Raw genomic sequence first — 69,771 nt, forward strand, 5'->3', positions numbered from 1 at the left:
CCTGGACTGGAAGGGACCTCAAAGGTCATCACCATGGACAGGGTCACCTTGCACTAGATCAGGTTGCTCAGAGCTCCATCCACCTTGAACACTTCCAGGGATGGGGCATCCATAAGTTCTCTGGGCCACCTGTTGCAGTGGCTCACCACTCTCACAGTAAAGAATTTATTTTTTTTTTTTCCTCTTCTTTATCCTAACACCTTGGAACTCCCCACTGTTCTGCCAAACTCTGCTGAAGTGAGGCTCAGAGTTGCAGGTCTGAGGGCACAAACACATCACCACGAGCTAGCTCTCATTGCAGAGGAAACCAACCCAATCTTCTCACTAAAACCCTAGAGCTGAGTTCTGGCCTTGGCAAACAGAGCCATGCCAGCCTGGTAAGAGTTTCATTAAGATCACACACATCTAGCTGAGGTTCAGGTCTCCAAATGGATACCTTGGCAAGGAACAGGCCTTCTCCTGCTGCCCTAACTTATGCAGGGCCATCTTAGCAGGGAGCAATCCAAACAGCATCCATGTAATTGGAAGAAAGCTGATCTCATCTACCACGGGGAGGCAAAGCAGGCTCCTGACAGCTTCTCTGTTACAGGTCATGCCTATATATGGGATTGGAAAAAAGAAAAAAGAAAAAAAAAAAGAGAAAGATCAATACAATAAATTTACTCTTCATGGTTCTCTGCTCTCATTCCACTTTGGTGATGGATGGAAGAATCAGCAGCAAAGTGACTGGAAAAAGTGGCAACACGGAAATTTAGCCAGCTGTCTCCTTCTCAGATCCCACTTTTCTCTCACCATTATGCCTCCTTCTGCCCCAGTTTTAGAAGTTCCTTTCCTAAGAGGGAAAGGAACCCTCCAAGGGCTTGAGAGACCCTGAAAGCTCCTCCAGTCACCCCTCCCTGTACAGGTGCCCCCTTTCAAACCAGACTCCCTGTTCCCAAGCCACTCTCCTGACAGCTCCAGGGAGTCTGGCTCCTGGAGAAGAGCCCCTCTATGTGTAATAGCCTACAATTGACTTTTCCTCTCCCAAATTGCCTGAGCATTTTTGAACACAAGCACACACATGTTGGCCACCACACCAAACAGCAAGAGGAAAAAAAAAATAAAGTGATTTTTCAGAAAATTGTGACCACCCTGTGGTGCCTGGGAGTGACTGTCTAGAACACCAGCAGCCCTTCCATTCTCCATAAGAATGGGTAGACCACGATGCTTGCAGAGCACAACCATCCTCAACCTGCCCCAAAGAAAGCTGCCAATTAGAAGTTAGGAGCACACTGCTGGGAAGAAAACCCAAATCTGTAAAAATCCTTTTTTTCATTCAATTTTTTTGGAGTGAAATCCTGAATATCAATTTCATGACACAGAGAGCTCTGAATAAATTTCTCATCTAAGCTAATTCTTAAATTCTCCATAGATGTCAAAATAAAACAGCTCCATAACATGTGGAAGATTGAGCAGGATTAAAATACACCACCATGAAAATGAAGTTTCTCTTTCTCAGACCAAAACAAAAGACATTTAAGGCCAGAAAATGTGGCATGCACACACTGCACTGGTTTTAAAAAACGGCAAATCCAAAATAATTCGCTGCAATTTTTTCCCCCATTAAAAATACAAATCAAAGCCGCCATATTCTCATAAAAGAATTTGCTTTCAAAAAAGCATGGCAAAATCTGCTGTCTGGAAAGTTTCCTATTTAGCTGCAGATGGAATGCACTGTGAGATGCTGCATTCTGGAAGTGCTGACAGAAAATAACCTGGTTTCTGCTCCCTCCCTCCCGTACATCCAACCTGCTGAGCTGTGCTTGACCTCTTTCAGGAACTGTGGGATCCTTGAGGAGAGAATTGCACAGATTCCCATGATGATTCTTTTTATTGATTTTGCCAGCTAAGGAACTCAGCTTTTTCCTTCAGGAGCAGTAGAAGGGGTAGGTGATAACACAGTCAACACCACTGAGCAGTTTTAGCAGGCACAACCACATCTAGGTTGCAGAGTCAGTGTTTTGCAGGAGAGGCTGATGCTGTATGTCCTGCTTTCTTTTTCCTAGAATGTTCTCTGCTCAGAAGTGAGGGGCAGAATTGTTCCACTCTTCAGAGAACATGTCATTTCCCCTTGTGCTTGAACCCAAAATTTGTACTCCCTGCCTCCCAGTTTAATTTTCCTCCAGGTGCAAACACTGTGGGTGAATAATACAGGTGTGTGCTGGACCTTAAGGGACAATAATTAGGGAGCATTAAGGGATGCAATCTGAAATGCCACGCTTGCAGTCTCTGCTGATAAACATTGCCCCTAACTCTTATTGGTACAAAATATCACTAAACCAGTGGGATTTGCTGTAAAAATTGCCTTTTTGTGGTCAGGCATCCAAAATTTGTCCTTCCTTGATGGATATTCACCAAATAGCTCTTTTATTTTTTGACAGAAGGAAAAATGGGAACATTCGGGACAGTTATCTCTGCATAGTGGAGCTATACAGATTTAATCAGCTCCCATCATCTGAGCCAGCACAGCTTCTACCAAGGACCCAAATGGTGCAGACTGCATCATTGTGCTTATTAAAGAGCCTGACTTGGCCTTCATTAGGACTAGTGGGGACAATGACACCTAAATAATTTAGCAGTACAGGTCATTAAGGATAAGAAATTTCCTTCTGGCAAACCTGAGGCACTTCTGAAAAATCCCACTGAAGATTATTAAGTCCACTGCCCCAGACAGGGCAGTTCTGCTGAGTCCCATGAAGAAAATCTCTTTTAAAACTGTGCATTCCCAAAGGCTACTCAGTCATGCTGTTGAGTCACTTCTCCCTGAATGAAGCATTCCTGTTTTTTTTAACAAACCATCTGCTTTCCCAACTGTGCATTGCTCCATAAACACGGTGATGTGCACATAAATGCCAGGAATGGCCACAAATGCTGCAATTGGTCAGGAGATGTTTGCTGACTTCAGAACATGCAGCAGGGTTGAAGTGAGAGCCATCCCATAATCAGCCACTGGGAGTCAGGGGATGATGGAAACACATTGTTCTGACCATCCAGAGCGCAGAGGGAACAACAAGGGCACTTAAGGAGAGATGCCAAATCTCCTCTTTTAGGGCTCCTAATTTAGAGGGAATGAGGCACCATCCCTTTGCTGTCAGAGTGATGGGGTTTCAGGCAGAGTAGCTGGGAAAAGAATTTTCCTGGCTGTAGGGAGCTGAGTGTCTCATACAGCTGATTTTTCTGTGTTATTGGGTGCTGCTCTGACCCCTGTCCATACAGGGAGAGCTCCAGCAAGGATCAATCAGCTGCTTAGTTGAGCATAAAAGGGAATTAGTCACATTAGTGTGGCCTCGGGGATGTGCAGGGAAATTACCCCAGAAAATAAATGTTGCAAAGGAAGCAATTCTACCTGCTGCTAAAGTAACCCTGGCAGTAGAAAGGAGCCTGGCTTCATTCAGGGACACCTGAATTTCTTCCAGAGTGCCTTGCAGCAGTGGCAGTAGATGGAAGGAGCGATCTGTGCCCAGCAGAATTATTTCCTTCCTGCCTGCTTTGGCGAGGCATAAATCTCTTCCCTATTACCTGAGGTATGTCTCCTCATTGAATCAGGGAGCCTTTCAATTCAACAGCAACATTCATTTACTCTCCATTTCCATGTGTCCAGGAAGCAGAACAGCCAGGAGCTGCAGTGGCAGTCCCAGGTCAAGGTGAGCTGTCCCTGTTGGCAGCTCCCACCTCCAGAGCCCTGGGCTGCCAAAGGAGATGCCTGCTCTCTGTAGCACCTCCCTGGACCAAAGGAAGGGCTTCTTATCCATCAGGGCACAGCACCAAATGGAATCCAGGCTGGTATTTCCACAAAGCACTGTGAGAAGAGGGAAAACTGTAATCACACCCTCCCCGTCCCTCACCTTTCTCTCTCTTGTTGTCCAGCACTTCCACCTTCCTCAACAAATCCTGCATAGCATCTCCAATGGAAATCATTCCCCTAAGGGAAGATGGGATGCACTCCCTGAGGATGTCCAGTGTCTCTAGCAGCAACAGTTTCTCTCCTCAGCCTGTCCCTGAGAGCCTGGAGAGGTTCCTTGCCTTAGGGACTCTTCATTGTCAGAGGTGATCTCTCCCTCTCCATGGCCATGAGTCTGGGGAGGGATTCATGCTCTGGAGAGTTGGTTCAGTCCAACCCAAACAAAGAGACAAAAATATTCCCATGCTGGAGTACTGCTAGGGGAGAACTCTGTTGGGATGAAGAAATTACCTGTGCAAGAGATGTTGTGAATTCCTGCCAGCCCTGCTCTCTGTGATTTACCTGCTGCTGGTACCCAGGGCCACCAGCATGGCTCTGGCCTACCTGGTCACAAAAGGCACGGGCAGGAGGAAAAGGAGAGAAATGAAAAGCTGTGCTTAAATTGCCAGAGGGTCTTTCTTTGTCCTCCTCTGCAAGTGTGGGCACTGAAGAGTTTGCCAGGAGGAGTCCTGTCAGGTATGTTCTTAGCAGGTGGGAGTGTGAGCATGGGAAGGGATAATTTTCCTTTCAGCACCTGGACCTGCTGGTTTTCTAGTGAATGTTAAATTATGTTGCTGCCTAGGAAAGTTTTTTTACCTTACCTGAAAGATTTCAATGGAATACAAGAGGAGCAAACCCTCCTCTCCCTCCAACCTTTTCTTTTCTTTAGCATTTCCAAGTTTCTGTGCACTTCTTCCTCATACAAGTGTATTAGGTGCTTCAGTTACCCCCAGGGTGAAGAATGCTCCTCTTTTTATAAACCTTTTAGATTGTTGAAGCAATTTGTTCCAAAGGCTTAATGCAGTGAGTGAGGTTTTGTTTCTTGTCCTCTTCCCTGGTGGTGCTCTGATCATCCTTTTCATAAACTTATTTCTTGGTTCAAATGAAGTGAAATGACAGGGGAAATAAGCTGGGATCTCTACATTGTTCATAATTGATTTGATACAAATATTTGATAGTTCTGAAGCTCAGTGATTTGAGCAGATTGCAGAGTATTTCTCAATGCTCACAGAGAATCTGATTTTTTTTCCTTCCGAACTGCCCCTCTTGAGAGCCTTCACTCCTAAAGTTTCAGCAAATTGACACAAAACTTTCAGAACATAACTTAGCAAAATGGGTTTTTTCATCTATTTTTTCATCTAGACTGTCTTTCAAAACTTGAAATTCTCATTAAATGATTTAGGGCTTTTATCAAGGTCCACTTTTCTGAAGAAATGTTATTTGTTTACTCTGTTTTGTTGAAGGGGTTTGTTGTTGGTTTATGAAGGGAGAACTGCACTAATTAGGACTTCAAAATAAATATTTTTTTGCCAATGGTTCCCCAATAGAAATGATATAACAAGGGAGTCTGACTCATGAGGGAAATTAGATGTATTCTCTGAAGGATGGCTCCCATGGGACTCTCTCTGGCAGTTTCACTAAATAATTGTATTTCCATATACTCCTACAAAAAACCAAATAAAGATTGTAATTTCACCAACATTCTCCATTTTTGGGCAATTTTCATTGCAACAGTTTCCAATAGGAAACAAACAAACAAACAAACAACACTTTCTGTGGGTAAGGCAAGCAAGACATTTTTGAGCAGCTTTGGGGCAACACAGCTGATGTGCAAGAAATTAATGTGAAACTTTCTTGTGACAGGCAGGAATTATTGTCAGCTCCCTGTTCCAGTTAGGTGATCACCACCTTCCTGCTGTTTAAGTCAAAAGGAGATATTATACCTCTGGGAGAAAGTGGCTCCTGTAGCCACATAAATTTTTCAACTTACAACGATTTATTATTGTAAAATATTACAATACTTGTATTTTACAGCGTGTGTTGTAAAAGAACAATGTGTGGATATACAAATAACAGTCTTGAAATTATCTCTCTTGGTGGGGATTTACTTCAAATGAAGGAAAGCTACAAATTTAGAGGCACAGTTAGCTGCTGTGGATGCTGGTCCAGAGTCTGGGGTGGCTGGTGGTTGCTGTGAAGCTACAAGAGACATTTCCTCCTCTGAAAACTTTTCAGGCAAACTGTGCATGGAACCCTGAATATTGTATGAAGTGTCATCACTGTGATATCAATAGAGATGAGAGATGTCAACAGAGGGAAGTGATGTGACCAGGGGTGCACCAAAATTCAGTGGCACAATGGTGACCCTGGCCCAAAGACAAACAGCACACCCCCAGTACCCACCAGAAGGCTGCTGAGCCCCACTTCATCCTGGTCCCCAGAAACAACAGAAATTACAGAAATGACAGATTCTAGCTGTATTTAAGAAAAATTACTTCATAATAAGGATATTCAAGCACTGGAATGGGTTGTCCAGAGAGCTGGTAAAATTTCTGTTCATGGCAAACTTCGAGTCCCAACAGGACAAAGACCAAAGCAGCCTGGTTTGAATTCACATCTGACCCATTCTGTTCCAGGGCTTTCCATCAAACTGAATGAGCCTCTGATCTTGTGCAGCATGTTAACCTCACTGTTCTCCTGGCTTTTCCCTCAGTTTTGGGGGTTTTTGTGTGTGTCTGTGCTCTTCTCTCTGCCTGTGCTTGGGTTCCTAGACAGTGATCAATACAGGTCAAGAGCTGGGCCGACAGCTCTGTGCAGAAAGAAGAAATATTTGCTTATTTCTGCTGCAGCTGAAACCACATCATAACACAGTTCCCCTTTCACTTATAACCAAGATGAGGCTGCAGCAGGAACACAAAACTGGTGAGCAGGTGAACAAGCTGCTGTCAGATGGATTTGTATGACCGGTAGCTGTGGTTGTGATTGATGAGTTGAATGAATTCTGCTGGTAAAACTGAGACAGCTTCTGTCAAGCACATCGCAGGCATGGCATCATTTTCTGCACTGCACAGAGTGCTACAACCAGCAGCAAAGGCAAGCTGTAACACCACTGCTCAGAAAAAGGGCTTGACTTGCATGAAGCCAGGAAACCAGAAAAGAAGGAAAATAATGCTCATTCTACCAGAACAAAACCAGAGAAGAGGAGCTGGAGAAGCTGCCCACACTGTGCACCTCTGCACCACAGCACAGTGGCAAAACACAGCCTCAGAGCTCTGCTCCTGGTGTTCATCACCCCTCCCAGGCAGGGAGGGCACAGAGGAAGCCCCCTGAGGCTGGAAAGGCCACAAGGCACCTAATGGCTTTAAAGGTGGAGCAGGGTCAATTTAGATTAGAAAGAATTATGTTTTTTATGATGAAACGCTGGGACAGGTAGAGGTTGTAGCTGCCCTGTCTCTGGAAACATTCTTGGTCAAGCTGGACTGGGCTCTGAGCAAGTTGGTCTCAGTGAAGATGTCCCTGCTTATTGCAGGGGTGTTTATTTAAGTGGTCCTTAAAGGCCCCTTCCAACCCAGACTGTTCCATAATTCTGTAATGAAGTCACTGCCAGAAACTCTTCCCTTGATAAAAATCTTCTCTCTCTCAGGAGGATTTATCCCTTGCAAGAGGGAAATAGCACTGGGAAGGCATCACCATCTCAAATTATCTTCAACCACCTTCAGTGATGCATCCTCCTGTGCGGCAGTACCAGTTATTTCTTAGCAGAAATAAAACAGTTTCATTATTGTGAGTTTGGCAGCTTTTCATTAGAAGGCACAAAATGGCCAACAATCTCTTGTTACAAGGTCTTTTAAGATGAAACTATCCAATTAAGAAAGGACACCTGGATTATTTTCCCTTTTACCCCAATAACTGATCCCAAAGAGCTGCAATGGGGACTTTTCCACCCAATTACAGAATGCCACCCAAACCCATGAAGAAGAAGGAAGAAGAAGCATGAAGAAGAAACTCAGGATGACACCTTGCACCCTCCATCTTGCGTCCATCCACAACACACTAAAAATCCCAAAACCTGAATTTCTCACCAAGTGATTCACCTACACTGCTCTCTATAATCTATTTCACACTTTTGTGGATTCTGGTCTATTCTGGAGTTTAGGAAACTTTCTCCTTGAGTGAGGGTCAAAGTCAGTGCTCACCTGGGGGTCAGGGCACCCCAGAGCAGACAGAGAAATATTCCCAGTGCCCTGGCTTTCCACACTCCTGTGGCCAGCTCCTTCAGCACAGTCTGCTGTAAACACCCTCCTCACGTGCAGCTCAGAGCCTGGCTCCTGCTCCCTGATCCGTGCCACTTCCCAGGCCAGCAGGCACTGTGAGTGCTGAAATTAAACAGATCACTCACAACTGGCTTTCTGTGCAACAGCCCTGCTTCAATTGGCTTTCCCTGAGTGTTCAGCCCCGTGTGCTGCTGGCTTTTGCAGGAAATGAGCCGAAACCAGCTCCTGGTATGTTGAAATGAAATCCAGCTTTTGAACATTAGCAGGAAGAAATCAGGGATGGCTGAGCTGCTCAGGAGCACCCTGGCATGCTTGAATCCAGCCCCTGCAGTCCAGAGTTGGAGCCACCCACATCTCCCTGGAGGGCATAAGAGATGGGGCAGAGTAGATCTGCATAACTTCAGCTTTGGCAATAACCACAATGGCACAGATCAGCAACTCTGACCCCCATCCATGGGGAATATCAACCACACCCCAACCCTTGGCAAGTGGAGCTGCTAAGATTCCAACCTCCACAGATGGGAAGCAGCACACTGTGTTACAGCTGCTGTTTTGGTGCCACACACACGTTAGGCAGTGTGAGGATGGGTAATGCCGTGTGCATGAAGGCAGGAACAAGTCAGGAGCACGTTGCACAGCCAGCTGTGGGAGGTGAGTTTATGACTCAAAATCCTGGATAGCTTAGGCTATAAAATACCCAGGATTTGGGGTTTTCTAAACTGAAGGTCCATACCTAATATAAAATAGAGAAAAGCCTTTTTTACTTTTGTAGGAGATGGCTCCACAGCAAAGGGGCTCCTGCAAGAATGAGTTTGGTGCTGAAAACCAGAGAGATGAGCAGCTTTTCTATCTGCCCCCACCTTTCTCTTTCTTCTCCTGCCTTGGGTCTTTCCTGATTAGCTCTGCAGGAGGCAAAGCTCACTTTTGAGCATCATTGTTACTGCCCTGTGGAGGAGATCAAAATGCACATCCATGGCTTGGCTTTTGGACTTTTCCTTGTGGCAAGCTCAAGAGAAGTCACCTTGTTCTCTGCTTTGTCGGGTAGGATGCACCACAGGGGCAGCTTTGAAAGTGAGTGTGGCAAGAAGCTGAAGCAGCACCCAGCTGGAAATCCTGCACAGGGAGAGAAACCACAGGGCTGGAGGGGGTTCCACATCCTTGGAATGATGGGATAAGACATCAGCAAGAGGGGCAAGGGAAGGTGCAGGAGTGCGGAGCAGACACTCAGCTGTGGGAGGAAAGCCAGAGGGAGCTCAGGGCTACATGGAGAGCTGCAGGAACAGAACAACTCATGCTTTCCCCACTCACACAAACATCCCTGACCTTCCAGTGGAAGGCTGGATGATCCAATTTGCAGTGAGAATGAAATTCATTAGAAGCAGGAAGGAAAAAGGACACATCATCAATTTGATGGAAATAACATGGTTTTGAGGGTGCTGACATGAATCACAAATTGCATGAAATTTGTTCAGTAGAATTGGGTAGGTCAGAGTGATTCAGATGTTTCATTTCAGCTTTTCTTTATGCAAGTGCATCCATTCTTCTCTTTGAAAGGAGACTTTTATTTCATATTTTAAAGAAATAATAGAAAGAGCTAAATAACCTGAAAGTTATATGAACTATTTTATCAAGAGAAATCCAAAGGGTCCAAGGTATAATGAGCACTTGAATAACAGCATAAAGCACTTATTTTATCTCAGCAGTGACCCCAACACACCAGCTTCCCCTGAGCAACACAGGCCACAGCCCTGAAGGACTCTCTCCTGCAGAAAACATTCTGGTTTGTGCCAATAAAATGAGAGCATTAGTGCATGAAGCTTGCAGAGATGGAGCAAAAATCCCTCAAAAGGATGAATGTTGCATGACAGCCAGAGGCAGAACAAAATCTCATTCCCTAGTCATCACTATGGGTGTATTTTCTCTATTTTCTATGTGCTAATGCAGGTTCAGGTAATAATTAAAGGAGGTGGGAGGGACAGAAAAGCTTCCTCTTCTTCCCCTTCACAAAGTAAAGAAGTTTATGAATTATGGAATGTTTGTTTGTAACAAAAGTGGCACCTTAGGTTTGTGATCATCCCTACACAGTTTTCATTTTGAAATCTAATTAGGCAGCAAACTTTTATCATTGCTAATCATGTATTTGCAATTAATACGTTGAGGATTATTTTCATTTCAGTGTCTCACTTCAGAACAAACAGCAGTTGCAAACCATCTGCCTTCCACTTGAAGCTCTTGGAAAAAGCTCCCCTAGGCCTGAGAGGAGCAATGCTTTCAAATCCATCTCAGCTGACACCCTGACACATTCTGCATTGGGCAGAATTAAGAACACCATCGTCCAAAGGCCAAATGTTTTCATCAGGATGAGAATGAAATAATGTGAAATCATTAGCACACTGTAAAACTTCTGCCTCCAAGAAGATTTCTGCCAGGTCCAACCTACAGGTGGCCAGGAGTGAGTTCACTCCTCAAACACACCTGCACTTAACACCTGCATATGGCATTACTCAGCTTCCTTCCTGAGCAACGTGAGAGGAACATCTGCATTTTCCCCAAGGCAGTGATTCATGATCCCACCTCTCCTGCTGCAGCTGCTCAGGAATGAGATGCAACCAAAAAGGAGCAGAGAGGCAAAAGCAAGAGGTAGAAATGTTGTGAATTCCTGTTGGGCTGTGTTTTCCAGCAGTCCTGGTTGAAAAGTAATTTCTCTCCATAAATTGGAAGCACAATTGTGCTGAGGAGGATGTGCTCAGAAAGAAAAGCCAATGTCAGAGAGCTTGAACCACACTCCCATTTTTCAATAACTTCTTCATCTGATAGCCTCCAGAATCAATCAGAAAAAAAAAAAAAAAAACCAAAACATTTCAGCTCCAGTTTTTCTCTGCACAAATGTCTCTAAGATTTCTGCCAACTGTCAGCATGTCTGGCTCATCAAGGAGAAGCAGAAAAACTTCTAAGCAAAGAGACCAAGTGATCCAATTCCCTGAATGCTTAACTCCTCTGATTAAATACTCAAGGCTGAGGCTCTGAGGGTTTATTTATCCTAGGGTGGAGCAACCAATTAAACATCTGATGCTTCTGCAGCCTGTCAGGGTGGTGTCACTCCCAGCTGGCCTCAGTTACCAGCATTTGTAGCCAACAAAAGGAATGAAAAATGCTCTCTTTGAAAAGCAAGGCAGAAAGTGATAGGTGGGGAGGAAGAAGGCAGGAAACAGCAGCAACCTGCCCTCTCTACCTATCTGCACAAAAAAAAAAAAAAGGATGGAGTGACACTGGCTCTGCTGGAAGGGGATTGCCAGCCCCATGAGCAGCAGTGGGTGTGGCAGGAGATGACAGCTCTTGGCTTGCCCCATTTTCTCTCCTGCTTTCATCCCCAGTGTAGCCAGGCCCTTTACTGGGCTGCAGCCTGAAACCCTGAGCCCCCAGCTGCCAGCCCCTGGCTGAGACCCAGCTGTGCTGCAGAAAACACATCTGTATCCATGGCTGAGGTCCTGCAGCACCTGAGCCACATCCATCCTGGTGTTACCCTCACATGGCTCTTCCCTGCAAGGTTTGCATGGATCCATTTTGCAAAGATCTTCTGTGGGTGCCAAGAGCATGAAGCCAGGCTCTGCTCTGTGATTCTGAGCAACAGGATGAGAGGCAAAAGGCAGAAACTGGAATGCAGGAAGTTCCACCTGAACATGAGGAAGAACAGGTTGCCCAGAGAGGTCGTGGAGTTTCCCTCACTGAAATATTCAGGAGATACTCAGGAAGTGTCTGGAGGCAATCCTGTGCAGTGTGTCAGAGGATGAGCCTGCTCCCTGAGCAGGGAGGTTGGAGCAGTGACCACTGTGGTGCCTCCCAGCCTGTCCCATTCTGTGAGATTCCATTTGTCTGCCCCTCTAAGGCACATCTGGGTGTTGCTTTCTTGTCCCCTCCAACAGCATCTCCTGACTGGAGGAACCTTCTGAAAACAGTACTAACATGCAAACCAGATCGAGAGGAAAGTGAATCCTCACTGGCTCTTATTGCTTCCTCACTACTCAAACCTCCTTAGAGCAAGTTTGCAAAAGTACAGGAGAGAGAATTAATTGCACATTCTCATGTGCACAGCAGATGCTAGTAATTTGTTCAGTGTAAAACTTTTAAAGAAAACAAAACTGCAACACCAAAAAAAAAAAAAAAGTAAAAAGTCTTGCATCTCTTTATGGAAAATAAGGGTCCTACCCTGCCTGAAATTATTATTTTTTTGTAAGGTGAATGAATAAAGCCTATCCTTAATAATTTTTCAGCTCACTGGGAAAGCATCTCCGCAATTTATAGTCAGATATTCATTGGAAATTGCTGAGGCATAAGCAGCACTACCTAACAAAAACAATCCTAACATTTCATGAAAGTGTGTAGGTGGAAAGATGCAGATACTGTACAGCACAATTAATTTCTCCAAGTAGTAAAATCACCCATGTTTCATAAGGGTCAGATTGAGAGAGTTAGGAAATGTTCCTCCCTGAAAATTCCATTATGATCAGGCCGTTTATTCTGCAGTTGCCAGAACAAATTAAAAGTTACATATTGACAAAATTGCCCTGACAAATGAGAGCTCAGCTCCTCTGTAACCACAGCAGTGAATATTTACATCCACTAGCAGGTCCCAAATGAGTGTGGGATTATTATTTTGGGTAAGAGAGGAGCACCACATTATCACAGAATGGGTTTTTGGGTTGGAAGGGACTTTGAAGGCCTCTAGTCTAACCCCATGCAATCAGCAGGGACATTTCCCACGAGGTCAGGTTGCTCAGAGCCCCTTCCAGCCTGACTTTGAATTATTATCACCATTGTACAAGCTCAGGAAACTGAGGCACAGAAAGATGAAGGAACTTGCCCAAAATCATCCAAGGCCAGTAGCAGAGTCAGAAAACAACTTAGAAACCTGCAGTTTGGCTCCCTGTTGCCTCCACCAAGGCTCTGCCAAGCTGGGAACACCCAAAGGCCAACCTTGCCAAGGTGTAAACCTCAGCACCAACAAAGGACCTCCCAAAACCTGCAGTGGACCACCTGCAAGAGACAGGGATGTGTGGACCTGCATTCTTGCCTTCTGGGTGAATGTGGAGAAGCTGGACACGGGTGTCCAGAATTTCATCCTGAAGGTCACAAACTCTGAACACCCACGAGGACTCAGGGGAGCAGTGACAGTGACACAACAGCCTGAAGCCTGCAACAGGAGAACCACAGCATCCACTATCACATCCTTGGAGGAGTCACAGATTGATGCAGAGCTCCCTGAACTACTGGGAACCTGCTCTTAGGTCCTCCTGTGCCATCCATTCTCCAGGCTGAGCCTCTCAGGGGAATGCCCCAGCCCAATCACCTCTGTGGCACTTCAGAAACATGGAGAAGACACAATTCTTCCCCAGCACAAAAGGAGTGAGCCACAATTTGTCCTGGCCCATGAACACCTCTGTGCATGCAATCCATTTTCTCCTGATCCATCCACCACCCCACCATCCCAGTTACTATGCAGCAGCCAGATTAGTGTGGAGCACGTTTCCCTCCAGGATCAGCAATTCATCTTTCCTTGGCAGCCTCTCAGCTCCTGCAAAAACACTTTGTTCAGGCCTGCAGGGCTGGGAGTTTGAAGAAATGTTACTTCAGCTCTAGCACAGCCCAGTAAATGTGATTTGTGCCATTGCTGGTAAAAGGCCATGAGCTGCCTCCTGGTCCTTTCCACTGCCCTGACAGTGCAAGAGCTCAGGGCGTGCTAATACAGGAGGAAATGCACTAATAATAACACCATTTTGTGACATTTGGGTAATTGGTTTTATGAAGGGCTATAAATAAACACAGTTCAGGCAGCAGTTTGTGCATCCTTGCAGGAATGGTGGCAGTCCGTCAGGGAGAAAAAGTGGCACTGCCACCCTTGCTCTAAACACCACCAATTTTGTGTAAACATCCCCAGAAGCTCCTTTTCCATCCCTCACAGCCTGAGATGTCCCTTCAAACAAGGTGTTATTTTGATAAACAGATGGCATCTGCCTTGGGAGCTGCAGGGACCTGTGCTGAGCTCTGCCTTGCAAGGGAAAGAGGAGCTTAGGAGAACCAAGTAACCAGAAACCATCCTGAGACATCTGTCATTCTCAAAACTATTAGGTTTTGGTGCAGTCTGAAGGTCTTATCTACCTTTTATGGTACTCCATAATAAAGAAAATTGAGCATACCAGCAAAACTGACCCATAAAAATAACCCTAAACTCATTACAAGTAACACATAACGATAAAAGTCAAGTTACTCCTGAGATTAAATAAATTTAGTGAAGTAACTGTTCTCTCATTAAAAAATGGTAGCTGGTAAACAAATCCAAATAAAAACCTCACACCTGAGTGTGAAAAAATGACTTTTCCTCTGCTCTGGCAGTAGCCTCAGAGCACAGAGTTAGTTCTGATCAAGGATTGAACCATTCTGTGTTAAGCACAGAAACCCAAAGGCTTCTTTCAATCTCACTGTTATTTTCTCCTTAAATTGAAGAGTAGGAAATAATAACCATGAGTTCATCTGTGCTCTTACTGAAGATTTCTTTCCAAACCCAGTAACTGAGGACTGAGATGCAGCTGGTAACAAGACAAGCATCACTACAAACTTTCTGCTGTTCAGCAGCTGCTCAGCAGCTCTTTAGTGGCTGTTGTGCCTCCAGAGAGGTAAGAGATTTTGCCTTCCACCACCCCAAGCAAGCATTGAAGAGAGGGGATCTTGTGCAGAGCTCTCTGGGGACTCCAAAAGGGAAAAAGATTTTCTGAACAGCCCACAGGAGGGTTTGGAGGGGACATCCTGGCTCCCCCAGACACCACAGCTGGCACTTGGTCATGCTATCAAGATCCCCCATTTGCTCAACACTTTGTCTAAATTCACATCCACCTCATTAAACTCTGGCTGTTAGCAGAAAACAAGAAATTTAGCCATGCCTGACCTGGGCACAGGCAGGACCATCCCCAGCCAAGCACTCCCAATTAATATTTGCACCTTCCCAACCTTTACCATTTGATATGAGACAATTTGCAGTTTTCCCAGTCTTGCATCAAAGTGGGGACTTTCACCTTCACAGGGACTGAGCTCTTAATTGATGGCACAACATCCCAGGAGTGAGCAAGCAAGCAGCAAGCAACAAAAAAAAAAAAAAAAAAAAAAAAAATCCTGATTTTCATTTCTTCTGCACAAGGATCCCAATTATGCCATATATCACATCATTTGCATTGCCACAACACAGCCTTTTATATCTGCTTGAGTTGCCAGCTATTTAATCTCAGTCCACCTTTAAAAAAAGACTTGTAGAAAATGAGATGCTTGCTTTATGCTGATGCAGTTAAGGGAGCTAATTTCAATTCCAAAGCAAACAAGATTTATGCAAGTCAATAGACTGAGGGGTCCAGGAGCCAACTAGAATAAGGCTCTTGTTCTGGTTTAATAATCCCTGGGACAGTCACAGAAATTTACATAAACTAAATTCTCCAGATCTCATCTAATTTTGGGCAGTAATTTCCTAGGGTTTGGAGGACATTACCCACTGATTTCAGAAGTGCACATACAACTTTTGCTGTTTTTGCAGGTGGCCCTGAAACATATTTGGGGCAGCATAAAGACAGTTTCCCAGTTGGTGCTTGTTTGCCAGTATTGAATGCCACTGAGATCAAAAGAGGGCAGTTTCAGTGTCTGCAGAGTCACTGATTTACCTGCCTATTGCAGGGTGTACCTGTGTTCAGGAGCTCCAATATTTTCAGCAGGGCATATGTCAGCAGCTGTTTATGGGGAGGCCATGCAAAGTTCTACAAAAGCACAATAGATTGCATTTCAATTAGACCAGAGATGTGAAGAGTCACTAAATTAGTCTATCTTTAATCTATTATAACATCCAGATTCTGCTTCTTTTCTCATGGCAGCATACTGAAAAATAGCTGAGTATTTCACCAAAATAAGTCAATATTTTTCTATGTGATCCTGGTTTTCCCGAAAAGCTAAATGTAAGGAGATATCTTCAGTGTAACATTTTCAGCAGAACTCAGCTGAGTTCACAGCCCTTCCCCTCACACATTTATGTTGGTATCTGTATAAAATTTGTAGCAGCCACAAACACAATTTGTCAGTCTCTGGGTTAGACTTCTTCTCCAGGCACCTGCCAGGTACAAAGGATTAGTGGTCAAGGATGCTCATATTTCAATATCCCAATTCCCACACTTGCTTACATGGCCTCAGGGCTTCTGTTTGCAGGGACATGACTGACAGAAGCTCTCCAAATGTTTCCATCTGAGCTATTGAGAAAAACACATTTTCTATTACAGAATAGAAATCCCATAGCAACAAAACCAATCTTTATCATGATCTCAGAGAACATTGTAAACACTCCTCCACCTAGGGGCAGACACATTTGGGTTTGCTCATCGCACTTACAACAAACAATTCTCTTCAGAAGCAGGACAAGAGGATGGGGTTAAATTAAAGTAACTTCCTTCAGCTTGCATAACACCTGGACACGACTGAGAGGTGTCTGTTGGCAGTGGAAATACCCAGGCAAAGAGCTGCAAAAACAGGTGCTGATGCTGCAAGAGGGTACCTGTTGTGGACATCCAGGATTCCGAGGGGATGATTGATGTAGTCCCTCCCTGAGTCCCCCTGCCTGACCAGGGGACACTGATCTGTCCCCTCTAGTGTCCTTCTGCCTGGGTGATCAGAGCAGGCTGCAGGCAGGCTGGATCAGACCTTCCTCCAGCAGACACTTGGAAGCAGATGGACCTGCTGGGATAAGGAAGAGGGCTGTGGCAGATGCTTGGTGCTGCCTTCCTTTTGCTGAGGGTAAGAAACCGGCTTGTCTGCCATTCCTGTGCATCTTCTGTAAGATGCTGACCCCCTGTGGAAAGATTTTATGTTACACGTATGAGGCTACAAGAGTTGAGAAAGGAAGGCTTGACTTGGTCCCTGGTGTCTGGGGGATCCAGGGAGCACTTTTCCATGCTGGAAATCCATCCAGTACTGTTGCTTGCCCTGCTCTTCCCTGCTAGCAATACCATGTGCAGCAGCAGTGCCTTTTTCTCTCTTCCAGCCCTGGGAGACACCAGTGTGATTGTCAGACATCTAGGTTTCAGGAAGGCTTGGGAAACTGTATCCTGCACAAGAGAATACAAATGCCTCAGTAAAATGCAGATACTAATGGTTAAGCCCAGGGAAGAGCAGCCCAGAGGGACATCTGGTCACATCTGCAGCTTAAGTGCTGGTTTCAGATGCCATCACACAGCATCTTCCCCAATGGTAGGGGTTCCCCTCAACATTCTCTATAAAAATAAAAATTTTGTAAAAGTAACACTAAATACACAAACCTTGCTTGCTTGTGACAGTATTTCAGACCAAGTCCAGTGGAATGTGACCAACACATGTCAGTCTGGGGCCAATTTCACACTCACTGCTCACTCTCACTACTTCCCAATCGAACTGGCTCTGTTGATAGATGGAGGATGCTCAGTGGAGCACCTGAAAACCTGTCAGGCATTTTTCCTCCCACCTCTCCTCTCATTATCAGCTGAGAAGCTCTGCAGTTAGCACTGAGCTGACACTCTCTGTGACCAGGTGAAAAATCTGGTTTACATCAGGTCTCCTCCCTGGTGAACCTGATCCTCCAGACCCCTTATCCTCTAATATCTGAATTCCTTGCTTTCCCAGCACAAGCATCTGCAAGAAGCATTTCCTACATTTGGAAAGTAGTTTACAAGATCACAGAGCAAATAAGTTTCTTGTCAGTTCTCCAATTTCCTATCAAACTGAGATCCCAGACAGTTTTGTTCATGCAAGCAGCTGGGCAAAAAGCATGTCAGAGCTGTAGAAACATCATGTTTCATTACTCTTTCAACATCTCACAGAAGAAATCATTTCCACTGAACCATCTGGGGTGTGCAGCAGACACTGAAAATGTCAGATTAAATAGGAAAAACATTTCCATCTATGTTATCTGGCTAACACAGAAAGCAGTGAAAAGACCTGCTGTTCAGCAAGGAAAAGGAGGTAATTAAAAATCTGTAGTCATCTTAACCAGTCCCATGGGTTTCACCAAGGGAAGGTCAGTGTAATTAGCCAACCTGCCCAGCCCAGCCATGCTCAGAGGCCCAAAACTAATTTCATTTTATAGGTCATGGCTTGTCTAGAGAGAAGCCTGTTCCTCAAAGGTTCCCACACACCCCTTCTGGAACCAGCTCTGGGATCCCCAAGCTCACCAAGCTGTGATTCTGCACAGATGGAGCTTGGTACATCCAGTGTCACCCAAGGGAGCTGCAACGTGGTGTCTGAAGAGCATCTGTCCCACTGGCTCTGGAACTGCACAGCTGCATTTGTGAACCAAAGTCACCCTTAAAGCCCAGCCAAGCTTTTCTCCAGCCTCCTCCTGCTTTTAGCCAGTCCTGACACTTGGAGATGGTAATTTTCCTCCATGGATGCCAAGGCTTCCCTCCTTGGCCCCACAAGAAGGGAAAAAAAACCCACTACTCACCTCTACAGATGGAGACACCACCTAGGACAAGGGAGAGAGGCATGCTTAGTGTAAGCATCACTATTTCACTGAAACAACTCCTCTTTTTCCAGCTTTTATACTCAAGATATAAAATCTTGATATCCATTCCCTGACCCAAGTCCAAATTTCTTCTGCAGCTGGATGCTGAAAAGTGGTGGAGTTGGCAGGGCACAAGGTACGAAGCTTCTCAGCTCATGGGGAAGGGAGGACAGTGCCTCCCTGCAAGGCATGGTACAGTGAGGGCATCATGAGCCACTGGGGGATCTTCTCCAGCTGGAAACAGGGAAAGGTTTTCCCCATCATCAGCCCTGTGCTCACACACACCCACATCTCCCTCCAGAAAGCTTAAAAATAGGGTCCAGCACACGCCCCAGCTTATCACAGGGATGAGCAGCTGAGCTTCTCCTTTTCTTCCCTGCTGCAAAATCCCACCAGCTCAGGGAGGTTGGGCAATGCCCTGTGAGTGAGTGGTGATACAGAGGAGAGGTTTCATTCAGCATGTGTCACCTCAAGCCCTGGGTCCTGCCCCAGGGTCTGCTGTCCCAGTGAGCCATGACTCATGCCAGAGGGTCAGCAGGGAGACAGTCAGAAGGGATTTGCACCGTGGAGCCTGCAGGTTTGCTGCTCTTCTCATTCTTCAAGAAGAGCCCTCCTCCTCACCCTTCCTTGCTCAGCTGGGATGATGCTGCCCAGAGAGGAGAAACAGGCACCTGTCCTCCCACCTTCTCACCTGCAGGCCACCACTAAAGCTGAGTGACAAGAGTCATGGAAAGGCTCAGCACTGCCAGCAGTGATCCAGTTTAGGACACTTTCCTACTCAACCCTGCAGAAATGATCTCAGGTGACCATTGCATCTCACAAGGAAAGGGACATGAAGTCTTCCCTCGCCCATGTTAAGAGATAAATTCCAAGATTCAAAACTGGATGCGTATTTGATTGGTAGATTTGACCTTCTGAGGGACCCACACTAGGGATTCTAAGGCATTGCATGTTAACAATGAACACAACCAAGCATCTTTAAACACTCCTTGAGAGGTCTCCATGCCTTAGGCTAAGGATACACTGTGAGTGCATTCACATCAGCAACATCACTGGGTGGCCCAGACTGATGGCTGCAGGGTGATCCAAATCCTCACATGGTCATTTCCTTCCATAATTGCAGGAAATTGCAATTTCAGCTGCGTGCACAGGGAAGTGTCCATACCTGAAAGGAGTGCTGATACAACTTCAAGATTCAGAAAAACCCTGTAGGGCAACAACCCAGGGAGCAGCACGAGCAGGGAACAATGAGCCAGGAGCCACAAGTCCATGTGAGCACAGATCTGCAAGGGCAGGCACTGCTAAGGAGAGCTACACTTCTCACATGGTTGGCCCTAAATCTGCCACTGAGAACCAGAGCCAGGAAAAAGCCTTGGGTTCATGAGCTGTAGCAGCAGCAAAGCTCTGACCCTACTAAGCTTCAGGAAGAATGTCCCCAGAATTGATGTATGAGATGCAAGCAAAGCAACTACATGAAACAAGCACTTCCCTGGTCACCTGTTCACATCTGATACCAACATTTGAAAAAGTCAGGCAGAGAATGCAGCTAAAAAATGAGGGCTCAGTGTTCAGCTGGCCCAGTCACTGCCAGCCAGCCAAGCAAAAAGACCTGGGAAGCAAAATGCTCTTGGCAGGGGAACTTCCACTAACGCTCTTAGCCTGCTGCAAATGCAAAGCAACACAGCCCACAGCGGAAGGTGTTTAAATTAGGTCAGGCTTTTTTTGGCACTTCTCCAGGTGGGATAATCACCAAGGCTGACACTCAGCAGTTTGTGAGCTGGGGTAATCTGTGCCATTCATTCATGCCCTTAGTCACTGGCATTTCAACAGGAAAATGCAGCACCTCCAGATTCAGGAGCTCCTAACACTCAAGCTCATCTTCTCTTTTTTCCACGAGCTGTTCTGAGCTGCTGCATAATAAATACAACAAAGTGCTGGAAATGCCTCATTTTGGCTATCTGCACCTTCCTTTCTAGCCTAGACTCTCTTTGAGTGAGACCTCTGCAATTACTCACCCTCAAGCCAAGAGGACAGAAGATTAACAGAGGCAAACTCACTCAAAGCATGAGGGAATCCCTTCCCCACTGCCTTGTGCTTGTGTAGATGGAGGCCAGGGAATAACCATGTATGAGCTGAGGAGATTGAGAAGGACAGCTGAGGGCACCTGAGCAGCCTGACCCAGGATGCCTAGGGTCAGCAGAGGGAAATGTGCAGAGTCACTGACCTGGCTGGCAAAACCAGGCCACCTTCATGCAGTGCACTGAGAATGGGGTGACGAGGAAGGGAAAGAGGGATTTATTCCTATTGGATCTGAGCACAACCCAGATGCAGATCTTTGGTGTCAGGCAACCAGCTCATCCTCACAACACCATGAACCAAGGTGTTGCCTAATGTTCACTGCAAGCTTGGCAAACCCTAACAAATGATGGGAAGTGGCATTTCCCTTGGGAGGAAGAACAACCCACAGAAGATGCACTCCCAAGGAGCTGGACTCACTGTATCCATGGGTGAGATTCACACCAAAAGGAAAAGGTTTACTTCAAAATGCAAAAACACAAGATAAAGAAATGCTCTATCAGGACTGTGAAAAAAAGAAGCACCTCCATTGTTCACCTCAGCACTTCACCCAGTCCAAGGACTCTCTCTTGACCTGCCACCTTCCTCTAGTACCTGAAAATGTAATTTTATCAAGGGGAGCCTCCTCCTTCTTTACAGCCTTAGAACAGTACAGCACCCAAAACCATTACAGCTCCAGCCAATCTTCCCAAGATCAAGAGTTCTCCAAAGCAGAGTTCCTTCAGTGAAAACAGCTAAGGCTTCCATGTTTTACTCAAAACTGGAGGCCAGCCTAAAGAACAAGTAGGCATGGTTTGTCTCCTCTGTGATCAGGACCCAATATTCCTTCTCATCCCATTCTTAGGTGACAACTAAAAGCAAACCCTCCCTCCCAGACAGCAGAAGATCAAAGAAAACCACACATCATGGCAATTATTAATTAAGTTTTTATGTTTACAGTAGTCACTTAACATGGATACCAAGAGGTTTTAATAAGAATTCTGATACTGGAGTGAATTCATTGGGAAAGCTGTAGAAGACCAAAACAGCTGCTCTAAAATAGTCATTCCAAAGAAGAAAAAGTTGAGATCATACTGTGCTTTAAAAGTGAAGTTACATGGTTTAATTTGCATAGCACAAGCATACATCAGTAGCCCAGTTACAGGCTTTGATAAAGCCCATCTCCATTTGTGTTATTGCCCTTTTCTTTTCAATCTGAACAACTGGCTGCTGGTCTCTGCTGGAATCTAGGTAGGCTTACTGGCACTTGCTCTCCAGCAGCTCCACTTGGTTTCTCCAAGGAACATTCAACACTACAAAGTTGCAGATGGTGTGCTAAGGAAAGAAAGAAAAAAGTAGTTAGGAAAATGAGAGCATGAAACAGTGTAATTCACCACTGTTCTTCACTCCTGTGGCTCTCTACATTTGCCCTCTCCAGACAAGTATTCTGGAGCAGCACTCCTGTGCTCAGAGCGAGTCACATCTCTTAAATAAACCCTGAGGAAACAAAGCTGAGCAGTCAGCACTGCTGACAATCAGGTTATCTCCTTTATCCACTCACAGAGGAAAGCTTTCAGCATGGATAATACTCAAACATAAGCCCACAGGCACAGCTAAGCCACTTGTGACAAATCATTGCAGTTGCCATAATGGTACACACCAGTTTTGTGCTTCTCTTATGTGCAGCTACACCTATCACACATGCAGGAACAAAGGGCACATACATCCCTATTGCTGCCATCAACAGAAGGAATGAAGCACCATGGAAAAACTCAGGCCAGATGAAGGCAGACATGTTTGGTGCTCCCACCCAAAAAGCTCAAGCACTCATTACAAAATGCCTGTGTAACTGGCACAGGGAGATGGGGTGATCTGCTTCTTTTGGGCAGTGCTTTGCCCAAAGCTCTATTCACAGCAATACAAGTCCCACAGGAAAGCATGCCAAGCATGTTTACATCACCATGGGAAAGAAGAGATGAGAATTCTGAGGACCCTGGACTGAGAGTCAGGAGGCCTGCAGGCCTGACAGAGTTTCTTCTACATACCCTTCTGATCCAGACCACGACTGCTTAAGAGAACTGAGACACATGCACTGCTCCAGCCTGAGCCCCACTTAATAAACAGCCAAAAGGCCCTGCCTTCTGTGACATCAACTGGCAAGACAAGTTCTGCAAGGGCAAAGCCTGCTTTGCCTTATTAAGTACAAAGGCATAAGGTCTCTGATGCTGGCTGAGGCAGACAGGGGACACTGACCACAGCCATCTGTATGAAGCCAGTGGGACAAGGCTAGAAATGGGGATGGGTGGGGGTCAGCAGGCTGTGCCCTGGAGCCTACCTTGGCCATCTGGGGCTCCTCGTGGAAAGCACAGTGCTGGATATCAGTTGCTGGCTTTGTGCAGGTTGTCCGGGCAATTTCCACTTCCATTATGTACTTGACTCCAGCCACGATCTGCAACAAGACAAGCAGGCGGAGGCGGCTTTACTCCCAGCACACGGGGAAGGGCTCTCTGCCGAGAGAAGCCTAGCAGGAAGGCAGGCAGTGATCCTGTTACATGATGGAAAACAGACTGTGAAAGTACACAGGGAATTGGATGTGGCAACCTCCACCAAAGAGGCACTTGGCACCGCCTTAGAAACAGGAAACCAAATCCAAGTAAACATGTCCCACAAAGCAGCAATAAACAGAGACGTGTTAACTCATGAGCAGCGCAGCGAAGCCACTAGCTCCTTCCATAGCACGCAGCACTCAAGGTCACTCAGACTATGAGAAGCCAAGATATAAAAATAGAACTTCTATCCACCTTTTGTGGGGAAAAAAACCGACAGCTTGCAGAAGCCCCCGGGCTAGCGCTCTGCCCTTTCTGCACAGGAATCCGGCCAGCCTCACCCCCAGCCCCCTCCCAGAGAGTGCCGCCCCCGGTGTCTCACCTGTCTCTGGGCGCTGATGATGCGCACCACCCGGCTGCTGTACATGTCGTTGCTGGCCCTGTTGTACGCCGTCATGGCGAACTGCAGAGCCCGCTCCAGCCCCTCATCATTCTCGGGGTCCTCGATAGGCTGCGGGGCGCCCACCATCAGCGGGCGGAGCCCTGCGCCCCGCACGACGCCGGCGAAGAAGAGCAGGGCCGCTGCCAGCAGCACTGCCACAGACACTCTATCTGCCGCCATGGCTGCCTTCTGCCAGCTCCCCCTCACGGCCGCCGCCATTTTAAAGCCGCGGGGCGGGGCGGGCCCGGCGGTGTTTTGGGCTGAGCCCGGGCCCGCCCCGCCCCGTCCCGGCCGGGAGCGCCCGGTGCCGCCGGCCTTGGTCGAGGATTTCCACAGGGTCGGGGAGCGCGGGGGCGAAGTGGAGGAGGAGGAGGATGATGATGATGATGATGCTTTCCCGCACGGGAAGCTGGAGGCTTTTTCCAGACTCTGCCTCCTCGTGGGTTATTCTTGTGCTTATTTCCCTCTGCTGCGAAGGGAAAATAAAAGCCACAGAGCATTTTAAGCTACCGGTGTTTTGTTGCCAGCACACAACACCTTGAGTAATTTCCTACCTCTGCCTCCGCAGCGCTGGTGTTGCCTCACCTACGCTTCGAGGGGCCGAGGCGGCTTCCCAGACAGACGGCTCTGCTTCCCGTCTGCTCCCTAAATACCAACATTATCTCCCTCGTCCCATCAGGAACCCTAAGTTTGGAAAGACAGGACTTAATATAGCATGAGGGAGCCAGCTCCAGTGAGATTTAATGCCTCATGGAATTGTTAGGCTGAGAGAGGAGGAGGAAGTTTTGCACCTGAATATCCACAGCTTGCCTTATAATGGAAAGGGCTTGTCTGCTGACTGGAAAAGCTGCCTGCATGCCATCTATATCCAGCATGGAAAAATCCCTGCAGTTTGCAACAAGCTGAGCTATCAACACTGACAGGACACTGGGGTCATTCTTGTAGCGAGAGAAATAATCACAGAATGGCTTGGGCTAGACGGGAGGACCTCGAAGATCATTTCACTCCAACCCCCTGCCATGGTCAGGGATACCTTCCACTAGAGCAGGCTGCGGGAAGCCCCAGAATGAACGCCACCAAAATCACCTGCAGACACCCAAACAGAAAAAAGCTGTGTTTGTTGGCTCTTGACAGTCCAAACCCCATGAAATCGGGACTTGAAACAAAGCAATTATGAGGAGAAAAAAAAAAGGCTTGGCAAAAAAATTATGTTCTGATGAATAAAGGGCATCTGGATCATGAAATAAAGCTGCATTTTGTCCGTTTGTTTCTGCAGGGTGCAACAATCTTGCTCTATCAGAGGTGCTTTTTAAAAAAATATAAAACAGAAATTCATGAATAACCAGATAAACAAAGAAGCTGGTAATTAAAGAACTTACCAAACAGCAGAAGACTCATGATAACATTGCAAAAGTTTGTAATACTGTGTGCCATCAGTATAACTAGAAAAATAGTAGTTTAACATCTTCTTTTGTTGTTGATATTTTAGCAATATCCAACATGTTTTCATCTGCCTTTTTGTCTATGCTTCAATTTCACTCAGGACTGGTGAGCTTTTTATGATACCAGGCTTACTAATTTCTGCAGATAACTGGTACATCCCTTGCCCTTTCTCTTGATGTCCCTCATCTGTCTTTCACTATTCAAAAATATAGTTGTCAAACATGAAAATTTCACTTTTACAACTGTAACCATTGCAATATATACATATGTGCAGAAAATCCTTCAAGTAAATGTTCTGTAGCCTCCAGCCAAAGCTTCTGTATGGACACAGAGATCCTGTAAAGTACAGCCAGGCCACTGTCCAGTTGGAGAGTTATATGGACAGCTCTATCTCTGTGGGACTGAAAGATAAAATGCCCCATTGAATTCATTGAAAAGATTTGTAAGATCAAGCCCATAAAGACAGGGACAACAGAAATGGCAGATGGAAGTTGGATGGTAACATCAATGGGTAGTGTTGCTGTAGGCCATGTCCCCAGGGAAGTTTTCATGGCACAAAAATAAACCTGGGGGCTTGTGTTCTTAATGAAAAGAGTATCTTTAACTGTGTTAATTTCTCCACTTTGCAGTTTCTAACGTGTGCACAGGGCAATTCTCTGAACACACTTCCAGAGTTTGGTTGAACTTCCCAGAAAAATCTCCATTGTGGCAGCCCCTCACACTTTATCTGAGCACCTCCCCTCCAGGCCTGCTATCTGCATTTGTCTAAAGATAACAGCCTTCCTTTGGCTGGTTCCTGCAGAGCTCTAATCTCTGCATGGCTCTCACATGGAGGAACAAGGGCTTTTGTCGTCATCGCTCAGTAATGAGATAGCAAACCTCAGATGGCAAAAAATAATCACGCTCCCTACAGGTAGGAGATTACCTTTGAAATATCTCAAACCCAATACGCTCTGAATGCCTTTTTAATCTGCTTTTTGACTCCTTTTTAAAATACATCAATCATAAATTAAGGTTGGATTTCCAAGTTTTCCTCTGTCAAACTGGCTGCCAGAAACAAATGCAGGATTTGCATATGTTCACATGAGAGTCCCGGGGCTCACAAAAAAAAGGCTTCTTGAGCAAGACAGTCAGCAGTTTATGAGATGGGTCTGAGAGTGATTCAATACCAAAGGCAAAACTATTTCACTGCAGTAGAAGAGTGTCCTCTGCTTATGGAAACAAACCCATCCCACATCAGCTTATTCACTGGTGGTGGGAGAGAGAGTCTCTGCCTGCCCCTGAGACTCATGGTCACCACTCCCTGCTGTGGCATGCAGAGGCACTCTTTTTCAGGAGAGGAATGGAGCCAATGCCATGACTTGTCCATGCAAAGAAAAAAAGGTCTCTGTCTTGTCTCTCAGCTTCAAAAGAAAATGAATTTGAAAGTGCCCAATGAAATAGGACACAGCCACATCTCTTCTGGATGTACACACACGCCTTCACATACTGGCAAGCTCTTGCCACAAGCCAAAAGCCAGAGGTGGCTTTTCTAGATAGTCTGCAAGGTGTTTGCTCAGCTGAAAAACAGTAAATGCCAGGAGAGGCTTCAAGGGCACCAAAGGGCTGCTCTGAACATATTTCTGTGCTGGCAGTACAACTGGATTAGTAAAGACTCCCTCTCAAGTTCAAAGACTCCTAAATAAGCTTAGCACTTAGTGCTGAGTGCACCTTTTGGACAATTCAGTGGGAATAGAGCTATTGGGAAACACAGGCTCTCAGTCTAGGTGTTGAGCCCTCTTGAAGGCCTTAGTTTTCTTGGGAACAGAAAAAACAAGTAACAGAAAAGAAGTGCAGGTAGCACTGCAGGCTGTTCACTCACTGGTGGTCACTTTTAGGAATTAAGTGCCAAGCATCTCCCAGCACTGATCTCAAGTAGGTCAATGATTATCACCCTGCAGACAGGTCAGGACTTACACAGCCCTCTGCTGAGCCCCAGGCTGCTCACCTCACTTGTGGGGTGACAGCAGCACCTGCTTCAAATCCCTTTCCCTTATGCTAGTGCAGAAGATAATCTGCCTCTAAGAAATGGGTATTCACTTGCAGACATCTGCTTAGTAATTACTGCAGTTAATCTGCCCTTATGCCCATGAGGGGAGGCTTGTTGTTTACACACAAGCAGTAAACAAAGTAATTGGCACCAGGAAAAGCTGCATTTCAAATAACTGCATGCAATCAGTTATGGTCAGATTGTGCAATTGAAACAGTGAACCCACAGTACTGAAAGTCGGTGCTGGTTTAAGTGAAGTACTGGTGTACTTGGGATTTTAGCAAAAAATCCCTCTGCAGCAGAATTCTTTTTTTACTCTAAGAAATATAAATACCAGCACAGCAATACCATATATTCAAAATTATCACCAGAGATTTTCTGCAATCTGGTGCCTTTGATGGCTACATTAACTTGTATTTACTAACAATAATTTGGCCATCCTCTTTTCCCTGTATTCTTCATCTTATGTATTTGCCTCAGCCTGCAGGAGAAATAGCTTTGCTGTGTGAGATTTGTGTTCATTAGTTCTTATTACATGCTTTTTTCTTCCCCAGGAATTGTTTCCCAGAGCTGACAGGAAAATGAGCCGACCAAGTCCTTGGTCGCCAATCCAACCCAAATCATGGAGTGTGTGTTTAAGCTTAACTTCTGAGGAATACCAGTGACTTCACATGACTAAGAAGAAGCCTTAAATGAAGTTTATGTTTGTGTGCTGTGCAGAAACTGGCCCTCCAGCAGCCTGCTAGGATACTAGACTGGGATACAAAGAGTATCCCAGTATACTCTGAGGCTTTGCAGATCCCTGGAAGCCCTGAGGGGAAATCAGTAGCACTATGTCCATGCAGAATTCCCCCAAGCTCCCCAGGAGCTGGTTCACAGTCACACCACTTGTGTTCTCTCCTTAGATCAAATCATTTCTCTCCTCCCTCAGCAACAGCTTGTAGTGCAACTTCACTACTTCCAAGTCCAAGCACTTCAGCGAATAGCACGAATTTGAGTGTTCTCTCAGCATGGTATCATGCTTTAACTACACATATTTATGTGAAGGCCCTTTTTCAAGAGCAAGACTACAAATCCCTAATCCTTGCAAGAACACAAAATTAAAAGGCCATCCAGGAGCTCAAGTTTTTGTTGGTTCAAGTCAGCTCCTCTGCTGTGATGCCAGCAGAGCCAAGCCAGATGCCAGACTGCTTTACAGACACGCAGTTGCTTTGTTTTTTTCATTCTGGAGTTGGGGAAGTGTGCTTGATTTTTGTTTGGTTTTGTTGTTTTGTTTTTAAGAGACAACTGTTGTGCTCTCAAATGAAAGATTTCTTATTGAAAGACAAATCAATGGTGCATAGTCTGGACATTTTCACAATCCCCATATACAACCAGAGGTACAACCTCTGTTTTAAGCTTTGAAGTTTTTGCAGTTCCTGCCTGCCCAGCATTTCAGAGCAGAAAACTCTGCCTGGTTAAGGCTTTATTGCACGGAATGGGGAAGCAAGACTTGAATCTATGAAACATTTGAGTGCTGAGAACAGCCAGTTCTCAAGGGGCTGACTTGCCAGCAGGATTCCTCACTGCTTCTCATTAGGAAGGATTTAAACTCTTTTCTACGTTGTGCTTGTTGGATTTGAAGCATGGGAAGGGGTAGGGATACCTACTGTGTTTAACAATTTCAAGAGAGGAATCATCAAGGTAGCTTGCAAACAAAACCAGTCACCTGTACCAGACAAACTGGGATACTTGGCCACTAAGACTTTTCCCTCAAGAACAAAGTGAAATTGTGAATAACCTCAAAATTCACCCCACCAGTAGCTCACTTGCTGCTCTATGCATGCATATCCAGCAGAAAGACCAGCCCACTCCAAAACATGAAAGGGCCTTGAAGAAGAGTATGATTGTCACACATAAATAAGATTACTGCACCAATGATCATTAGTTAATTAACATACAGTTAATCTACAGGCCACGCTGCAGCCTACATTTATAGTTATCAATCCTGCAGGTTTCAGCAAGCTCAAATGCACAAGTAAAGACTCACTTTCAGAGCAGTATTTTTATTCAAAGAAGTGGCTATTTGTGAGTGAGGCAACTGCTTTGTATCCAGTAGCTGCTGTCAATTTGCTCCAGTTCAAAAGTTTCAGTCATCCAAGCAAGGAGACAGAAAGCCACAGCAGATCACTGCACCTAACACAGTGGATGACACAGAGCTGTAAATTGTGACCAGCACAAGCCTTAAGAAGAAATCTTAAGAAGGTGGAGGGAATAGCAAAGAATGGGTCATACCACCGAGGAGGGCAGCACTTACCAGTGGAGCTGTTCACAAAGACTTGCACAATATTCACCCAGCAATCTTATGTAAGACAAGTCTGTAAAAAACAGACCTAATGCACTAGATTAATCTGAACAGGAATAATTAAAATGCGTAAACTTAAGGAGAAAAACAAAATTGTGAATATTGAAAAAATAAAATTCCTTCTCAGATTCCCAGCTGGCTAATAATTCTTTGATGAACATGACAACAGGGCAAGGAGAAGGAAGCTTTCATTTCACTGCAGTTTATTGGGGAGTTGTGTCCAGCTCCTGTAGGAATAGCTGCATGGATCAGGTGTCTCATTGCTAAGAGCTCAGCCACAGTGCTGTGGTGCTGGTGGACCACAGTTCAGAATCCCAGCACGGGTCAGCTTGGAAGGAACCAGTGGGTCCATATGGTCTCTGCTCAAGCAGGGTCATCCAGAGCACATGGCACAGGACTGTGTCCAGACTGTTCTTGAGTATCTCCAGTGAGGGAAACTCCACAGCCTTTGGCACCTGCTCTCCCTTTGGCAATTCCTAACGTGTGCACAGGGCAATTCTCTGAACACACTTCCAGAGTTTGGTTGAACTTCCCAGAAAAATCTCCATTGTGGCAGCCCCTCACACTTTATCTGAGCACCTCCCCTCCAGGCCTGCTATCTGCATTTGTCTAAAGATAACAGCCTTCCTTTGGCTGGTTCCTGCAGGGCTGGAAAGCACAGCCTGCAGAGCTCTAATCTCTGCATGGCTCTCACATGGAGGAACAAGGGCTTTTGTCGTCATCGCTCAGTAATGAGATAGCAAACCTCAGATGGCGAAAAATAATCACACTCCCTACAGGTAGGAGATTACCTTTGAAATATCTCAAACCCAATACACTCTAAATGCCTTTTTAATCTGCTTTTTGACTCCTTTTTAAAATACATCAATCATAAATTAAGGTTAGATTTCCAAGTTTTCCTCTGTCAAACTGGCAGTCAGATCATAAGGTAGTATAATGAATATCAAAGTTTGCATATGTTCACATGAGTCCCAGGGGCTGGAACCTGAAGAAACCCCTGCAATTTACTGTGAGATGTCTGAGGGGAAACAAAATCCATGAGGCTGTGATGATACATCACTGCACCGGCCCAGCAGCGACACGTCATATGCAGAGATACTTATTATGCAAAATAGATTTCTTATTGGACTAAGAGTAAACTAATAAAGCCATCCACATACAAACACACACAGACACCTACCAAATAAACAAAATCCTTCCTGGGTGAGAGCAAGAGGGGAATGAAAATGATGATTGCTTCTGTATCCTTGAGAGATTTTGAAAAGCCCAAATGCCACTCAGCTGTTTGAGCATTACTTTCTGATTCTGTAGGCAGTCTGGATAATGCACTGACATTATGCATTCAGCCCTTCTTTTCTCCCAGTGCCAGGGACCTCCAAAATCAGAGAGGACAGAATGAAGTTAGGCAGCTGGGTTGTGGAATTAAGTAACCACATTGGCACTTGGTATTTTCTTTCCAGTTACTTTTGAATCCTTTGGTGTCAGGCTGAAGTCTTCCATAGGGCACTTGGATGCTGGCTGTTAAGCTTCAGGACTCCAGCTGATCAGTTTTTTAAGTCGTAGAAAATCACTCAACAACAAAAAGGCCTGATTACCATGGCTGCACTTCACTGGGAAAATAGAGAGCAGCTGAGCATGCCTTGAGGCAGTCATTACAAGGACATCACAGCCACTTCAGCATCAGGCAGCATTATCCACCTACAAGTCCTGCTGTGCTGAGCAAAGCAAAAGCCTCACTGTGCCCAGTTGGTACAAAGGAAGAAGCCTGGAGGGTTTAAAGCCCAGCACTTCACTTCTGGGCTCCAAAACACACAGGCAGCCACATAATGCCAGTTTCTCAGGTGGACTAATGCTTTCTTGATGCAAAAAGCAGAAGCAGGAGTAACATTTTATCTGTCCTTATCTTTCAACAATGAGGACATATCTCCTGAAGCCTTTGCTGGCTTCCCAGGAAAAAATTTAATTCTCCCCCAAAATGTTCATCTAAACTACTCACAAGACACCTTGTCTTTTTCCTTCAAATTCCAGCATAAAAATTTGCTTGGATGAAAAACTAAAGCAGTGGACAGGAAGGCAGTGCACTAAATCACTATCTTTCTACTGCTTGTCCCTCTGCCTGGATCTTGCTATTCCTGCTATACAATGAGTTGAAACTCAGAGTGGTTAAAAGAGCTGCTTCCTCCTCCTGGGCTGGTGCATTTGCAGACACTGACAAGGAGTTCAGTGTTTACATGCCACAACCCCAGAAATCATTTGGAGTTCTCAGGACTGAAGTCAGCTCATGCTGGGTGAGGACTGTCCTGTAGGATCTTTCTACATTGTTCTTCAAGATCTGATCCTTCCTGGAGAAGTAAACTGTGAATTTGAGGAGCTGTCAATATGGCCATTAATTGAACTTCTAGTACAACTGATGGCTTCTAAAGCCAGTACAAGCAAGGTTCTTGTCCAAGAACACACAAAATAGCTGAAAACATCGAACCAGATTTGACTCAAGGCCCAGAATCCAGAGAAAGAGATTGAAAATATGCCATAATACCTCTCATTTAATCGCATTAGTATTTCTTTATTTCTTCCCTCAGCATGTTTTCTTTCAGCCACAGGAGGAGAGTCCCTCCAGGAGGTCATTGTTAATAAACTGAAAACTGAATTTCATGTACTTCTGAGCGATCAACATCAAGGACTTGTTCCGTGCATGCAATAATCCAACCTCACATGTGATTAACAATGTCCACTTTAATAATGGTCAGGAATGCAGGCTCTTTTCCCCACCACTTTGAAGGATTTTGGCTGTAAAAGGGTCCAATATTCAAGGTCACCTCAACAGTCTAAAGTTTGGAGATAATTCACTCCTTTGTTGACACAGCCTTGCACAAGGTTAAGGGGTGTTTTAATCCAGGTGAAAACCAGGCTACCCTCTCCTCAGCCAGATGAAGGCAGCTGCTAGGCTGCAGTTTCCAGAATCACAAGAGAAACTAAAAGAGTCTTACCTTTCCTATTATGAATGCTGGCCTGCAGGCTGCTTTAGAAGAGTAAAAGAAGGTTGCAGACCTCTTACAATCATAGAGATCATTGCAGGAAAAATGCAGAAAACATCTATATGGTACCCTCACCTGCCTGAAACTCAGGGACTCCAACACCTGCTTCTAGAAGTCCTTAAAGAGACAACTTAGAAACTCCCATCTGCTTCATCGTGAGCAACACTGGGAGCCTTCTAAGGGGGTTTCTATAGCCAAGTGAGCATCAGCCAAGGGCAGGTGGAATCATGTGGGTGGTCAGTGAATCAGCCTCCTTAAGACACAATGCCTGTGTAACTGGACATTCCCAAGCACAAGATTTGGGGAAGAAAGAGCACAAGATTCTCACTGTGAGAGAAGCAATACCAGGGGAAGCACAGCCCTTTGCATGAAGCAGAAGTTGAGGTTTGCTGGGAATCCACAGAACAGAGGAGGCTCAGAGAGCAGCCAAAGAATCATGAGAGACCTCTAAGCTGCCCCTGTTCTGCTCCCTTTCTGATTCCAAATCTGGCAGGGTCCAGAGATGCCTCCAGCTCTGACCCCTTGCACTTCTCCCTTCTCTACCTGGGCCCAACCAGCTCAGTCACTGTGTGGGACTCTGGGGTGAGTTGAAGCCTGTGGCAGAAGGGAGATCCCACTGAAGACAGAGGCCTCTGCAGAACTCTCTGACCCTGACCCCACACGAAAGACATTTCTCCAAAACTCTCTCACCCATGCTCAAGAGAACAGCCCAACCAGTCTCCTCAACAAGCCATCCTCTGTTGTGAAGCCACTCTTGGATTTAGATGTTGAAAGTGTCCTGCACTCCATGAGTCATGCAGTCACCAAACAGCTGAGATTAGAGATTCTGAAAAGAAAAAAGAAAAAACAAACAAACAAACAAACAAAAAAAAAAAAAAAAAAAAAAGTAGAAGTAAACCAACAGTTGTTCTCAACTAAGTTCCAGGCCAGAAAGAAAGAAATGAAATTATTTATGGAGGGTTCTCAAGCAATCATTAGCAGGGCTGACTGAGACCTGGGACCCAAAGGTTCAATCCCAGCTTCATGCATTTTTTAACTCTTGGGCATACCCCAGTCTTGGTAAACAAGTAACCCTTGTTTCTGCAGCTGCTGCTTTTAGGCTGGAAGCAGTTCTCATCTGTCTCTCCCAATGTGTCTGTTCCCATTATTAGCAATTTTAAAAGAACCTTGCTGCTTTTCCATTGCCATCCTTGCTGCCAGCCACATACCATTAAACACAAGAAATAAGAGGCTTTAGTTGTAATTGTGGCTTTGCCTTTTTTATAGAGAAGGCATCCTCTGAAGACTGACACAGCTGAATACCTGCCTAAGCACACCAATTCTCTCAGCAGGAACTTTCAGAGAGAAAAATTAAATTGTAGCTGTATAATACATTGAGCAGACAATGCCAGTGATTATCCAGAAAAGTGAGATCAAAAAGCACCAGCAGTGCTGACTTCCAAAGGGGCATAAAGTGTTCTGAAGAATTACCCTGCAAAGGATGACAAGGCCCTTCAAGACACTGATATTTTGTCCCTTTTACTCTGGCTTCTCTGCGAGGCCTCTAGGGCCAGACCAGTCCTATAAAATACTGAAGACACCTCACATTTTCTTGCAGGTAGACATACTCCACATAAGCTGGCAAGTGCCTCCTTTCCCTCTCTGTCCCAAGCCATGAAAACTCTGGCCAACCTCCCAGTTCAGTCCCCTGACTGCATGACAAGGGAGCACTCCTTGGAACTCCTCTGCCCAAGTGTCCCAGTGAATGCAAGTCTGCCATTCTCCTTTCCCAAAATCCTAGGTATTTCTGCTACAATTCACAGCATGGGCAGGAAATTGCCTTCTTTCCCTTCTTGGCCTCCCTAGCAGTCAGGCAACCCTCCTGGGGTTGCAAGTGGCCACTGACAGTGGGATAAGAAAGCCCTGTGGCTCAGACAGACTCATTGTCCTCCCTTGGCAGGGTCAGGCTGAGCAAGCCTACCCCAAAGGCAGTCCCAGAGAGGCCTTTTATTTATGTGGAGTGAAGATTGTGGTGTCAGCCAAGGCCAGAAGGAAGCAGTGGCTCTGCAGCAATAAACACAAATCAGGAAACGTGGCAACCAGCAACATGCTGACCTAGGGCATGGCTGCGAGGAAGTGCAGAAGTGTTCTCCAGTGAGGTGTCTTTGCAACACAACACCCCAATGCCAGGTGCAGAGGAGTCAGGACAAACCAGACATGGAAGGGGAAGTAGTGCAGGAAGATGCCAAATTCTGTAAAGGCATCTGGGGTCACAAGTGAAGTCACATTGCTTGCAATTCCCCACAGCCACGGTCCCGTCTGCCACTGTGCAAGGCCAGTGTTTTCCAAACCTCTCCTTGACATCTTTTGGAGAACTAGGGAAGACAGGAACCACATTTCTCCTTTATCTAGGAAGTATCTTCTTGACTTTTGTGGATACTTCAGGGATATACCTCCAAAAATGCATGTGCACTGGGGGCTACCAAGAGACATAAAAGCTAGTGAGCCATCTGCTCTTTTCCAAGCTTCCTTCCCACCTGGACAAGAGTTCAGTGCTTGTGAACTCTTGTTTTTGTGTTCTCACTGGGTTCCTTCCATTTGAGTCATTGAATTCACACACATCTCAGGGTGCATGCAAAGGTAGTCTCTTTTCTTCCAAACCTCCACCTTCTACTTGCTCCAGCAAGAATTCTGAGTCCCACCAGCCCCATTCTCCGGTCATGCTTTCTACAAAGCCCTCACTTAGGAATCTGAAGTAGCAACTCAGCAATTAGTGTTGTGAAAAGGCCTAATGAGTTGCTTTGGAGACCAGCAAGCACTACAGATCTCTACAGAGCTGGCCATGCCACCTCTAAGTCCCTCTCTCTCTTTGTGTGCTCAAGTACTTCTAATCTCCACCCAACAACTTCCTCTGAAATGTGTGTGCTCACCACCTATTAAAGGCTGGCAAACACAGATAAGTGCTTTGAGGCATGACCTGATGTATGGCTCAAAGGAATGTTGGTTCAAAAGGGGAGTGAATCTACCCCTGCCTCTACCTTCTGGCAGCCTGACATACCTGGTTTAATGCATGGTTTGGCCCTTGTCTTGCATCCAGCCCAAATGGGGCCATATGAGGTCAATAATACTGGGAAAAGCCTGAATTAGATGGAATGTAAGTGTTTGACTGCTAATTATTCATATGACCTCAAAGCCTTGGACAGCCAGGGATCTACTATAGGATAAACTATAAGATGACAGATACAGACACTTAGGCTCTGAAGACAAGGACTCTGATAAATAAGATCTAGCCAGCCTTTCTATGGTTAAGACATTTCTATCTCATGTATATGATGCTCAAAGCTGTAGATCTTACCTTAAAAAAGTAACAAAAAACAGCTGGGAAAGAAAAATCACACTCGGGATAGCACTTTGTATATCCTAAGCAATGGATGATGCAGGTCTAAACACAGTGGGGGATAGAGAGAATGTTTTTCATCCTCCAGCTACTTTCACACCACTCCACTGCATCACCAGGAGTGCAACCACAAAGTTTGCCACTACACAGCCTCAGGGTCAGTTCTGCTTGGAGAACTGTAATTCCCTCTCTGTGAATTCCTGCACTGTGCATGTCTTTCACCAAAAATTCAGTCATCTCCTCTGGGAAAACAAAACAAGGCAACAGCTTTCCCAGTCATGAGAAGATGAGGTCAAGTGTTACTTTGGGTGCTGCACTGAGCCACTTGGAAACAACCCATGCTCAGCTGGTAAAAGGCAACATCCAGGTGGAACATCACCCATGACCCAACAGAATAAAATTAGCTGGAGAACAAAAGAAGAGACAAAAAGGGACTCAAGTAATGCTAAGGAAACTTTGGGAAAAAAAGTGCTCCCAACAGAGGAATATTTTTTTTAAATCTTTTATTTTACAGAAGTATTTACTTTTTATGAAAGTCAATATTGTCTAACAAAAAAGAGACTAAACTCTGATTCCAAAATCACATGTGTCCCTCATGCTGCAGTCAAGTCCCAAAAGTCAGACATTGATACCTTTCCAAACTGCAGAATTTCTAAGCCAATCTAAGGCTGTTTGTTTGCTGTCTGGAGTATAAAGCTATGAACCAAGATTTCCATCCTGTTTGGTTTTGATTTCAACATCCTATCGGAACATTCAGTTCATGTTTTCATGTTTTTCTAAGCAACCATGAGAGTTAGAATTTTGTTTTTAAATTAGAAAATGGAGTTTATAATGCAATGTCTTCCAGCAGCTTTTAAGGAAAAAAAAATACAACATCCTGAGACTGCTGAGAATGTCATAAAGCTTAGTAACCACTGCAATATGCCATAAAAAATGCTTTTGATTTCCCCTCCACACATAACTCACTTATTTCTGTCATTTAGTCTCTATTCCAAAGGTTTTACTGCAGTATTTGCTGAGCCAGTGTACTACAATGAATATTTTTAACTTCTTTAAAGAATTTCCATTGAAGCATGACTTGGATAGCTCAACAAGCAAATATCATTGATACTATACCTGTCATAGACAAACAAACAAACAAACATCTTGGATGGGATCAAGACATTGTTTTATGGAGAAGCAGTGCTCCCAAGAACACCACACAGTCACATGAGTGCCAGATTTTAGGTTCACATCTCAAAGGAAACTCAAATAAGTGAAAAATCACAGGGGGACAAAAAGCTCCTCAATGATTTCATCAACAGTTTAGAAGAGCCCTCTGCTGTGTTTGTTCTGGCTAATACCCAAAATATCTAAGCCCTCACCAAAATGCAAGTGTTGAAGCATGTAAATAAATGATGAAGCAAGTTCTCACACTTTAGGAGGACTTTGGCTTTTTTTGCCCATAGATTTTCCCACACAGATGCATGCCAGCATATGCTACTCTTCCAACATATTCCTTAACTCACCCTAATTTGAAACATTTCCCCTTGCCTCTCCTGGACAGCAAACTCCAGCCAGAGTCAGAAGGAAGCCACACTGAACTGAAAAGTGCCAGAGCTGTGTCTTTGGTTTCCTGGAGAAAAATTGCTCTCCTGGGAACTGCTTGGATTTTGAAGGACTTTTTTCTCTTCCCTGGCATGATGTGACTCAGTTCCCAACAGACAGTGCACATAACCTTTGTGGATCCTTGACAGGAAAGAGTGTAGGCCTAAGATGAGGAGACTTGTCAGGCAGGTCTCCAGAGATGTCCTTCCACCCTTCAGTCTGTGTGCTACAGAAACCTTTGCTGAGGATTTCCTGTGACAGACTATCTGAGGAAAGGGACAGGAATTACACCATGTTTATGCTGCTTTTTAAGAACCTCCAAGAAAGGACAATAATTTCTTGCCCAAGTAATTTGGTCTGCTGCTTTGCTATCCTCATCCTTGGAAACACTTCTGGTTCCAAACTCTGATGTCCCTTGCTGTGATCTAATACTAATACAGCTAGCAGGAACACAGAGAATACTGTGAATTACTCTGCCACAGCTAACCTGACATCATTCACACCAGCCCCCAAAAAGGGAGCAGAGTCATTTTTCCAAACTCACTGTAGTATTCTGACTACTAATTTTTCACCAATTATTACTTAATTAATCATTATTCAATTACACGAATCGTATTTCAACTATACCAATTTTCTTTTCCTCCAAGTGTAAAACACTTGTCTCCTCAGCAATGCAGGAATGTGGGAGGTTGAAATATGTGTTTGTGAAAGTGCCAGGTAAGAGCAGGAAAGAAACCAGGCATTGGAAGGCAGGAGAATAGATGGAAAAGGTGAGAGTTGCATTGTCTGGGGGAGTAAATGCTTCAACCCTGTAATCAAACAGAAAAAGTCATATCACTGGTGATTAAAAACTCAAATTAGTACCAAACTAAACCTACTGCATGTGTCAACACTCTTTCTAGAAGCACAAGTGCCACATTATTCTCTGTAGGTCAATTAGCAGCAAGGGCATGGCTGCAGGCAGACCCTCTCCAGCTCTGCTATTCTAGCAAGACTTTCCAAAACCAGAGTGAGGAAAAATGCATTGCTGTCACCACATTTCCACCTCCTCACTGTGTTATCTGTCATTCAGCCTCAATATACCCAGCCTCAATGTTCTCCCATTCCTAGAAAACCTGCAATGAAAGAGCATAACCCATCCAAGCACTAAAATAATATTTTTTTTTAAGCCAGAGCAAGCACCACAGAGTCCAGCCCTTACAGAAGAGCTGGGGTCCGGGTGGAGACTGAGGGATTTTTTTTTTTTTGCCATGTTGGACTCTGTTTTCTCACCATAGGACTGGTGTGAGGAATGGGAGCTCCCTGGTGGTAAAACGTGAATTTGCAAAGATGGACTTGCAGTGTCTCCATGCTTTTCCCTGCTCACATGGAACTCTTTGGATAACAGGAGCACAGTCCTGTGCTGCCCTCTCCCAGTGCACTGACAGCAGTCAGACCTGAACACTGAACACAATGGTGTCTAGTGCAGGGATGCCTGTTTCAGAGCCCAGCACAACTCCCAGCTCCTCCTCACAAACCTGGCATCCCTTTCTCCAGCCCAGGCATGCAAGCTGTGCTGGGACACACATTCACAGGCCAGGAGGTACCTGTGTTTGGTTAATGACAAAATCAACAGCATCCAGATTACTGTCACCCATCCAGGTTTCATGACACCCCAACCCAGAAGAAGACCCAGCCAAAATCCAATGGAATTTGGGTGAAAAAGAGCTCGGACTGCCATGATTTTCACAAAGCAAGAGGCCTCCACATTCTCCTACCTGAATTTTAGGCAACAGTCCCAATCTAGTTCCCAGCAGCCCTTAAACAATTAGGGTCTCAGGGGATCTAGAGGAACCAAACCACTCACACAGACAGCTCACAGACAGGGTTTGCTCCTTAACACCCACCTTGACATCTGGTTCTGAGCTGGGTGTCACCACTGCTCTGTGCCTGAAGGTCAGCAGACCACAATCTGGACACTCCTGGCATACCCAGTGTCTCCAAGTGACCTGGAAAAGAGACAACAGTGACATATCACCAATCCTTTCTGGCTGCTCTGCTCTGCCCTGCAGCCCCAGCACACAGATGAACGATGCTCATACAACCTTGGACAGGCCAAGGCAGGGGTCTCCTGCCCAGCAGGTGTAGCAAATGCCAGGAGTCTTCACAGGTTCAGGTGGTAATGATCCAAAACCAGAAAAAGGATGAAATCCACAGAAGGTTATCAAAAGTAGAGGCACAATGCCAAACTCAGGAGGTTCCTGCCTGCACATGGGAGGCTGGCAGACCATCTTGATGATCTCCTGCTGCCAACTGACTGCCTTTCCTCCCCAGGAATCTCCTGCCAGGAAGAGGACACCAGGCTAGACAGACCTCTGATCCAATCCAGGACAGCTCTAATGGGAGCAGAGCTGTCACATCTCAGGCTGCAGCAGCCTGCCCTTGGGCAGTGCCCTCTGCAGCTCTCTAACACTTTTTCCCAGACTGAGAAATTGCACCATGATCCAGGAATGACCCAGAGTTGGACAAGTTTGTCTCTGTAAGAAACAGAGCAGCTGGGGATAGACAAGAACATCAGGTGGGCAAAGCCACAGATGGACCCAAAGCCTCAGAAGAGGGGAGGGAAGAAGAGGGGAAAATAAAAAGGAGACAAAAAAATAGTTGGAAACTGCTAGTTTGCATCAGGCTGAGAAAGTCAGGACTGCTCTCTGACAGACTTACAGACAAATTCCTTTCATGCCACCAGATGGTGCCGTGCCTTCAGACACCAGCGGGCAGCTGCTCTGGGACAACAGGGGATACACGGCCTCGCTCTGCCCATCCCCAGCCGGACACCTCCCAGCTGCCCGGCCACTTCCACCTTGAAGGGGCGAGGCTGATGCTGAATCTGGGCCTGAGACAGTCGGGATCCGGGAGAGGAGGGGAAATGAGCCTGGAAGCCCAAGGAGCTGGAGGGAAGGTCAGGAGTACCTTTTTGAGCACTGCAAGAGCAAAGCATCATATGTTGGGAGAAAGACTTCTGTGATGGGCAACCTGGCAGGGGAAACACTGGCCAGGAGTTGTGTTTTGATTACATTCAAGTGGTTTTGATCCAGCAGAAGTGTCAGAGCCCTAGGGAAGGATGACAGGGTAGTGTGCTCAGGGAAGAAGTTGCTCTGGCTGGCCAGATTCAGCCCATACACCATGGACTGGCAAGCTGTGCTTCCTGGCTCCCTTCAGAAGTGCTGCTGTAACCATGCTCCATCCCAGCACCCACATGCAGCTTGTTGGGTGACCACCCATCCAGAGATGTGAGCTGTGCCACTCAGGCAATGCAAAGGCTCAGAAGGAGAATGCTGCTTGCTGAAGACTGGGAATACACAGGCTCACTCAGATGGTCCATGCCCCCACAACAGCCAGCCTTTCTACACTCTGTGTGCCAGAAGAGAGCCAGCACACCAAGCACAGGCCACCAGTACAGACTGAGGCACACAGAACAGATCTAAAGAGGGTGGTGGGAAAGGAATGCTCCACTCACACTACCCTGATTTTCAGTGGAGACTTCCCACAGCCACTTGCCTGGACGAGAGCAACCACAGCAGGTATATATAGCTCACCATGACCCAGCTGTCAACCCAGAGCTATAAATACAGCCAGAGCAGAGATACAGCTATCAAGCCACTCTTGACTCCATTCATAATCTGTGTCCACAACACAGATAGCAGAGAGGTAAAGGAAACTGTCAGAGATTCCCATCCACTGCACACTCACAGGAAACACAGCAAGACCTTCTTCCTTCCCAGTGTGTGTCTCTGCAATGCCCTCCTACTCCTCCACCTCAGCTGGCACAGCCCAAGTGGCAGTAGTGGCAGGAGTGTTATCTGCCCATATGTGAGGATCAGGTTTACCAGGAAAGCAAATCCCATTCTGAGACTACCTGATGAATTGGGAGGCAAAAACACTGATATGCTTGCTCTCCCCCGCCCCACCCATATCAGTGGTGGCACAGCCAGCTCCCATAGCACTCAAACCCATCCAGACCCAGGCTCTGGGCAGATTTGTCCTGCAGCCCATCCCAGTTGTGCTCCACAGGCAATGCCAGTGCTGTGCCTTCTCTCCAGCATCACAGCAGCCATGTTGGGAAATGAGTGCTTACCTCTCCAGACCCACCTTTGCAACTCAGGCCTTCCATAACCACCCTAAATTCCCAGAGCATTCCCCAGAAATCATAGTCAATGCTACTTAGTTATCTTTTGACAGTTTTGAAGGGCTTTTCACTATCCTCTAGCAAATCTTCCACAGCTATAAGGCTGCTGTTGATGAACATCCATCATGCTGACTAATATGTCTCATTGCTTCCTTTTTCATTACCCCATGCATTTCTTATGGTTAGACAGTAAGCAGATTAGGGGTGGGGATTTTCCAGCCTATGCCTGTACATCACCTTGCCCTATACGAGGGATAGGGCTAATTCACCTCCCATCTAATCTTACCCACAGAAGCCCTCCAGAAAATGAACTCCCAATTTTAACAAGAGCCAAGCTCCCTCCATTCCAGAGAGCCAAACCCAGACAGGTTCAGTGAGTGGCCACAGCCCTGACAAACACAGATAGGCCTGCAGTTCCCAAGCCAAAACAAGGGGCCATCCTGCATGAGCAACACACCTCCAAAAGGTTTCATTATTCTGATGCAGCTGAGCACAAACCCCCACATAAAACTAAACTGCTACAACCTTCTGTCTGGGTTACAGAGTGTGAGGAGCGGGGGTTCACAATTTCAGGAAATAAAATAATTATTAATGGCATTGCAGATAGCAATTACTAATGGCATCAGCAGCAACCACCTCCACACCTGGAACAAAGCCCACATGAGCCACAAATGCTTATTCTCCAAGGAATCCCTGCAGTCGTGCCGCATTCAGTGTAGCAGCACGATCTGATCTTCTTACATGCGCAGAGCAGAGATGGCCCGAAGGGTCGGGTGTTACCCTGCTAAGGCAGCGAAGAATTCATCACACTCGCCACAAATTTCCTGCTCGAGGCTGTGGGAGCCGTGCAGCCTCTCTGGGCTCAGCCCTCCCCCTCTAGAGAAGGGACTGCACACACAGCCCTGTCTCACGGCTAAAGCTCCGGAGCACAATCCCAGGAATGCTGCAGAGCGTTCGGGTGATCCAGGCAGAGATGCTGCTTAAAGCTTTGCCCGCTGGTTCAAGGCGAGCCTCCCTTCTCACACTGGCAGGGATTTAAGATCCAATTCCCGTGTATGCAAGGGAAACACATCATTGTAAGCTCTGTACGTTGCCTGTTTTGAGGATTTAAGGGAGAGCTGAGCAGTGGCCAGCCCTTAAGCTGATTCTGGAGCAAGATGCATTTCATTCTCACATAAAAAGTATTTCAGACAGGCTTTACTGGCAACAAAACCAAAGGGGGGAAAAAATAAGCCAGGTAGGAGAGTAGCTTGATGACATTCTTGCTTACTTAAATTAACATGAAGCTGTTCCACTGCTGAGCTGCCTTCTTGTGTTATTTCCTCCTTTGTCTTTCTAGTGGAGAAAATGCCCCGGGGGTAATGAAGCACTGAGCTAACTTCCCCATCCCACTCAATCCGGACCAATTCTGATGAGGCTGAAAAAATTCACCCAGTTTTACAGCAGCAAGCAGGGTCAAATTTTAGTCTGGCTGCTCATGGCCTGCAGTTCTTATCATGCAGAAGTCAGAAGGACTGCAACCTGCAGCAGTTGTGGAGGTTGACAGCAAATTAAAGGGAATACGAGTTCTGGCATTCATCTGTAGCAATTTAGGAACAGCCTTTTCATTACTGTAAAAATAGGAAGTATTGATAAGCAACATCTAGCTCTGATCTGCACTAAATCTCAAATTGTAATATCCAAAAAAGCAGGAACAAAGTTAACACTTCAAAAACAGGAAACTAATGCAAAGGGGGAAAGTAGCTTGTCCAGACTCACGCCATGGGCTAGGATAGGGCTTTGGACCAAATACCAGGCTCTGGTTCCTGCATCCTGTCTGCTGCACCACCTCCTCAGAAAAGGGATGGAGAATCACAGCAGTGATTTCTGGAAATCACCCTTAGATTCTCCTGTCCCCAAATTTCCCTTGAAATTTTTACTCCAGCGCACCTGCTAAGCAGAATGTTTCAGCAATGCACAGCCATGGGGGTTTTCCTGCCAGTGAAATAGCTATGACTGTAAGGTTTACAGAGACTTTCTGTTCCTGTCTAAAATTATCTTTGCTGATCCTTGCGACGCCAAGACCACAGGAGCCAATATTCCACAAGCCCTGAGAAAAAGGCACTGTATTTCAGGCACACTCAGCTAGTGTTGGTACAGCAGCATCCATCAGCCACGACCAAAGCTCCGGGTCACCACCGTGCACCAGGGGACACTGCCTGCTCCTTTGCGGCATCAGCAGCACAGAGAGTCAGGGTCTGGGTGCTCTGTGGTTCTTCAGCCAAACAGGAGCCTCTGCGATCCCTGCTCAGGGTGAAAGTGGATGAAAAGACGGCAGGTGGATGCAGGCAGATGGGGGAAGCGGGGCTAAGAGGGAGACAACAGCAATTAGCATAAGCAGCGGCAGCCTCAGCTCACCAGCTGCTTTGCCGATTGTCTGCCTCCCCGATTTCCAACAGCAAAGCAGCAATTTGCCGACGAGCGCAGTCAGTAGCCAAGGCTGCCCCTCAGGACTGAAACTATCAGGGAAAACAAACGATTTCCATGGTACAAAACCATGGCTTGCAGGGCTTTGATGTAGGAGTTTGCCTAAGTAAGGCATGGAGCATGCAGCTCAAAACAGACACTAAATACTTCAGAGCGAAAGGCTAAAAAAGGAAGGTTTTAGAGGAGGAAATGAGTCAGTAGCTTGGAGGACGGGAGGGGGAGTTCAAATAGCTGAGGCATATAAAGTAAGCAAGTAGTCACCATCTCAAAAGCTACAAAGTCAGCAAAGTTGGATGTATTGATCTCAGGTTTTTGTTGATGTAATTCGAAATGGAGACCATGGGTGACTTCTTTTATTGACCATGCTGGATTTTGAAGCCATCCTTCATTGGGCAGACATTTGACAGCTGCAGTTCACACTGGTGTTTCTGACAGGAACCTGAGTGGTCACCAGCAGCTACAGGATTGCTGGAATCTCTCAGGATCTCCCCCCTGGCTGAGGGATGGATTTTTGGGAGGCAATGTGTGTGAGGGGGAAGTTTCAGGCTGATTGCAAATACCATTTGCCATAAGAGCAGGAGGGGGATTCACCTTTCATGATGGTTCATCCAAACGTGCAGCCTGAGCTTCCAGTCTAGATGATGTATAGCACTAACACTATGGAAAAAAAGGCAAAGCTGGTTCACTGTTGAAAAGCAGAAGAGCTAATAAAAAAACCTTCTTCTCCACAATGTATTCACAGCATTCCTGTCTGTCATTGTGACTACCTCGTATTGCACTGAGAGGCTGGGGACAAAGGGGTCTCACCCCAAGGTGGCTTTAGCCTCGCTCACCACACACCAGAGGGTGAACAGGCGGTGCAACACACTAAGCCAGAGGTGTTGGTGTCAGAGGGGCAGCAACTTCCTCACCTCTGCCGGGTCCTGGTCCCACCCAAAGGCTGGCACTGATAGAGAGGGGAACTGAGAAACAAAATTTCCTCCTGCCCTCCCCAAACCAGGGAGCTCCCCCTGGGTTCAGGCACCAAGGCAAGAGCGACACAACAGCTTTGACAGGAGCATGCTGCAAGCCTGGGCTGAGGGAAGGCCAGCACCGCACAGGGTCAGGGTGATGCTGAGGGCACATGAGGAGAGAGAGGGCTGTCAGGCCAGGGAGAGCACAGGGCTGGAGAGGCCAGCTCCCTTTCCCTGCAGAAGCAGCAGCACAGGATTGGCATGCAGCAGAGGCTCCCAGCCATGTGTGCCATGCACACTGCTCATCCCCAGCAGGCAGCTTTGGGGCAGGGCTGGAGCTCCCAGCGCTGGAACAGCAGGGCAGGGGCTGTGGAGCCCTGGGCTAAGGCAGGCACCACCATAACCACACACTTGATGGTGTATTTTGGTGCACAGATCCTGCCTCTCCTCAGTGGGCTATGCTCTTTTGTTTTCTGGGGAATGAAACATTTCAAAAAGCCGTTGTGGTGGTTGGTGAGTGAGTGCCCTTCCCAGAGCAGGCTCATCTTTCTCACCAGGCAGATTAAAAGTGAGAGTTTTCTCTTACTTTCCTGGTGAAGGAGTTCTTGTCCCCGCTGAATTTCCTTTAACTGGTTAGATACTTTCTCAACCTACTGCAACATTTCCAAAACCACCTCTCAGAGCAGGCTGAGCCAAGAGGCCAGTTCCACCTCATTTGCCCTTATAAGTACACAGCATGAAATAGCCCCAGCCCTGTTCTCATGGCCTTGCATCATCTCCTCCCCTCCTCCCCAGGATGTCTCACTTCTGTACCCCTCTGTCACAGTGAAACCCATCTAAGAAGAGCAAGCCTGGAGCAGTAACAGACTGCTATCAATTTTGATTAGAGAGCACGGCTGCCCCAGGTTTCTGCCACCCACCACCAGAGAGGGAGGTCTGCTGTGGCACTGCCACAGGGCTCTGACCACCACTGCCTTGATTTCCTCTGCAAGCCACAATCACAGCTTGTGGAGGCAAGACCAGAAGTTGTCCAGAGAAATTTACTGACAGGACTGAAGCTCTCCCTACAACACAGGCACTTTATCTGACTTGTTTTAGAACTACATTTCAAAATGGAAAAACAATTATCAAACACGTCCCTGTTCATTTCTTGGTAATACTTCCAAAGTAAGTCAAGATTTGGGGTCAAATTTAAGCATCCCTTGATTAAATGAATGAGAAAGTGGCCTAGGGAAGAAGTATCCTCTCAGGCCAATTAAAGTCTGAGTTGTGCTGGCTGGTCTTTTTGCTAGTTTCATTACAAATCTGATGCAAGAGCTTTTTCAAAAAAAGGAACCCCTGGCAGGCCTAAGTCACCCAGCACAAGAGCCTAATGAAACAGGATGGCTTTTTCAATGCACCCATCTTCAGCATGGGGTCTTTCAGCAACTTCTCTCTCATGTGAACATCTACAAAGAGCATCTACTGGGGTAGCCTCAAAAGAGGGGATAAATCAAATAAAAATTAAACCCTTTGAACTAGAACAGCAATATGGATGAAAACTCTAAGGTGTGTAAGCATTGCACACACCTTTAATAGTGAAGCTTCGTGATAGTTGTAATGAAGTACTGTTCCCTCATACCCCAGCCCTGAAAACGCTGCCATCGAGACTTGTTTTTGTTTCCTTCTTACAGGAAGGCACATACACAACAAATAAGCTTTTGATGCTGGGGGCTTTTTGCTCATGGACTCAAGCCGGGAACATCACTGCAGTCAGGATTCGGTGATAAAAACCTAACCTTTCTATCTATACATTTTGTACCATCAGCAGATGCCTTTGTACTCTGATTACAAGCAGCCCGAGCTTTGCCGGCCAGGAACATTAAGGAATGAGTATTTTCGTCAGTCAGGGCGAGCAGGACTGCCATGAACACGGAGCAGCAGCTTCTCGGAGCTGCCCCGGCCTCGGCAGCAGCCTCTCCTCAGGGCCGCCTTTGTTCCGAGGACAAGCCGCCCGTTGTTCCGGCCGCGGGGATGAAGCGGTGCCGGGATCCGGGATGCGCGGGTGCCGGCGGGAAGCGCCGGGCTCTGCCGCAGCAGCGGCCCGAGCCAATCAGCACCGCCTGCCTGAGATCGCACCAAAGTAGGTAGTGAAAAACCCTCAGAGGAAGAAAAAAAAAAAAAAAAAAAGAAAAAAAAAGAGAGAAAAACTCCCACACTTCCGCCCGGCTGCCCGCCCCTCGCCGCTCCTGCTGCGGCTGCGGCCGCCTCCTCCCGCAGGCTCCCCGCCCGCCCCACGGCCGCTCCCCGCTGCCCTCACGGCCGCCCCAGTCCGTTCCAGCCGCGCTCCCAGCAGCCCAAATCCCGCTCGTGCCCCCCGCGCTGTCCCTCACGGCTCCCCGAGCCCCCCAGCTCTGCCCTCAGGACCATCCCCGCACCCCACCCGGCACACCTTCGAGCAGGTAACCCCGCCCACCCGGCCGAGCGCGCGCGGCATTGGCCGGCTGACACGTCAATCAGCCGCACTCGCCCTGTGATTGGTGTACTCGTCAGGGGCGGGGCCCTGCGTAGCGACGGGGTTGCCGCCCCCCGCCCCGCCCGCGCGTGCGCACGGGGCCGGGGCGTCGCCACGCGGGGCTCCCGCCATAGCAACCGCTTCCTCCTCCTCCGGGCACGGCGGCCGTGACGTCGACACCGCTTCCGCCCGGCTCGCGCCCTCGCAGCTTCTCTTCCTGCCGCCGGAGCCCGCGCCGCGCCCAGACAGCCGAGGGAGCCGCCGCCGCCGCACCGCGCTCCGCCGCCCGCCCGCCGCGCCCCGCCGACGCCATGGTAGGCACCGCGCGCCGCCGGACGGGCCTTGGGCTTCTCCGTCTCCCGCCTCCGCCTTCATCCCTGGGGGAAAAAGGGGGGAGGGGGGCGGCGGTACCGCCCGCCGCATCCCGGCCGGCGCTCTGGCTGGCGGCGCCGCTGTGCCTGGCCGTATCGTGCCCCCTTTTTCTTCTCCTTCCCTTTCTCCCGGTCCTTCCCGTTCGCCTTTGAACTTGACGCGGCGGATCCGTTCTCCTCCCTTCCCCCCCGCCTCCATCCCGCCATGAGGCGACGGAAGGTTACTCCCACCCCGCCTTGAAGCGATGGAACTGTCCTCCCTCCCTTTCCTCCCCCCCACCGTAAGGTAATGGTACGCTCCTCGTCGCACACAGGCGCTGGGGGCGGGCGCGTCCATTCGGCCCTGGGAGGGGGGGGGGTGGTGAGGAGCGAGGGCGCGGCGGGAAAAGGCCGGGTGGGAAGGGGGGGGCTGTGCGCGGCACCTCCCCGCGCCGCAGGGCGCGGCCGGGAGGGGACCGGGAGGCGGCGACCCCGCCGCTCCCCACGGGGGGCTGGCTGGCTGCGAGAGGGTGGCAGCCCCGCAGGAAAGCACCGGGCGGTGTCGGTGGGAGGCCAGGGGCTGCCCTGCTCGGGAGGAAGCGCGGCCGCCGCCGCCTCGGTCCCGGCGGGAGCCATCTTCGCACGGCCCCGGGGTTCGGGCCTGGCCTAGAAACCGGCGGCGGCTCCGCGGGGCCAGCACGGGCCCGGCCAGGGCCGCCCCCCGCCGCCCGGCCCGGCCGGAGCCCGCAGCGCTGGCGGCGGACAAAAGGGGGAAGCGGAACCCGTGGAGGGGAATCGCTGAGTGTAAAAACAGGGTGTCGCAGCGGCCGCTCGAGGAAGCTGAAATTTTGAGGCAGTTGCTGCAAGGACTTGGTTTTGTTTTTTGTTTTTTTTTTTTGTTTTGCTTCTCCGCACAGTGCTGCAAACCTTTATCCAAGGTATAACGCTGGAAGCAAAGAAACAAAAAAGTATTAAGCATCCGCAGTGATTTGCTTGTGTTTCCTGGCTTCTAAAAGAAAAAAGTATTAGGGCTCTCCTTGCATAAATGGGGCAGAATAGACCAAACGTGTGTTCAGTCTCATGGTGGCTCATTCTGTTTGCTTTGCCCGTGCTTAGAGTTTGCATCCCCGTTTGACTCAGGAGATGGAATTGATGGCAAATTTGCCTCAATTATTAGCTCATGCAGTTTTAACTGCTGCCCTGTTTTTGCTTGAGTCATGCACAAACACTTGTCCAGCAACACACACTTGCCTGAGTTATTTACCTGTATTAGAGGTGTTAAATATTGAGGCCTTCCCTTGGTATTTACCAGTAGTTCATTGACTGTGTGGTATATCCAGGAAATAAATTTTTGGTCCTGAGGGTGGCAGACAGGATGTACCACTAATGTCCCTGCTTTCTCCAACACCCAAGCTCTGGAGCATCTGTGGCTGGTGTGCAGCGTGGAGCAGAGCTGATGGGAGCTGCAGATGAAGCTGCTAAAAAGTCTGATGAGACTCGCAGCTCTTGTTTAAAAGAGGCTTGTCTCAACAAGCCAGCTACCACCTCTGCAGTATGCAAACCTAGTTAAGTGTGACTACTCAGTGTGTCAGGCTTCATCTTGCTTTGCAACCAGGGAATTCCCAAGTCAGTCAAAACTACTATTTCTCCTAGTGATCTCCTTTTTGCAACAGGGTTTAGGTTGGCTTTTTTGAGAGGCTGCAAATGAACTTGGTTTTGGGCAGAGCGGAGGCCCTCTGGCAAAGTGTGGTAGTGCCAGCAGGAGGGCATCCTTTGCTATCAAAAGAGCTTGGATTTCCAGCTTTTGTGCCTTGCCACAATGTTCAGTTTCTTTGCTACTGGATTAAATGAGTCCAAGGTCTTTGGAGTACCGTGCAAATGATTTTTCTTGGTTGTTAGTCAGTGCTATTCCCAGATCTGTGTAATTACAAGGTACATATGCCTCATATACAAGATAACAGCCTCATGACAATTGGTGCTGTTGATGTCTGGCATGTTCCTACTCGCCTTGGCAGAATCACTGTCAAGAGGCTCCTGCTGGGTGCAAGGGCTGACCTAAGCAATCCCATGTGAGAGTGCCTGACTACAACCAGGCCTTGCTTGTGAAGCTGTTCTCAGCCTTTTCCTCACCTGGCTGTTCAGTATTCACAGCAGTCTCCTCGGGAGAGGAGGGTCCCTCAGTAACAAGTATCAAGGATGCCCAGAGCTGGCCTTCAAAGCCTCATTTTGAGGGTGCCATTTAAGCTTTAGGTTGCTGGAGGTGCCTGGAGGGCCACAAGAAAATTCTTATAGGCATTTAGGCTCATACCAGCTGATCTGTGTGCTGAATGTGTTTCTGAGAAGCTTTGATTTTCTGCAAGAGTCCTGTTACACACCAGCTTCCACCTGCATTACCTTAAAAACTTACATTTCAACACAGGAATGGGTGCTGCTCAAAACTTCTGCCCTGCTGCTACTGGCCACTGCAGTTCATGTTTTTCAGTACTGTTGCTGGGATTGCCTTTTGTGGGTATTGCTTGTTCTGCCTACCTTGATAATTAAATGGGGAGTGAACTTTGTGGTGGTTCAGAGAAGGAGATAATTTCCTCTTTGGCTAAAAGCTGAAGAAATGACCTTCAGGAATTTGAAGGATAGTTTTTTCTTTTTTTTTTTTAAATAATTGTTTTTATACTCCTCTCATCTTGTCAATAACCTTTCTTCTTGGGGGTTGGGGCAGGAAATAAAAGCTGAATAGAGTTTCAGTTCTTTCCCTCACACCTTCCCCCTGCCAAAAGAGACCAAATAATGCAAAATAACTTGAGTCTAGCTGGCAAGATCTTTCTACAAGTGATATGCAGATGACTCTGTACTTCTTGCTGGTTTATGGTGTGCAAATAATGGCCTCTTATACAACAGTAGTAAAAGGTTGCTAGTTCTGTTTCCTGTCAGGCTTCAGATCAGAGTTGAAACCTTGGCCTCTCAGATGTACAGGCTGTCCCCTGTAAATGGAGGTGTCTCTCTGACCAGCTGTAGGTAAGCAGGTGATGTGGGCTTTTCCAGACTCCTGAAGTCACTGGTGTTCCCACACTGTTGCTGGTCTCTGGGATGAAGTTAAAGTAGCTGCTCCTTTATTTCCTCCTTGCATTGCTGCCTTTCCTGCTCAGTAAAGGGGGGATGTTAACACCAGATGTGTTTTCTTGAGTGCTCAGATAACAGATTGGAAGCCAAGCAGTATTTAATATCTTTATGGTTTTGACTGCCTGCATTTTCAGTTGGCTTGTTGGCCTTAGGTGGTGACACCTTTCCAGAGGCCTGATTTGGCAAAACTTCCTTTCAGCCAGGCTGTTACTCTCCCTTTCTGCTAAGTGCTCCCACAACTACCTTGGCTTAGTTTTCCCCTCAAGTTTCTGCTGATGGCCCAGGAGACTCCACTGTGGCAATGCAGGGGACAGCTCTGTCCCTGAAGGGTGCTGTCCCAGACCAGTTGGGTGGAAATAAGTTTAATTGAAAAAGTCTTTATTGCAGAGATGTACTATGACACATGAGTGAGTCAGAGGGAAATGCCACATGGCTCCACAGGCAGCTCTGGCAGTGGCAGGGAATTTCAGAGGTAGATAGGAGGGAGGGTAAGCCAGGCATGAGGGAAACAGGGTTTGCTGAAGAAACTAAGAACCAAATACATGCCAATAATGTGACCAGCAAACATGGGAGCACAGTGTTCTCACATCTGCCCTTGCAATTAAACAAGGCGTGCTTTAATACATTCTTGGTGTCAGATTCTGGAAAAAATTGATGATACTTTTCCAAGAAGCAAAAGTTTCCACTTGAGTAGTTGTGGATAGTTCACCCTGATGTGTACAATGTTTGTGAGTGGTTCCCAGACAAAACAAGTCAAGAGCTGTATCTTGGAATGTCTCTGGAGATAATGCATGCCCAGGCACCACTGTGGAGAGTTCTTGGGCTCTAATCACAGGAGAGAAAACCAACAATCTGAAATTCTCAAGACTTAAACTCAAATTTAGTCCTTCAAACTTGTCTTGAGGCAAACTAAATCATAAGTTTAAGGTCTTAGCTGTCTTAGAGTTGGGGAAAACAAAGACTCTTCTTAGGTAAAGTATTTTAAGTATTCAAGAAAAATACTGGTGCCCACAGTATTCACTTCCTAACAAAAGAGATGTGGAATTTCATTGTGTCAAAGTTGTGTTTTAGTGCAGGCTTGCTGTGAATCCAGTTTATCAGATGTCTGGCATGTCTCACTCCTGAAATGGCTTTTCTCTATGTGGGGATTTTCTTCAGAAAGCTTTGGGTTATTCTTCAGTCTTCCCCAATTTAGATTAAATTTCAGTTTGGCTACTCGGCAATGGAGGCAAAATGCCGGGAGCTCGTAGTGGAGGCAGCTGGGTCTGGTTCCTGCAGTGGAAGCTGGCTGGACACAAGGCTCCCTCTTTGGGCTGCCTGGCGCAGGGAGGGCATTGTGCTGTCTCTCCCAAGACTTGTGCAGAGCTTTGCACTTGAGGCAAGAGCGAGGCTCTGAACAAGAGCTGCTGTGTTCCTGCAGTGCCTGCTGACAAGGCAGTGAATGCAGTCCCTGCCTCAGGTGACATCCAGTGGGGACACTGCCACGAGTGCCACAGGGTATTGGGTGAGGGGCTCAGCCCCCAGCATGTGCTGTGTCTGCAGCAGCTGCGTGGAGGTGCTGGGGGCAGCTCAGTTGTGCTGATTGCGTCAGAGAAACTTGTTCTGCCTCTTCTTTCCTGAATGTCTCCCTGAATGTGCTGTCCTGGCATGATTTTCCCATCTGGTAATTAGGTGGCTTGCCTGCTTGCTGCTGCCTTGTTGCAATTAAGGGTCTGTCCCCTACAGTGAAATGTCACCAGCTGGCTGATGGTCGTGGATCCCACAAGTGCCTGCAGTATGTGCTGCTCACTGAACCAACCCCCTTGTGCCAGTCCAGAGCTGGATAACTGCTGCCATCCTGGAAAAGGAGCAGGACCAGGCTGGCTGCTGGAGCTCTACAGCATTCAAGCCACAATGCACAAAATAATAACCAATGTGCTGCGCTGAGTCCTCAGAGAAGAACCATATCTGGCCAAAGAGGGAAAATCCAGACTAACAAGTGTTTACTCTGTCATTACTGGGAGGGTGGAGGCTTCTCACCAGCTCTTCTGCTGGACAAGCAGACACGAGGTTAAAATGTCACTTGAGGACACATTTTTAGAGTCTGGAGTTTCTCCCTGTTCCAGTGCTCTTAGCAGTTATCCTGTTGTTGTTCTACACAGAGTGCTTGCAGCTACCTTAAAACAAAAGCTGCCTGGGGTTTGAGTTTTTTCCTTTTTAAGTATGTTTGTGAGGCCATTTGTGGCTGGTGCAGGCCCAGGGTTGCAGAGGGAGCCCTGCAGTTAGGACAGCAGATCCTGTTTTCAGAGGGAATTGGTTTGTTGCACTGTCTCATCTCAGCCCATACTGTAACACAGCTATAGGGTGTTCTCAGATGGAACAAATCTGCATTGTCCCTGGCAGCACAATGGCTGCTAATGTCAGCTTGTGTGATGAATCCAGGGGTTGTACAGCAGCTGTGAAAAGGAGCAGCACCAGCTGCTAACAGCCTTTTGCTTTGGAAAGCTAAAAAATCCAGTTGTCACTGTTGTCCCTTCAGATTCTGGTCAGTCCTAGTTATCAGCTGAAGTTTTACAGTGAATTTTGAGTTTCCAGACTAAATACTTTCTACATTTTTGGAATCTGAACTGACTTGCCAGCAGTGTTCAGTTTCTTTTTAAAGAAACAACTTGTCTCCTGACTTGGAGACATGTTTCTGGCTGTGTAGTAGCACAAGCAAATGCACATGACTGCACAGTCTGCATCGATCTGCAGCTCTATTGCTGCTGCTTCTGGCTCTGAGCTGAGCACTAACCTGTGCTTTCAAAGTTAGCATGACTTGATGCAAGGGAATTATTTGTTGTAGTGTTTGAGCAAAGCTCAAGAGTTGACAAAGGTAGAGGTAGGTGATATGCACTGCTTTTTCATTATAAATAGCCTCATTTCCATGGCAGTGCAGACTTTCTGTGCATTTTCTAAGAACCTTGCAGGGCTTTGTGACTAAAACCTGAGTCTTGCCACCCATTGCCAGCTATTGAGGTACCATTAGTTAGAAAATAAACCTTGGGGAGGAGAAGGCTTCTCTTGAATTCACTGTGGATTTGTCCTTAATGAATGATGAAATAGCTGCAGATGCTGCACTGTTTCCTTTATTAGGTTAACTTTGTGTTATTTAAAGTCTTCCCAAAGAGGCTCTTGCCCACACCAAACACAGGGACAGGAGAAGACCTTTATTCCTCATTAGCTCTCAGTCACACTCAGTGCAGCGTCTCTGTATGGAGGAGGTGACACTGGAATGAGTCACTTTGAGTCCATGTTTGCACTGTAGCTTGAATTTGTCCTGAAATAGGCTTTCTCCATGTGTTTCCCTCACCTCATTGGTGATATGCAGAAGGATGGCTGCCTGCCACACAGCTGAGGCACAGTGACTGAGTTGCTGTTCTCCTGTCCCAAAGTGCAAGCAATTCTGCATAGGTTACCACTTACAGACTGACCACGCATTGTAAATCTAGAGGGAGATCCCACTGTATTTAGGTAAACCCTGAGAAAGCACTGCTCTCCACCCTAAAGAAAAGCTGTCTCAGATTGCTGGGGTATGAGATTGTACTGGTTTTCTGTGGCCAGCACTTGGGAGCTCTAGATACCAAACTCCATGGCAATAGATTGTGCCAGCTGTGCCACCTCTCCTCACTGGGTTAGCTGGCTGTGCCTGCCCCCCAGAGTTACAGGAGGAGGGATGTTGGAAGAAAGAGGAGAATCTGGGCTTATTTGAGGTCCTCTGTGGTAGGCGCTGGTCAAGGCTTTAGAAAACCCCCACACATTAAAGTAGGTGTCCATTCCATAACCATCTCAAGGACAGCCTGAGCACTGCACCTCGGTCCCCCTGGTTTTGCAGCTGAACTCTGCTGTTCCTTCAAAATACAAAAGAAGTCCCTTGAGCTCACATTTTGAGGCTGAAGATAAATTTTTAAAAAATGAAGAGCAGCCTTTATCCTTTTTGAGTTGTGTGTCTCATCTGCTGCTGTACCCGACTGTTGGTACTGCTGACTGTGCTCGCAGCAGTGACGTGTCGTGGTTTGCACAGAGGGAGGAAGGCAGTTTTCCTTCTGATAGATGGATATGAGTAATGTCATTTGAATGTGGAAGACACAAAAGCAGTGAGGGAGGAAGCAGGATTCTAAAGGAATCTCATTGTTTATACTGTGTGTAGCATTTTGAACAGATAGAGTTGTTCAGTACTGGACAGGCTTCAGTTTGGTCTTTACTGCTCTGGCCATGATGTCCTTCCAGCAGTGCCTGCTGGCTTCCCACATTTGCAATATTCAGTCTTGCACAGCTGCCTTTAAACTCTCCAGCTTGGTGCAGTCTGAGAACAAAACTCAAATGTAAATGCTTCTACTTCCCACTTTTTTTTGTCTCATTCCAGAAAAGCATCAGACTGAAAATGCAGTTCAGCCTTTTGTCATTCTTGCTAGGTCTTGTCCTCTTTATTCTGTGCAGCTGCTTTTAACATCAGATTGATAATGCTGCATGTGCACCTCTTGTTCCAGCTTACACAGGGGAACACGATACCGCTCACTACAATTTCCCAGCTGACTCCAAGGTGGGGAAGAAATGTTGAGAAGGGTTGAGCTTGCTTTAAAAACTGCTGGAGTAGGTGTGAGAAGAAGAGACTTTTAAGACTTGCAAATTCTCTGTTTGAAATACTGAATTCAGGGCAATTTCCCAAAGTTGGTTTGTTCAGCTAAAAGCTACCACTGCAATCCCAGTACCCCACTACATTTCCCTTGATCTCTAAACTAAGTCCATGTGACAAGTGTGGAATTTGGCCAGTTTTACCTCTGTTCCTAAAGCTCCTAGCAAGCATGCTGGAAATGGCTGGGAAACTTTAAACAGAAGATCCTTGTGGGCTTCTCCAGCCAGCCTGAAACAGGGAAGAAAATTAAGCTGCTCTAATGCCAAAGGATCTGCCACAACTGAATCTCAGAGAACAAGGGGTTGGCATGCCTGTAAAACTCCCCCAAAACAATGTTCCAATGGTGGAAGTGGGATTATGCCTTCTTTGGAATAGTTTTTGGGTTGGCAGCCAGCTGTGGGCAGCAGCCAGACTCCAGATTCTTTACTTGGCTTTGGAAAAGAGGGGCTGCAGTGACTATTGCAAGAATCTGTTGTCTCCTAGGCTTGTGTTTAAGGCAGTGCCATGTTGTAGCTGGAACAGGAGGGTGGAGGGCTGAAGGTGTTTGCTGTGGTCTCTGCAGGCCTCCGGAGTACAAGTGGCCGATGAGGTGTGCCGTATCTTCTACGACATGAAAGTGCGGAAGTGCTCCACGCCGGAGGAGATCAAGAAGAGGAAGAAGGCTGTCATCTTCTGCCTCAGTCCAGACAAAAAGTGCATTATTGTGGAGGAGGGCAAAGAGATTCTGGTGGGAGACGTCGGAGTGACAGTCACCGACCCTTTCAAGCACTTTGTGCAGATGCTTCCCGAGAAGGATTGCCGCTATGCCTTGTATGATGCAAGCTTCGAGACCAAGGAATCCAAAAAAGAAGAGCTGATGTTTTTCTTGTGGTAAGCCAGCTTCCCAACTCTCTCATTCCTAGCATGCAGTCCAGGCTCTGTGGGTGAGGTCTCTGAGTGTTTGTACTGCCCAGGCTGGGAAAATGGCAGGCTTAAATTGAGCTGGGCAGCCTGATGCCTGTATTCTGGAGCCATGAGATGTTCCACTTGTCCCTGGTGGGTAGGATACTGCTTCTGTCTGGGGTGGATAATCAGTGTCACTAATTTCACTCTCTGTGGTGTCTCCCACTAGGGCACCAGAACAAGCACCTCTCAAAAGTAAGATGATCTACGCAAGCTCCAAGGATGCAATCAAAAAGAAGTTTCAAGGTATGTAATACAACTAATGTTCCTAACTCTGCTGTGTCCCTGGAGAACACAGCAAGGCTGAATTGGGTTTTATATTTGTTGATTTTTTGAGATACTAGTGAGAAGTGAAGTGTCATGTGACAGAGCTAAAATGAGCTCTAGCACAAATTTATATTATCTGACAAAATTTCAGAGGCACTAGGACAGTGCTCAGGACAAGAGCATGTTTTGCAATGTGTGATGGACCTTATGGAGCAGCACATTGCACCATACAGGCTAGAAACCATAAGATTCATAAGGCAACACTGGGTTTTGTGCAGAGCTGCCTCAGTGGCAGAGCACTTTCATCCCTGTGTCTGTTAAAATGCAGACTCATAAACTTACTATGCTGTAGTAAGCCAGTCTGGCTGATAGCCAGGTAGCACTCTTCAGCTCCTCAGGCTGCACCGGGCCAAAATCTTGCACTGTGCAAGACTGACAGGATCTTTGTGCAGCAGTGCCAGCCTTCAGAGGATGGCTTGCCCAGGGACTGGAACTGCCATGGGAAACTCCTGTGTGCTGAGAAAAAGAAATCCCAAGGAAATTCTGCTTTTCACCATGTAAAGCAGGCATGGTTTAGGCTCTCCAGCCCTAAAAAGGAAAGCAAGCACTGTTGGTTGGGTAGCCCAGGTTTGCAGGGTGATGCTTTCAGCCACCTCTGCAGAGGCAGCGGAAGCTGAGCGAGCCCTCTCCATGGGCTTGCCTGGAGCTCCCTCCCCTGCTCTATCCAGGGCAGCACAAGAAATGAATGAGGGATTTGCTCTAGGAGCCTGCTATGAAAGGCCAACAGCCTGAGCACTGAGCTAGTGACAGATTTCTGCTTCGTGTCCCTTCAGTGACATTTGGTGTGCAGCCAGATGTCTCCTGGGACCAGGCAGGGAAAAACCATCAAATTCCCTAAGCTAAGGCAGGACTTGTCTGCTTGAGTGACTGGATTGCTTCTTCTAATATTACTACCAGGTATGTTTCTTTGATTGCTTACCAGCATGTTGAAATACTGCATTATTGAGTGTTTTGCCTCTTTTTTTAGGCATAAAGCATGAATGCCAAGCAAATGGGCCAGAGGACCTGAACCGAGCTTGCATTGCTGAGAAGCTAGGAGGCTCCCTAGTCGTAGCTTTTGAAGGAAGTCCCGTGTAGATGTCATACAGTGCCACAACTCTACAAGCATTCCATGTTTTAATAGATCAGTTATATAAAGCAAACATTCTAGGCAAGGGTTTCACTAACAGTAGGGAAGCTGTCTTGTAGAATAAAGTAGACTTTGGAGATGTAGCTCATATGTACAAATGACCCTAAATAAATCAAATTAAGGATTTATCTTGGTGTATTAATATTTGCATTGGTTGTCCAGCCCAGTACTGTCCCCAATGGATTAACACTAAAGGTCTCTAAAAATTGGAGCAGTGTATCATGAAAGGTGGAGAGGTGAGAATGATCTGGTTCCTGTTCTTGCTTTTCCAAATAGTAACAAGCAAAATTCAAAAACTTTCCCCTGTAACCATTTAAAACAAAACTTTAAACCTGTAGTTTAACTTCAGCTGAAGCAACCTGTGAGCACCAAAACTGGGTTAAATTCTTAGTGCTTGCGGTTGCAGAGCTGTACTAAAAAAGCCTAATTATGAAGCTAGACATAAAACAGACACACTTTTTCTGGAGAAGTAGTCCTAATCCACTCTCTTGTAAAATCACAGTGCAGTAATAATATTTAAAGGTTCACTTGTTCTGTAGGTTCAATTTTCTCGTTATGAAGTGTCTTGAGGTCTCTTTCCTCCTGAGTGATTCTATAGAAATTGCTTTTTCTGTTGACACAGTTTAATTTAGAACTGCCTTTCTCTAATATACACTTACTAGTGGATCAGATGCTTCTGAGGCTTTTATAAATGCAGATTCTTATATCAGAGCTCTCCAGTTATGGGTAGTAAAATGAAAAGGAACCACAACTTTAAAAATGGTATTTTCAACCCCAGTCTTTGGTCACTTGGTCCATTTGTCCATAATTACTATTGATTTAACTTAGTAGAACCAATCAGCCTGACTAATATGGCTTGATCTGGGCTTTTTGTCTGTTAGCTTCTTTAATTCTGTAGAAATGCATGGAAATATCACCTACTAGAAAGTTTGACCTGAAATGCCTTTTGTATGGGGGGTAGAGAACATTCCTGTGCCAGCTACAGAGATCTTAAAAGCTTCCATGTTTCATCAGTGGTTGATTAAAGCTGTTTCCTTTGTGTAATGTGTACATGGGAGTTGCATAGAGTTTTCTTGTATGTCTGTAGAGAAAAAGAAAAAAAAAAAACCAAAACCCTTAGCCTCCAGTGCATTACTGTGATATGTTCTGTGCGTGCCAAATTTGAACAGCCTAAATAAATGGGCTTTCCCTCCCCTGGGTCAGTGACTGATTGCTCTCCAGCCTCGGGATCAGCCCTCCTGCAGGGGGCTGGCTCTGCTGGATCTGGGTAAGCACTTAGGGACCTGCTGTGCCTTCTGCAGCGCCTGCCCTGCTCTGCTCTGGGAGCTGGAGTGGGGGAAACAGGCTGGAAGGAGGAGCTGGTGAAGCTGGAGGGATCTGGGGGAAAGCAGGTTTGTCCCTGCAGTGTGTTCCCCTCTTTGGCTCTGCTTGCTGCAGCTCCCAAACCTCTCTCTGCCTTTAGGCTGTGGGCACAAATTCCCGTCGGCTGGGGCTGTCCTGGGAGCAATTCCTGTTTGCAGTCTGAGCTCAGGAGCCCAGCCATGTGTTGGGTGTTGTGCACTGCCTGCCCGTGAGGACTGAGGGAGCTTTCTCTGGCCAGGCCCATGGAGCCAGGGCAGAGAAAGGCCCTTCCCCCTGAGCTGTTGCCAGCTGTGCAGGGACACAGAGCTGTGGTGTCCCCTCAGCTCCTGGCAGAGCAGTGCCAGCGCTTTGCTGGGGGCCAGGGCAACAATGGGCCATTACCTAACTCAGCATGTGCCCTCTCTGGCCAGGCTGAGTGGGTCAAACCCTTCATTAAAGACAGGCATTGACTGACTGCTCTGACTTGGCACCCACACGGGTCACAGGGCTGGGAGCACAAGCTTCTCTGGTGCAAAGGGACCCACTGGAGTGCAGCTTCCTGATTCTGACCAAAGCAAACTGGCCTGGATTCTGCTGGGGCTTCCAGTCTGTCTTTCAATCAACTGGGGCCTCACCCAAGTGTGTAATGATCCTCATAAACAGCTCCTCCTTGCCCAGGTGTCTGCAGTTCTGATCCCTGTCCAAAGTCCACCTGGAGATAAGGAAACCACTGTGACACACTGGGAGTGGTGCTGCCTGACAAACAGGCAGCTCCTAGCCAAGATCCAGCTGATAGCTGGTGCCTCCAGGCTGCAGGCATCTTTATCTAGCCCAGGTGATGCTGTGGACACCTCTGCCTGGGACAGAAGGACACTTTCCTTCCTTGGTCATAAAATGGAGCGGGAGACACTGCAAAAGAGGAAGGATGTCAGACCTGGAAGGTAGGAGAGCATTTCCCACAATGTGAAAGCCCTTGGGTCAGGGACTTGGGTTCAAAGTCCCAGGAGTGAGTGATAAGAAGTGACACACTGGGCCTTGGCTGGGTGTGGTGCTGTAGCTTCAGCCCACTGGAGAGCTTTTAGAGCCCTCACAAGAAGTCCCAAAGTGATCCTTGTGCTGCAGAACTAACAGTAACTCTTAATCCTCAGAGCTGCAGTGCTGTGGGCTTGTCCACATCGTGGGGTTTGTGGCCAGACTTCCCCTCTCAGGGTTCTGCTTTTTGAGGGGGTGAAACTCTTGTGACTGTTTTTAAGATTTCTCCCAAGTCACCCAGACCTTCTGAAAAGGCAAGACAAGAAGGGATAGACAGCATGAATGCTTCCTATAACTTGGCTGGTTGCTGGTGGGAGTAATCACTTCCTGACAGGGGCACATGAAGAAAAAGGTGAAGGATTGAGGTGAGGGAGGCAGCTCAGTCACACTTGCTCAGCTAGTGTGAACATTTTGAAGTACACATGCAGGCAAGGGTTTCCCAAAAGCCATTTTTGGTCATTTGGCCTGTGAGAAATGAGAACAGGAAATAGAGACTGATAATTCAAGCCTAAGTGTAAACAGCAGGCAGTGTAAATGTAATTTACAAGGAGGGTTAAATTGAGTCTCTTCAACTGTACCTTGATAAGCCCAGGTACCCAGGCTGAAAGGTAATTCCAGGCATGGCTGAATCAGCAGAAGGATCCAGTGTTCTTATTCCAAGTCACTCCAGCTGAGCAACTTGTTGATCTTTATCAATAAAGGTACCTGCCTGCAGTGCTGGGGCTGCTCTGAGTCATGGGCTGACAAGCACCAAGCCCGGGTGGCTCTCCTGGAGGAAAGGAGGTGACTCTGGGTGGGCACATGGCAAAATCCCAAATCCCACCAGCTGGGGGGAAAGAGGGGCTGGCCAGGCCTCAGCTCCGTGTGCTCTTGGGCAAGGTGTGCCTTTCTCTGGCCCCTCAAGATGTCCTTCCCCTTCCATCAGGGTGCCAAGGGAATTAAAACATGGCAACAGTACCATTCCAGGTGTAAAAAGCTGATGAATGTCTTTCCCCAAAAATAGTTCTTTTATTTGAGCTTTGTTTCAGAGGAACAGTGCTCCTCTCTGTGTTCCTAAAACAGGCAGCTGGGTGCTGTGTGCCAGCAGGGCGTGGTGTGCCCTGGGGCTGGGGACACTGGGACAGCCCCCACTGGAGCCAGCCTGCTCCGTGGTGCACTTGGAGCACAACTGCCCTTCCTGCCCTGGCTGTGCTGGCTCTGTCACTGCCTCTGTGCGAGGCCTGGGCCTCTGCTCTCTGTGCACAGCAGCGCACAAGAAAGGAAAGAATTGTTGCAAAAGCCAAAAACTGCAAAAACCAAAGGAACTGCGTCACTTCCCGGCACCTGCAGCTGGCAGGGCCCTTCCTGCCCGTGGCTCTTGGGGGTGAGAGCCACCCTGCCATGCTCCACAGCTCCCTCCTGCCTGTGGCTTGGGTGGGGGTTTTGTGCAATCCAGGCATTGCCTCGCTTTTGGGGAGCTTCCATCCAGCAGGTCAGGCATACTGGGCTGGGGCAAGTGACAGTGCTGGCAGGCTGAGGTCACCAGTGGCCCTTGATTCGTGTGTTCCTCCACATGTGCCACAAAGTCCAGGACGATAAACCACAGGCTCACCCTGGCTCTGGGGCAAAGGTCTGCTTCCTTTGTGGCTCCAGGATGGGGAGAGCAGCCCCCTGTGCCACCTGTGCTGGGACAGGGAGTGGGGGGACACACACAGGGGTGGCTCTCAGCTCCCCATTTCCTTGGCCCTTGTTCTTACCTGCTCCCAGCTGAGTCACACACAGCCCTCCCCCAGCTTTCATCAGGGCCCCAAAAGCCGCAGTGCTGAGGGAGGGACAGGATGTCCCAGGCCTGTGGAGTCTCAGGGGTGCAGTACAGGGGTTGGTCACACACTGGCCATCCCCAGGAACAAAATGGAAGCAGCTCTGCCCCTCATCCTCCTTCCTGGCCTTGGCTCTCTGTAGGCACTGGAGGGACTGAGGGGCCTTTTTCCTCCCTCTCTCAAAGCCTGCTGATGTCAGCACTGGGCTCAGCAGCTTTATTGTGGGGAGACAGCACCAAGCTGTCACGTGGCCTCTGCCATTTCCTAAGAAACCAGCTTGAAAATGAAAAAGAAAGGAAAAAAAAGAATAATAAAAAAACAATTAAAAAAAAAAAAAGAAAAAAATAAAAAGAAAAGCAACAAGAAGGGAGAGCAGAGGACTAGAGAGCCTGACAGTAACCAAGGGCCACCACCACCACACAGCACACACAGGGACAAATTACAGGGGAGCACTCAGGTTTAAAGCAAGTAGGAGGAATGGTCCTGTCCCCACCATGCCCCTAGTGCCATGGCAAAAGTGTCAATCCCTCTTCCAATCCCACACAGGGAGGCCAGCCCTGGACCAGCAGTGGGAAACAGTGGGAATGAAGTTTCTCTCCTTTGCTTGTAGTGAATAAAAACCAGGGGATGGCTTCTGTGACACAGCTCCTGGCCAAAGTCCTTCTTCAGGGACCCCCAAAGCCCTACCTGGCTTGCAAACTTAAAAAAACCCAACACAAACAAACCTCCAAGAAAAATAAAGCAAGGACAAGCTCTCTCCACTACGTCATTTTAATTGCATCGACACCCAGAAATAAACGTGCCAAGAGCCACCCAGCCAAGAGGCATCCTTCCATGGTGGGTCTTTCTTTCACACTCCTTTCACTCAAAAAAAAAAAAAAAGAAAAAAAGAAAATAAAAGAAAAAAAAGGAAAAAAAATATATAATTATAATTGCACTGGTTGATGTACAAGCACAGTCTCTTTCCTTTTCACACACTGGTGGGTTCTGCTGGAACAGGAGGGTGAAGCCCCAGCGTGGCCACAGCAGCTCCCCAGGAAATGAAGAGTTGTACAAAACAGTATGAAGATTTTCTTACAAACTGCAGTGTTTACTGGTTGGTTTTTTGGATTTTTTTTTTGTATGTTTTCTTGTAAGTTTCAAAACTAGGTTTTGGGTCACTAATGGCCTGTATCTTTTATCTACAGTAAATTTAGCATAAATTTTTATTTTTAGGAATGTGTAAGGCATTTTGGTAAGTTAACTGTAAGGTCCAGGGTGAAGACTCATCAAACTGAAGTCCCTTCCTTTGAACTGTCCTCTTGCCCCTGGAGAACAAAAAAAGAAGTGGGTTACTCAGCTGGCCTCACCCTTATTCTCATGGCAGCTAAAGGCCCAAAGCATTTCACAGATGGGCCAGGTCCTTGACCAGCATCTCGTGTGGTCTCAGCCTTTCCCAAAAGCCACCCAAAAATGGTTTCTGGCAGCAAGGACCACCTTGCCTCCACTCTTAAACCCCTGCCTGCTGCACACTGCCCCAGCACCAAGGGGAGGGACATGGCCACCACCAGTACCATTTCATGAAGCTGTTCTTTCAACTTCTTCACCATTTCTCTCTCTTTGGCCAGTTGGTCCTGGGAAACCTTCAGTAGCTCCTGTAGCTTGGTTGCTGCCTGGCCCAGGTCCTTTGTTAATTTTTTCTCTTTTTCAAGTCTTTCCTACATGGCAGTCAAAAGAAGGCACCTGCCTGAGCCTCCCTTTGCCACCTGGTGACCTTCCCCATTTCAAAACACCTCAGGTCTGCATCAAGCTGTCTCAGTGACCACAGGCCAGGGGAACACCCAGTTCCCACTCAACAGGGAGAACAGGCACCCCCAGAGCTCTCTCTGGCTCCCTGGAGATGCCGTGGGCCAGGACTGGATGGTTTCCCAGCGTGTGGAAAGCCCAGCCTGTGACTGTTTGCTCAGAGCACCACACTGATCTCAGCCTGCAGGGATGCAGTGGCCCTGCTGTCCTTCTGCCACACTGGAGCTCTCAGCCCTCTCCTGCAGGGTGACCATGGGATGGGCCTCGCTCCCCAGTCCTCAGAAATGATCAATCATGCCCATAGTCCTGCTCACATGTGACTTTTGCTGTGGTGGCAAAGCCAACTCACCTTGAGATGCTGGGCCTCCTCCTTGTCTGAAGCTGCTGCATGTTCAGCCAGTCTCAGCTTTTCCAGCTCTGCTTGCAAGCTGCGTGCCAGGCTCTGGGCCTGCAAAGGGACACACTCAGTGAGCACACAGAAGCCAACAGTGCCAGCATCTCCCACACACCCAGCTCCAGCCACCCCGAGTGCCTGTGCGTGTGTCCTGCTGAGGAGCTGGGTGCTGCAGACACACAGAGCATTGCTTCCAGCGGGGAGATGGCATTTCTCACTTGGAGCAGCAGGAAACCCAGCTCAAGCCCGTAACCCTCCAAGGAAAAAGCTGGCACAAGACATGGGGGGGTTGGGAGAGCTGAATTTGAGGGGCCAGTGATGCCACATGGCTTTAGCACAGCTGCTGTAAGAAGTCCTTCAGATGTGGGAGGGAACGTCTCACAGGGATGTCTGAGGTGTGGACAGTGATGGGGAAAAGCCTTCAGATTAATCCTTCAAATTAATTCTTGGGCTTCATTAGCAGCCAAGATTGCAGGAAGGCTTTGCACACCCTGGTATCCTCTCACCCACACCCACCTCCTCCAGCTCCCGTGCCAGCTTTTGCCGCAGCATTTGCTCCTTCTCTGCCAGCGTTTCGTTCTGCTCCAGCTGGGTTTTCAACTGTGTTGAGAAGAGGGGAAAACACCCAGAAATAGCATTTAAAAAAGATTCAAGAAATGAGCTAGCAGGGACAAGAGAGCTGGGCTGGACAGAAGAAATAAAACCAGAAGCTTTCCCCACAGCTCCAAAGGGCAATAGGTACAAGCATCCCCCCTCTCTGCAGGGAGCTTGCTGATGGCAAGCCTGGGGCCTGGCTTAGCACTGCTCAGTTTTGCTTGCTCCTCAGGCAGCACCAGCTGGGATGTGGGATGAGAGGCATCCCATAGAGAAAATGTGCCTGGCAGACCCCCATGCCTGGGAGAAGGCTCCACAGTTAACAGGATTAAAGGAGAAAGAGCCCTGCCACTGGTGAGAGGTGTCAGCCATGAAGGGAACAAGCTGCTGCTGATGCCCTCAGCCCAGCTGCAGCAGGATTTATGGAGCTTCTGTAACCCTAATCCTCCCTGGCAGGGAAGGGATCCTGGCACAGCACTGTCAGGGGGGTGTCCCCTTCCTCTGAGGAGACTCTGAGCCCCACGGGGCACTGTCACCATCCCCCAAAGCTTGCCAGAGGGCTGCCAAAGGGAACAGCCTGCTGAAAACCAACAGCTATGGGAAAGGACACATGGTCAATGCATTCCCAGCATCCAGGATTCCAACAGGGGGGTGCTGGGCTGGCTGCCCCCCAGCACAGGATGGGACACAACACAGCTGAGAGAGCCCTGAGCAGAGCTGTGTGCAGCTCTCCATGCGGTGAGAGACGGTGACACAGGACATGGGACATGGGTTAGGGTCAGAGCCTGCCCAGGAGTGGCCTCAGCACCCTAACCTCGAGGGGTACAGCCTCACTTGGCTCACATGGTGACCCCACTACTCCTCCCTCCTGTACTCAGCTGCTGCCTGACCTGAGGGATGAGCAGCAAGCCTGGCTCAGTGACACATCCCTGTGCCACAGCCTTCCCACGAGCCTACAGATAAAGCCTGCCAGATTTTTGGCTTGCACACCAGCTGGAATGCTTGAGAAACCACCTCAGTTTCTGCCAGAGCAGGACAGTGGTATCTGAGCTGGGCAGCTGCAGGCTCAACAGCTCCCAGGGGTGCAGAGCAAATGGTTCTACCTGGATGGATGGATGGATGGATGGATACCCAAACCCCTGCCCCAGGGTGGTGTTGTGGTGACAAGTGTCCAGTGGTGGGGCAGCTGGGTTTTTCTGCTGCACACCAGCTTGAGCAAGCCTTGCTGCCCTCCCTTCCCACCCCATCACAGGAGGAAAGACAAGCAAATGAAAATCTCCTCCTGGGTCCCAGCAAGCCCCTCTGAACGTGTGGTCCCCAGCAGCACCGGGTGTGCCCATCAGAGGCTGTGATTTCCTGCCCTCCCTCAGCCCACAGGAAGGGTGCTGGCCCCAGAGCTGCTTTGCAGGCCAGCCCCAAGGACCTAGCAGGGCATTCCCAAGGTGCCTCCTTACCAGGGCCAGCTCCTTGCTCTGCTTCTGTGTTTCAGTCTTTGCTGCCTCCAGCTGCTCCTGGGACTCTGACAAGAGCAGCCTCAACTGCCAAAGAAAGGAAAAGAACCCAACTCCTTTTGTGCACTTGGTTTAGGAACTCTTTGGCCCAAGGAAGCTTTTTTATGATGCAACATCTTCCCAAAGAGGTCATGGTGTCATCACATGCTGACGTGCCTGCTCAAGCAAATACAGCCATGGGACAGGTCTGTCTCACCTGAGCCACAGAAACCACACAGGCCACCCAGGAGCAGCAGACAGCACCTCCATCTGTCCTGTGTCCCTGACCCATCACCTTGCCCATGATTCTTGGCTTTAGGAATCTACAACCCAGACTGGACCAACCACCTCCATCTGTTTTCCTCTTTCTTTGCAAAGCTGAAGATCCCTGGGGTACCTCCCAGATGCCCAGGGCACTCCTCAAATCCTCAAAACATACATGGATGGGGAGTCAGGGTCAGAAAAAGCCGAAGAAGGCAGCAGCCTCCACACTTACAGCTTCAACTTCTTTTGTGTAGTTCTGGCGCTCGGAGCTGGCTGTCTCCAAGTGATTTTCCAGTTGTGCTTCCAGAAGAGAGGTGTATTCCTTTAGCTGGAAAGAGAGGAAAGCAGGAGGGGGTTGATTGTGTGAGGTCCAACACATCCCAAACATCCTGTGGCTAAAGGCAAGTCAGGAGATGGGGCCTGAATCAACCCGTGCAGAGACCTCCCCTCCCCAAAAATCCTCACCTGATCTGTGCTCTGCAGATCTGCTTTCAATTTCTCCACCACACCTTCCAGGGATTTCAGCTGCAGGTGTGACTGAAGCAGAAAGGATCAGAGAAGGACACTGAGCACCTTTGGTTCAATCAAAAACTGGCTGCTATGTGATTCCCACCTTTCCCACTTCATCCTGTACCCATCCAAGGGGAGCTCCATGGAAGAGCTCTCCTTCCCAGGGAGGACAAGTCTAACACACACAGGCCATAAATGGTGGAGAAAGGCAACAGCTGTTGCCTGCAGCACTTCAGGTGGCTGCAGTCAGGTTTCAACACTCGAGAAACCATCATGAGACTCAGCACAAGCTTCCTGCTGAAAGCACTTTTTGGTCTGGAAGCAGCAATTTTCCAATGAGGTGGCATGGACTTGGTTATTAAGAGAGGCCAAGCTGCCAGAAAAAGCACTTAAACCCAGGCTGGTTTTTGAAGAGGACTCTGCAGAAATGTTTGGAAAGGAGGAATTCCTTTCCTCTCCACCGGGAGGCAGGATTGCTCTGGGAGCTGCCCTAGGCACCAGACGTTCTTCCCATCAGGAACAGCACCAGCAGCCACGTCACCCTGTGCAATCCCACAGCAGCCCTCAGCAATGCTGGCACTGCAGGAGCCAGCAGTGGGCTGAGAAATCAAACATCTCTTGTACAACAGCCTCCCCCAGCTCCCTGCAGTCCCAGTTCACTCCAAAACCCCATGTGATGGATGGGGAGCAGCCAGACCACGGAAAACAGCTCAGTCTCAGTTCTGCATTCAGGAGGGAAGATTCTACATGAGGTGGGCTTTTTGTCAGCTGGCTTGGTGGCAGGAGGAGTAGATTTGGGGAGAAAAGGAAGGTCCTGTGTCTCAGTGTTCACAGCTGACAGAACACTGAGGGCTACCAACCAATTTACAGCCAACAGAGCCCCTTCTCCTGGAAGTCCTGCTCCAGGAGCACCAAACCCAGCTGTGTCAGCAACACACACCTTTTGGAGCTCCTCTTCAGAGGCTGTGAGCTTTGCCTTCCACACCTGCTCCTCCTCCTCCACGCTCTTCTGCAGGTTTCGCAGCATCCCCTCCTGTGGGCAGAGCCTCAGCTGAGCCCAAAGCTCCTGCAGCCCCAGCAGGCTGAGCAGCCTAAGGGCTGGAAGCCTCAAAAGCCTCTCCAAGGATTTGGGCCAAACAACAGGGGACAGAATTAGAATCAGGTGGGGCTGGGGGCTCCTAATCCCTATTCTGGCTCAAGCAGCTCATCAGAGCCCTTGCTGTGTCTCATTCCATCACAACCAGCAAGGCTTCCAACACAATCAGGCTGAAGAAGAGCTCTAGAAATTCACCTTTATCCTGTTCCTCTGTCTCACTGACAAATACTCCACCACACAGCAGCTCCCCCAACACACCAAGGGATGCCCACCCTGAGCTCATGGCCAGCCTGGGCTGACAGGAGACCTCTCCAGAGGGGTTTCCAGTGGGAAGCCAACACAGTGCAAAGGGCAGGAACTTACAGTCTCTGCGAGGATCGTTCTGTACTGCTCACACTCTGCCTGTAAAGTGCTTTGCGCTTCCTCTGCTTCTTTTAATTTAAGAGCTGAATCCTAAAAGGAGAGGGAAAGGAAGGAGAGAGAGATGAAAAGAAGAAACATGTGACCCTCCAGCACACCCTCACCCCTCCACTTTCCAGCCATCACTTACTGGTGGCTCTGTTGTGATCATCTGCTGCTTTAGCACACCCACGGTCTTCTCCTTAAACTCCTGTAGCCACGTGTCATAGTCCTGAGTTTGGGAAAAAAGAGAACAAGAGAGAAGGAGGATGCTTAGACCTCTCTCCTTGCCATGAGGAGAGGCTCTGGGGAGGGCTGGGGAAGGCTGTCCCACCTGCTGTGAGGACACAGTGACTCCTGGCAGGGCAGAGAGCAGCGTCTGCTTGGTCCGCGTCTGGAGCGCATCCAGCTGTTGGGCCAGCTCTTCCTGAAACAGGGACAAACTGCAATGGATGGAGCTCCTGGGCACCTGCTGGCCAGGCTGACAACACTGGCCCTGCTTTTCTGTGCCTACAGGGCTGGGGAAACCAGCCAACACAGAAAACTGCTGGTGCTGGGAACCACTAAAGCATCACTTCCAGTTCAACCATGTCCCTGGTTCCCCAACCATGACCAGTACCAGGGATGCACAAGAAAAATCTTGGGAGAAGCTTGCAGAAGAGTTGGACCAGCACTCTTCCTAAGCAGGCAGGCAACCCAGGGCAGGCCTCCCTGGTGGCTTGGGAAGCTGAATGCCTCCCTTCCAACACCAGGGCAATGCCAGGCTCACCTTTGCTTTGGTAGCAGCGAGCAGCTTTTCCTCACACGCCTTCTCCACCGTGGTCAGCGCTTCCACTGCCTTCCAGTTCTTTTCCCGAAGGTCCTGTGGAGACACCACCCACAGAGGGCAATGAGCCACACAAAGCTGCTTGCTGGCACTGCAGGGGATTTACTTCAAAGCCACTGCTTAGGAACTGGGTTTTGGTCAGGAGTCTGTCCATAAGCATTCCTTTCTCCCCAGTCTTTCCAGTGGCTCCACACA

General features: G+C 47.8%; 3 protein-coding genes and 1 long non-coding RNA gene across 8 annotated transcripts in view; 1 reads left to right on the top strand and 3 right to left on the bottom strand.

The window, feature by feature from the left end:
- Positions 1-21,576: 21,576 nt before the first annotated feature.
- Positions 21,577-23,869, bottom strand: LOC139587903 (cystatin-like). The gene is made up of 3 exons (XM_071422613.1): positions 23,576-23,869; positions 22,983-23,096; positions 21,577-21,982 (listed from the first exon to the last, which is right to left on the bottom strand). The coding sequence occupies exons 1-3, from the start codon at positions 23,852-23,854 to the stop codon at positions 21,905-21,907; spliced, it is 471 nt and encodes a 156-aa protein (XP_071278714.1). The 5' UTR covers positions 23,855-23,869; the 3' UTR covers positions 21,577-21,904.
- A 5,268-nt stretch (positions 23,870-29,137) lies between these two features.
- On the bottom strand, positions 29,138-33,632 carry LOC139587910 (uncharacterized). The gene is made up of 3 exons (XR_011678531.1): positions 33,177-33,632; positions 29,404-29,464; positions 29,138-29,282 (listed from the first exon to the last, which is right to left on the bottom strand). It is a non-coding gene; the product is annotated as an uncharacterized lncRNA (long non-coding RNA).
- Positions 33,633-47,683: 14,051 nt separating this feature from the next.
- On the top strand, positions 47,684-59,244 carry DSTN (destrin, actin depolymerizing factor). Its single transcript, XM_071422600.1, has 4 exons — positions 47,684-47,841; positions 56,211-56,518; positions 56,760-56,836; positions 57,885-59,244. The coding sequence occupies exons 1-4, from the start codon at positions 47,839-47,841 to the stop codon at positions 57,992-57,994; spliced, it is 498 nt and encodes a 165-aa protein (XP_071278701.1). The 5' UTR covers positions 47,684-47,838; the 3' UTR covers positions 57,995-59,244.
- Positions 59,245-62,975: 3,731 nt separating this feature from the next.
- RRBP1 (ribosome binding protein 1) overlaps positions 62,976-69,771 on the bottom strand; it is a 22,889-nt gene continuing 16,093 nt past the window's right edge. For 2 of the 5 annotated variants that reach the window (XM_071422559.1, XM_071422549.1), the window contains exons 12-22: positions 69,520-69,612; positions 69,085-69,177; positions 68,902-68,982; positions 68,715-68,804; positions 68,196-68,288; positions 67,211-67,282; positions 66,978-67,073; positions 66,446-66,529; positions 64,914-64,997; positions 64,353-64,451; positions 63,541-63,915 (exon numbers count right to left, since the gene is read on the bottom strand). In XM_071422559.1, the coding sequence (XP_071278660.1) occupies positions 63,550-63,915; positions 64,353-64,451; positions 64,914-64,997; positions 66,446-66,529; positions 66,978-67,073; positions 67,211-67,282; positions 68,196-68,288; positions 68,715-68,804; positions 68,902-68,982; positions 69,085-69,177; positions 69,520-69,612 (1,251 nt within the window). In that variant the 3' untranslated portion in view covers positions 63,541-63,549. The other 3 variants (XM_071422579.1, XM_071422589.1, XM_071422569.1) reach the window with 3 other exon arrangements.

This window comes from Agelaius tricolor, unplaced genomic scaffold (genome assembly GCF_023055355.1).
Source record: "Agelaius tricolor isolate 1412-34295 unplaced genomic scaffold, bAgeTri1.0.p SCAF_1, whole genome shotgun sequence".
NCBI classification, from domain to species: Eukaryota; Metazoa; Chordata; class Aves; order Passeriformes; family Icteridae; genus Agelaius; species Agelaius tricolor.

What these genes read in the sequence shown, in the direction of transcription:
- LOC139587903 (XM_071422613.1), bottom strand. Translation starts at nt 23,854, where the DNA reads ATGGCGGCGGCCGTGAGGGGGAGCTGGCAGAAGGCAGCCATGGCGGCA. An exon ending in TCATCAGCGCCCAGAGACAG is followed by an intron (nt 23,097 to 23,575) that starts GTGAGACACCGG and finishes GTCTTGTTGCAG; the next exon opens with ATCGTGGCTGGAGTCAAGTA. An exon ending in AGGAGCCCCAGATGGCCAAG is followed by an intron (nt 21,983 to 22,982) that starts GTAGGCTCCAGG and finishes TTCTTTCCTTAG; the next exon opens with CACACCATCTGCAACTTTGT.
- DSTN (XM_071422600.1), top strand. An exon ending in GAGCTGATGTTTTTCTTGTG is followed by an intron (nt 56,519 to 56,759) that starts GTAAGCCAGCTT and finishes GTCTCCCACTAG; the next exon opens with GGCACCAGAACAAGCACCTC. An exon ending in AATCAAAAAGAAGTTTCAAG is followed by an intron (nt 56,837 to 57,884) that starts GTATGTAATACA and finishes CTCTTTTTTTAG; the next exon opens with GCATAAAGCATGAATGCCAA.